Source organism: Anolis carolinensis, chromosome 3 (assembly GCF_035594765.1).
Source record: "Anolis carolinensis isolate JA03-04 chromosome 3, rAnoCar3.1.pri, whole genome shotgun sequence".
NCBI lineage: Eukaryota > Metazoa > Chordata > Lepidosauria > Squamata > Dactyloidae > Anolis > Anolis carolinensis.
In genome coordinates this window covers 77,373,543-77,438,229 of record NC_085843.1, presented here as the reverse complement: position 1 = coordinate 77,438,229, position 64,687 = coordinate 77,373,543, and the positions used below count along the sequence as shown (strand labels likewise).

At 39.4% G+C, this 64,687-nt stretch overlaps 3 protein-coding genes across 6 annotated transcripts; 1 reads left to right on the top strand and 2 right to left on the bottom strand.

Moving 5' to 3' along the window:
• Nucleotides 1-5,401: 5,401 nt before the first annotated feature.
• LOC100567688 (carbonyl reductase [NADPH] 1) lies at nucleotides 5,402-12,748 on the bottom strand. Its single transcript, XM_003229758.4, has 4 exons — nucleotides 12,466-12,748; nucleotides 9,128-9,418; nucleotides 8,036-8,143; nucleotides 5,402-6,382 (listed from the first exon to the last, which is right to left on the bottom strand). The coding sequence occupies exons 2-4, from the start codon at nucleotides 9,411-9,413 to the stop codon at nucleotides 5,946-5,948; spliced, it is 831 nt and encodes a 276-aa protein (XP_003229806.3). The 5' UTR covers nucleotides 9,414-9,418; nucleotides 12,466-12,748; the 3' UTR covers nucleotides 5,402-5,945.
• A 1,417-nt stretch (nucleotides 12,749-14,165) lies between these two features.
• LOC100568150 (carbonyl reductase [NADPH] 1) lies at nucleotides 14,166-21,766 on the bottom strand. 2 transcript variants are annotated; one of them, XM_008123985.3, is made up of 4 exons: nucleotides 21,625-21,766; nucleotides 18,490-18,778; nucleotides 17,842-17,949; nucleotides 14,166-15,278 (listed from the first exon to the last, which is right to left on the bottom strand). In XM_008123985.3, the coding sequence occupies exons 2-4, from the start codon at nucleotides 18,773-18,775 to the stop codon at nucleotides 14,842-14,844; spliced, it is 831 nt and encodes a 276-aa protein (XP_008122192.2). In that variant the 5' UTR covers nucleotides 18,776-18,778; nucleotides 21,625-21,766; the 3' UTR covers nucleotides 14,166-14,841. The 2 variants fall into 2 exon arrangements, with proteins under 2 accessions (XP_008122192.2, XP_003229809.2); XM_003229761.4 differs by having other exon boundaries at nucleotides 21,597-21,703.
• A 69-nt stretch (nucleotides 21,767-21,835) lies between these two features.
• On the top strand, nucleotides 21,836-42,290 carry setd4 (SET domain containing 4). Of its 3 annotated transcripts, none has more exons than XM_062975082.1 (11): nucleotides 21,836-22,122; nucleotides 26,282-26,399; nucleotides 27,304-27,399; nucleotides 27,845-27,882; nucleotides 29,287-29,375; nucleotides 29,854-30,283; nucleotides 31,835-32,009; nucleotides 37,083-37,164; nucleotides 39,325-39,405; nucleotides 39,528-39,651; nucleotides 40,772-42,290. In XM_062975082.1, exons 2-11 carry the CDS (start codon nucleotides 26,327-26,329, stop codon nucleotides 40,904-40,906), a joined length of 1,323 nt encoding a protein of 440 aa, XP_062831152.1. In that variant the 5' UTR covers nucleotides 21,836-22,122; nucleotides 26,282-26,326; the 3' UTR covers nucleotides 40,907-42,290. The 3 variants fall into 3 exon arrangements, with proteins under 3 accessions (XP_062831152.1, XP_008122188.1, XP_003229810.2); XM_008123981.3 differs by having other exon boundaries at nucleotides 21,836-22,166; XM_003229762.4 differs by having other exon boundaries at nucleotides 21,857-21,904.
• The last annotated feature ends 22,397 nt before the right edge of the window (nucleotides 42,291-64,687 follow it).

Below are 64,687 nucleotides of genomic sequence, written 5' to 3'. Positions count from 1 at the left end.
ATGATGAAATTTGCCAGAATGGAAGCAAAAATTAAGTACTCTTTGCCTATCAAGTTTCATAATGTTTGACCCATCCACTGATTTTTGGGGATTTTTGAAGCAACATTTTTTTAAAAAATGCTAGCAGATTGATGTCCATGCCTCTCCCTCCCTCCCTCTTCCGCTCTGATTGGCTGAGAGGCATGCCAACATGGCTTCTCCTCTCAGAGGGGCTACAGCTTCATCCGAAGACATCAGAAACAAACGAAAAAAGGTACTTTTATTATTCAAATTCGTAATATTTGTAAGGGCAGTGAGCAGATGGTTCAATATTAATTCAAAATTGCTTACGAAACGAATTTTTAATGAATTTAACGAAATAACGAAAAATTTGCTCTAGTAACCTAATAACCTCCTCTGAACATATCTTGCCAGGAAGATTCTGTGAAAGTTTTATCTTAAGGTTGTCATAGAGCCATTCCAGACAGACCCTATATCCCAAGATATGATCCCAGGTTTTCTGCTTTAAACTGGATTATATGAGTCCGCACTGCCATATAATATGGGATAAACAGAAAACCTGGGATCAGATCCTGAGATATAGGGCCTGTCTGGAAGGGCTCATAGACTAAATATGTTTTGAAGTTACACAAAAGCAAACAATACGTTTTTTAAAAGATTGGTAACCCCAAACCCAGCTTGGAATGACATGTGTAACAGAAAGCCTTATTTTATTGGGGATTTTTGTCTGTGTTATTTAATGTTGATTCAGTGATAAAGGTGGGCAGGAGTTAGCTACTGCTGATTGGATGTAAGTCACCATGGTAACGTAGCTGCTTCTGTAGAAATGTAACCATTTTGAAGCTAGCACGAAAGGGGTGGAGCTAGCTGGATGAAAAAGGAGGGAATGTTTTAAAAAGAGTTCAGTTATGTTCATGTTTCTAGTGAGGGAAACTAGAGGAAAGACTGGTGTGTGTATGGGGTTCAGTTATTAAAGTTCTCTAGCCGGTGAGCTAGGAAGAAGTCTGAAATTCAGTTAGTAAAGTTCTCTAGCCGGTGAGCTAGGAAGAAGTCTGAAATTCAGTTAGTAAAGTTCTCTAGCCGGTGAGCTAGAAAGAAGATATCTGAAGTCAGTTAGGTTTAGGTTTCCAGTGAGATAGAGCTGAGGAAAAGGAATACTGTTGAGACAAAGTTTCAGTCAAGTGGTTGATGTTAAGGAATGAAAGATATTATCCATATGATGTACAAATGAAACTGAAGAAGTAAACCTTTGCAACAAGTTACACTTTTTGGACTAGAGAAACCATAAATAAATAATTCTTTGTTTTTAATAAAGACAGTGTTCCTGAGTGGTGAATTGCTCTATTTGGAGTCAGCGGAGGATTTGTCTCACATACTTCCCCTCAGTGTCACATCCTCTCATACATGCACATGCACAGACTCAAGTTTTATAGCTGGCAGTGGCTGGGATCCTGAAAGAAGGATTGCCCCCTGTCATAGTGGGATTTGAGAGATCCCATATTGAAAAGGCGTGGCAAAGGTGTGGGATATTAAGAAAAAGATTCCCTTAGCCTAAATGTAAAGGGCTTTGGGCAGGGTGTCCCACATTTAATGGTGGCAGTGGTTGGGATCTTGAAAGAGAGATTTCCCCCTGCCTGTTTGAGAAGCCACTCTTGTGCCTTTTGTGAAGTGAGCCTTGCAACATGTAATCAATTCTTGTTACATTTCTGACAAACTGCAGGAATCAACTTCTTCCTTTAGGTAAAATAAGTGAAAGAAAAACCACAAGCATAATATCATTTGATACAAACAGAATAGATTTTTGAGCTGCCTCATAAAGTAAGGAATGGGAATAAGATAGAAATGTCAAACCTTTCTGATTTATACTATAATTTGCTCAACTTGTTTAAGGAAATGCTTCTTCTGAATCTAAATTTTCAAGATTCATGCTTTTATTCAAAGATCTCATCTACATCTTAGTGAAATAGCTTTATATATGGCTGACATACCTCTTCTGAAACTGAAACTGCTCTCAGACTTCATCCAGTGAAGTGCAGATTATTGTAGACCTGTAGTTAGAAGATTCTGTTCTGTCACGTTTCTTAAAATTATATTTATAATGGAATAATGGCTTCAAGCCAGTTGGCTATTCTTATTAATATGAGTAAATGAAGTGGCCATTAAAGGTTCAGCCATAATGAAAGCATTAGCCGACAATAGTTCAGTCACTAATGAATATTATCCAAGGCTTTCTCACATTTGTACTGGGGAATTGGTGACCTATGCTCAAGCTGAATGACCGGAAATCACTATGATTCTCAAGTATTTTTTAATAAAAAATGTCTATAATTTTTTTCTAAACCATTAAAAATATCAGTATTTTTTAAATATTGGAGAAATGAGTTCCAAAACATTGACTGGAATATTTTGAAAACAATAAGGGATGGGGGTTGAGAAGAACAGTACCTTTAAGACATACTAATTTATTTCAGCATGAGATTTTGTAGATTTCTGCGCATTTATTTATTTATTTACTGGGTTTATATCCCGCCCTTCTCACCCCAGAGAGGGACTCAAATCGGCCTTACAGAAAGGCAGCAATTTGATGCCATGAGCATACAAGCACACAGTAAAAATAAACATATACATTAAAACCAAAAATCAAACAACAATATTAAAAACAATTATTAAAATCACATAATCCAAAATCAAAATCCAAGGCCATTACATTAATTATTCTATATACTCATATTGCACTAACTTGTTAGCCAAAAGCTTGGTCCCATAAACAGGTTTTTACTTTCTTTCTAAAGGTTAGGAGTGAGAGGTTGCTCTGATTTTATTGGGGAGGGAGTTCCATAGCTGGGGGGCCGCAACTGAGAAGGCCCTGTCTCTCCTCCCCACCAACTGTGCCTGCGAAGGAAGGAGGACTGAAAGCAGGGCCTCCCCAGAAGATCATAACCTCTGAGGTGGATCATAGATGGAGATACGTTCGGACAGGTAAGCTGGGCTGGAACCATTTAGGGCTAAAGCCAGCAATTTGAATTGTGCTCGGTAGCAGACTGGCAGCCAGTGGAGCTCACGTAACAAGGGGGTTGTGTGCGCCTTGTACGCCTCAGATGAAGTCATTAATTATAATTACATAGTTGGGGAGGAAGGAATAAGAGCAGAATGGGGCACAGAAAGATGCATATTATATTATTACTATTATTATCTTTATTTCTTCCCCACCTTTTTTTCCATGGGGACTGAAGGCCATTTACAATAACATAATACAACCCAATACATTTAAAAACATGGCAAAATAAAAAAAATATTTGACATTGGACATAAAAACTTCAAAATATTGTGCAAAATGATACAGGTCTGTCAAGCAACTTGTTGCACCCCAAGGCTGCGTGAGCACTCTGAGAAACAGACAGGAAACTAGTATAACACACAAGCGGTTTATTGAAGCATATACATATGCTGTGCGCAGTTAGCGAAATGAGTCAGTAAGAGTAGTAGTCCTTAATATGAAGTCTCTAATAATGCAAAGAGCCTCCGGTGGCTCAGTGTGTTAAAGCGCTGAGCTGCTGAACTTACAGACCAAAAGATCCCAGGTTCAAATCCAGGGAGCAGAGTGAGTGCCCAGCTTCTGCCAACCTAGCAGTTCGAAAACATGCAAATGTGAGTAAATCAATAGGTACCGCTCCAGTGGGAAGGCAACAGCGCTCCATGCAGTCATGCCAGCCACATGACCTTGGAGGTGTCTATGGACAACACCAGCTCTTTGGCTTAGAAATGGAGATGAGTACGAGTCGGACACGACTGCACTTAACGTCAGGGGAAACCTTTACCTAATAATGCAAAACAAAATCAGCAAAGTCCTTATTATAATCCACCAGTGAAACTCGATAGCTTCACTGTAAAGTCAAAGTTAGTCCTTCCAAAAGAGCCAAGAACCAAGCGCTGTAAACAGCAACTAAATCCAACTGGAAAGTCCCGTCATGAACAAGGGAATTGAAGTTAACAAGGCAAAGTCAGTCTCGACTCAGGAGCAAGGCAATCAAGGTATCAAGGCAAGGTCTACTTGTTAATGTGGGATTTGTGTATTGGTAGTGTTTAAATGAAATTTGTGTCTTGTCTGTATTGTATACTGATTGCATCATCCAGAGTGTACTATAGTCTGGAAAGAGTTAATTGCTAAGAAGCTGTAATGACCTTGATGTGTGGCTGGAACTGGAGAGTGTCCAGACACAAGTGTCTATGCATTACTGATTGCATCTGATCTGTTCTGTTCTGTGTTGAGACTGCCTAGAGTGAGAGTCCTGTGTCCATTGTCTGCAAGCCTGTTTGTCTTGATTATTACTGAAGTCAGTAAACCTTTATATATAGTTTTACCAACGTCTCTGATGTCTCTTCGTTCTGCGTTCCACTGATTCCATCCAACTGCTGCTGTGCTGCAAAATACTCTGACACTACTCAGGATTCGCGGCCCAGCACGGCTTGCATGAATCTGGGAACCTGGTGCAGTTTCCAGGCAGGAGACAAGACTCGGAGCTGGATACTGGAACCTCTTCTAAGGAAAGGCAAAGTTGACACTGCTATGAGGAACACAAGGGGAAACACTTTTAAGGAGATTCCAAGTCTGTGAGATTAAGGGAGTGCAGGACCCACAAAACTTCACACTTGAAACAGTCATTATCAAGCCTCAGAGCTAACCTCTTGCTTCTTCGAACCCCCTCCTTCTTGCTCCTATCTCTCGTCAGGAGCGGCCCTAGGTTTTTTCAGGTTGTTAGCCAACCTAGCCCCCCCCCCCAAATTACGCCCCCCCACCCCAAACTTACCAGTGGCGGTGGCAGGCGGCGACTGCAGCGACCATTGGGTCACTTGCCGTGGAACCAGGAAGTAGCTTGTATTTCCGTGAGATCTCGTGAGATTTCCGTGAGATTTCGTGAGATTTCCATGAGATCTCGCAGAATTCTCGCAGAATATCGTGAGAATACAAAATACTTCCTAGTTCCAATGGTTGCCGCCGCTGCCGCCACTTCGGGTGCGCCCAGGAAGGGCTGCGCCCAATGTGGGGGCTTCAGCGGCGTCAATGAAGAACCGGGTATGTCTCTCGTAAAACACTCTCTCCGATTGAAAAATCCATCTTCGTCCAACACAACACCATTTGGTGTAGTCGAGATTGCCAAGACATTGGAATGTTCTCTAATTATCGGATCCTCCTGTGTAATTATATCAGGCAGCTGCAAGGCCAAGGAGCCCCGTTCTGGGCCTGGGTCTGTAGCATAGTCTGTTTCCAAATCCAACTCTTGATGAACTATAGGCCGCGATGGCTGAGCCACAACACAACTGCCTTGTTGGTCTCAAGACTAACAGCCTTAAAAGGGTTATTTCACAAACTGAGAAAAAGTTTACACAGGACACCAGAAAGTATTGACCAGATTTTTATTATTGTTTAAACAAATTGATACGCATGTAAAAAAAGTTGGAAATGGTTGAGGAGGGGTGTATAATGATAAATGTAGATTTATCCATCAGCCCTTATGGTAGATACCTTTATTATTTTTAACATCGTAACTACAGGTACATTACATTTCAAGTTGAATAATGAGAGGCAGTCCCTATAAATTGAGTATAAGCCATGTAGATTCTTTAAATAATTAAATTTCAGAACTTATCATTTAGTAGGGGAGAACTGGAGAGAGAGAGAGAGAGACATAATGAGAAACAACATGACCATTATAACTAGAGATAGTATGCATGAGACAGGTTAACACAACACCTTGTCCTATGCATAAAATAGTGTATAGCAACATGGTGCTTAAAATGGTACTGTATAGATTGCAACTGATTAATCAGCAAACAGTTAAAGCAAAAACTTCAGATCATTAGTTGGACCTTCTATCATTAACAAAGCTGCTCATTCAAATCCACTCTTAGTTTGGCAGATAATCCCAGTTATCTAAAGAGCAAGCTCACCAAGTCTGCACTGTTTTGTCACTGACAAACTGGCCATGAGGCCCATCAGCACCAGGAGGCAAAAGAGCCAAATAAACTGGAGTCTCTGCTCCCTCCTCAGGTGATTTGGTGGCTTGGGGACCTGCCATGTCGGTCCTGACCCATCCAGGACAACAGGCATTCAGCAAGATACCATCGGCTTTCCGTATCTCATTCAGCACCCTTGCTTGAATTCTGGACAAAACCGTTACGCCGATTTTGGACACGCCATAAGCACTATTGGGCCAGCCCTCCTTCTCATATACTCCTTTCTTGGTATCTTCTACAAATTTTTCCATGAGTTTCACTAGTTCTTCTTCAGTGATGGTGTCACTCCGAAATTTCTTTTGCAGGTCTTGGCTACATTTAGAAAGTGATCGAATACTCATAACACTGGAGACGTTCACTACCCTTCCTGTGAAAAACAATAACATCACATTTCATAATTTATGCAGTTCTGCAAAACCTTAGATAAATGCTTAGGTAAATTGCACAATAGGAATAGAAATATTTATACCAATATTTCATTAAAATGCTAACATAGAAAATGAATTGTAGGAAATTTATTATTGATTTATTTACGACATTTATACCCCGCCTTTCTCTGCCTCGAAGGGGACTCAAAGTGGCTTTACAGATAGGCAACTATTCAATGTCATCAAAGAATGTACAATTAAAAAACCTTTTAAAATCGAATTATAAAATACATTAGAACTTTTAAAACATTAAAAACCATACCTTCACTATTAGCCATGCTATCCACAATCGTAATCCGGACTGTTCCAATAGTCATTGCACACAATTCCATATCTATCTATTGCACAAGTTCTCCAAAGACTAGATCACAAAGCCAAATTTTCTCTCTTTTATGGAAGGCCAGGAGGGAGGGGGCTGAATTCCACAGGGGAGGGAATTGGGAAGGGAATTCAACAGCCGAGGGGCCACTACTGAGAAGGCCCTGTCTCTTGTCCCTGCCAGTTGTGCCTGCGAAGGAGGTGGGACTGAGAACAGGGCCTCCCCAGAGGATCTTAAACTCTGAGATGGTTCATAGGGGGAGATCCGTTCAGACAGATAAGCTGGGCCAGAACTCTTTAGGGCTTTATAGGCTAAAACCAGCACTTTGAATTGTGCTCGGTAGCAGACTGGCAGCCAGTGGAGCTGACATAACAGGGGGGTTGTATGCTCCCTGTACACTGCTCCTTTTAGCAATCTGGCTGCTTCCTGTTTTACCATTTGGAGCTTCCAAACAGTCTTCAAAAGCAATCCTACGTAGAGCGTGTTGCAGTAGTCAGTCCCAAATTGTATAATATATAGTTTTAAACTCTTAAGATTTTAAATTCTAAGCTACCGTGATCCCTCCAGAAGGTGGTGCTGCTATAATTTAAACCTTCATGATGTCTGAAACTTGATCAAAGAAGGTACATTTTTCTGTTTGTGCAGAAATGTAGCTAGATGCAGCTCTAGAAATGGAGATACTGTACCTTGGCCATTGTAGAGATACATATATGATAGAAGTTTAATTGAAACAATTAAATATAACATGTGACTATAACATTAATACGGCTCTCAGATTTAAATAAACCCAGGAAATGGCCAAATGTTTCCATATTTGCCATATGGTAAGTTGTTTGTCCCCTGATCACCCTTTTGTACTGATATAAAATACAAGAGCCAATTTCAAAGCAGTATATTTTACAATGGCAGCATATTAGAATTCCATAAAATGCTATGGACAGTTTAATGAATTATCTAGTTATTAAGTTTTACTAACTATTTTGAGCCAGTAACAAATCTATAAAATAACTGCAAATGGGGAATATCTTATTAGGCCTTATGTTGTAGGGTTGCTGTTTTACTCATGAATGAAGCCAGGGGCTGTTTGTGTGCTGTGAAAGGCATCTAGCAGTAATCATTCAAAACTATGCATCACTCTTTCAAGAACTAAGAGTTTCATCCATGGATGGGTCATAGTTATAGAGAATTCAAATTGGGTTCATCTTTTTGAAAAGCCCTGTTTTTTTAATAATGGTGATAATAATAGGGGTAGGAGGAGGAATGCAATACTTACCTTTTGGTTTTATGAGTGGTAATAACTCATTACAAATATTTCTGGTAGCAAAGAAGTTTGTTTTCATGGTCACTTCTGCTTGCTTAGGAAATGGAGTAGTGTCTGCCACTTTTTTCCAGAAAGCAAAAGAAATGAAAACAACAGTATAGGGGTTACTAGAGCAAATTCATATTTCTAGATATACATGTTCTACAAATACATACACTGATGACAATTGGAGTAATCTGCTGTGACTGCAATATTAGGAAATATATCTGTGTCATACCTCAGAGATCAAACATATTTTCCATCCAATTGGCCCTTCCTCCAATCCCGCTACAGAACTTCTCTTTCTTACATTTATCACGTCTCCCAAACTTTACAGAAGCAAAGTTTTGTCTGATTCTCACAAAAAACCCCTGTATTACATTTCTAAAGTCAAAAGAAGTTGCATTGAAGATAGCATACAGCCACGGCAGTTAAAGTGGTCTCAAGCTGCACTAATTCTACAGTGCAGATGCACCCATAGTCTCTGTCATCTAATTCTAGACTCTATTGCCTTTTCTGTGTGGGAAAATTATTGCATGTTGAAATGGCCCTGAACAACTAGAGAGGACACATCTGGTCATGACATATAAAGCCGTATATGATTTAGGTCCAGACTATCTGAAAAATTGTATCTCCCTATGCAAACCTGTCACAACTCTAAGACCTACATAGGTGGTTTTTCTCAGTCTCAGAATCACTTGATGGGGTGATGAGAGGCAGTCTTCTCAGTGGCTACTTCCACTTTCTGGAACTCCCTTTTGTGGGAGGCTAGGTTGGCTACCTCCCTGCTTTTCATTCATTGGCTAGCAAAGATGTTCCCATTTAAGCATGCTTTTGATATGAAAACATTATAGCTTTTTATGGGGTTATTTTATTTCCTAAAATTGTCTATGTTTTTAAACATGTTTTTATACTATTTTATGTGCTTTTAGTTTTTTTAAATATACTATTATGAATATTTCTAATTGTTTTGAAAGACACCTTGGGTCCCACTCTGGAAGAAAGATGGTATACAAATGCAACAAATAATAAAATAAATCTTTTCAGGAGAATTGTTTGCTTTACCTTTGAATGCAATCCCTGCATTGTTAATTAACACATTTAAGCCACCATATTTTTGCTTCAGGAAATCACGGAGGGTTCGAATACTCTGGATATCATTGATATCCAGCTGGTGGAAAAGTGGTTTCAGTCCTTCCTTCTGGAGCTCTGCCACTGCCGTCTTGCCTCGTTCGATGTCCCGGGACGTCAGGTACACATCCCCAGAGAACTGCTTGCACAGAGCCCGCACTATGGCCAGCCCAATACCTTTGTTGGACCCGGTCACCACAGCAACTGCAGTACTGGACATTCTCTCTGCAAAGTAAAAAAAATACAAAATAAAATCATGTAATAAGGCACCTTAGAACAATTCCCTATACACACACATCCTACCCCAGAGAACCAAACATAATTTTGGATATTAAATATATCATATCATATCATTCTGAAGCTTCACAACACATGTTTACATTATTGTGGCTTCAAAAATACTGTTCTTATATATGTAATTCCTAAATGGTAATCATGCCACTTAATTAGATCAATGAATCATTTCATGGGAAAAGAAATTTCAAGATATATCAAGGCTAAAAATTTACAAGATAAAGATCTTGCCCAAGTTCTTATTCTTGTTCCAAACCCTTCCGGTGAATATCCCTATCAATTTGTTGAAGAAATGGGATAACTCTTTCAAAAAATGGGTAGTGGGAGGAAACAAAAACAGAATTGCTAACTTCTTATATTATAGTAAACAAGAATTGGGTGGATGGGGGGCTCCCTCATTGTGAATATACTATGAGGCAAGTCAACTAGCCAGGTTACTAGAATTCGAATTGGAAGGGTCAAAAAAATGGGTGCAAATAGAAAAGGAAGCAAATAATTGGCAAAAGGGAACGTCAATGGGAGAGAGAATAGATAGAAAAGACCTAAAGAACATAAAAGCAGGCCCTTGCTTAACAATGTTGTCAATCTGGAAAAAATGGCAAACTAAATTACAAATAAATAAAATAAATAAAATTGACCCTTTCCCATTAGAAACATTGGAAAATAAGGACAAGACATTTAGGAATATAATTAAGGCACTGAAGGAAAATGGTATTAAAAGGATTGGGGACCTTATGGACCCCAATAGAGAAATATTAAAGTGGGATAAAATAAAAGATAAATGTGGCCAAGGGAACTGGATAGCATGGTTAGGCCTGTCCAGTAAATTCCAGGCCATGAAAAGAAGAGAAGCAGGTGAAACCCCCCTGGATAGAATAATTAGAAAGAAATTAGAAATAGATAAAGGAATGACTGGGCCATGATATGATGAACTAATTACCTTAACTTATAATATGAAAGCAACACTTACAGAGATCTGGAAACAGGAAAAAAACTTTACTGAGAAACTAATCGGGTCTTGGATCGATAATATTCATAAAATTAATCATATAAGGATCAAAGAAACACAAAGGAAAATAATCTCAAAATGGTATAGAACCCCCTCCAATTAGCTCATATAACGGGAAGTACAGTAGAGTCTCACTTATCCAAGCTAAACGGGCCGGCAGAAGCTTGGATAAGCGAATATCTTGGATAATAAGGAGGGATTAAGGAAAAGCCTATTAAACATCAAATTAGGTTATGATTTTACAAATTAAGCACCAAAACATCATGTTATACAACAAATTTGACAGAAAAAGTAATTCAGTATGCAGTAATGTTATGTTGTAATTACTGTATTTACGAATTTAGCACCAAAATATCATGATATATTGAAAACATTGACTACAAAAATGGCTTGGATTATCCAGAGGCTTGGATAAGCGAGGCTTGGATAAGTGAGACTCTACTGTACCTTGAACAAATGTTGGCACAAATGTGGGGGAATAGGCTCATTCTCCCACATGTGGTGGGACTGTAGAAAAATTCAAATCTTTTATAGTAAAATGAGAAAAGAAATGGAAGAAATAATAGGGAAAGAATTAATATGGGACAAAGCCAGATTTATGTCCCTCACAATAAAGGTAAGGGACGATAACAATAATTGGACCGAGATTCTAAAATATATGACAGCCGCAATACAAGCCACAATAGCCCAAGGATGGAGGGATGAGACAAAATGGGATGTAGAAACAGGGTGGTCTTATATATCAGAATATATAATTAATGATTTCATTAATCAAAGGAAAAGAAAATATACAAATAGTCTAAAAGAACCTGACTGGTTCAGGAAATGGTCAGTCCTAATTAACAAAATAGATGGAGACAAAAGATACACCACCTTGAATTAGGCGTTCCACACAGTTAAAATGATACAATGATAATATATTGAATTGCTGTTCCAGGGGGGAGGGGGAACGGGGGAGGGTAGGGGGGTGAGTGTTACATTCCAAAGTTACTTTTAGTATTATGTATATTGAAATAAGACATGCATCGCTAAAATTTTGTTAATTGTTGGAATGTAAAAAAATTTAAAAAAGAAAAAAGAAAAAAAGATATTTAATATCTAAAAACAACAACAAAACACCAATCTGACGGTACAGTATTTTAAACCTGATTTGTGTGCTACGCAAATAAAGTGGTAACCTAAGTGGATATATTGCATACATACAGATATATATTTACATTCTATCTACAGAGTGAAGGAAACTCTTTATTTAGATCAAATGGTTTGCATACAGACTATTTCTTTGGAGTCACTTCAAGTTGTTCGTGATAGCCCTCCCCTCCCATTGCACTTGAACAAGTGGCACTGGCTGTGAAAAACAACAGCAACTTAATGGACATTATTTTATTTACATTAACAGCGAGTTACATGTTTTGTTTGAATAACTAACCTATTATAGAAATTTTATTAAATGTTATTTTGATTTTTTGTAAAGAAAACATTGTGCCAAAATGTCCTGTAAGTTAATTTTCTGTTAAGTTCTGCACTTGGGAGAAAGGATTTTGTGCTTCCTTGAAGTTGTCTTTTGCTATTTCTCCCCATGCCTCTTGAATTTTTATTGCCAATTTTCCAGTTAGAACAGTCTGCCAAACCCTGTTCAACCAGTTTTGGAGAGATAATCCTTCAGTATTTTCCCCAAGATCTTGAGATTTTAGCTCTAGCAGCTCCAGTCTTTGGTGTCTGACATAACTGAATTTAGATGTTTATGTGACAAGTCTGCCTTTCCCCCATCAAAAACCAACAATATTACCAAAGATAATTAGAAAACAATAATTTGTTTTATCATTTGATTTAATTAAGAATATTGTTCCAAAACATCATTATATTTTAGGAAAAGACCCAAATGTGAAAAGAGCAAGTGTCCGATGCCGCCTCTGAACTATTTTCATTGCTAAGTCCTACAGGGTAACAATGATGAAGCATAACTCACCTAGCTTCCTGTAGAACGTTCAAAAGAAGCAAGTAGATTCCACCAAAGAACGAGAGCAGAAATCTTAGGTTGGCTGTTGATTTTATGTGCTCTGCTGCGCTTGCTCTGTGTAGAGCAGAGGTTGAGACCCGCCTTTCCTGGCAACGTTACAGAGCTCCAGGGAGAAAATATTCACTGCAGCCAGAGGGAGAAGCTTAAATAAAGGAGAACAGAGTGGAAGGGAGGGCGAGGGAAGCAGGGGAAGAGTGATTATATAAAGGTCTGGTGCTGCTTGCTTTTCTTTAGAGAGTTAGCTCTGTTCCATGTCTCTTTGAGAAAGAGTGTGAATGTTATCTAAGAAAAATGGGAGGCTAGCACTGCAACCTATCTATTGCACCATTGGCAGCACCAGCCACAGCTTTTCAGGGTGTTCCTTGTTCCCTGATAAAGAAGATTGCAACTGAAGTTCTAAAGTACATTATAGCAGACTGCGTGTTTTTCATTTAAGGCCATGACTTGGAGAAATGGGGAAAAGGCATATTTAAGAACGCAGCCCATTCAGCAATCATTTTACTACTGTAAAGAATTGTATACACAATCTGCTTTGAAGATGATTCAAATGTATCAATTAGTTCCAAATAGGTTGGCTGGAGTAGTTACTGGCAATAGTTGATATGATCCCATTATGGTAATCTTTTTCCATCTACACTGTTTGTTTCCAGGAGACATAATTTTATTATGCAATTGTATATAATGGGACTTGAGAATCCACTGATTTTGAGGTTCATGGGGGGAGGTCTTGTAACCAAAGCTTACCAAGGGCCCACTGTACTTTGCAAGATATAACTCAAATGGCAATTTCTGTACTTTTTTGCCACTCTGTTACTTGAAAACTGATTTGTGTGATATTGTGGTATATATACATAAAAGTCTTGGCTTTGCTTCATTGATTTGCTTTAAACAAAATCATCCACGGAAGTCAACACAATTTTCTAGTTTGGCATTTTTCTTTAAAGCTTGTTTCATGTCTTTGCCTGTAAACACATATAAGCATATTCTGTTAAGTACTTTCTGGACTCTGTGACCAGTTTTCTAGACAAGGAATTACTTTTCAGGAGAACATGGTAGGGAGCCATCCCACTATCTCCGGCAGCCCCACATGGAGGGTGGCAGAGAGAGGGGGAAAAGAAGGAAGTTCAATAAAGCTAATAGTTGGATCCTTTCACAATTTTGTTACATTTTTTGTTACCTAGCAGAGTCAAGCATAATATTTGTATTTAAATAATAGGTTTCAGGTGAGGAGTTAATCTGTCAGTTTTTTTAGTGACTCACTATGACTCAGCATTCTTACGCTCCACTTATGCAATGTTTAATATGTGACATTTTCTTCACACTAAAATTCTCCCACGTTTTCACAGTGCTTTCGGAGTGGCAGTATTTCCCTTTTATGAGAAAAAAGGTTCCAGGTTATTCTTTCAAAAAATAACATGATACTATTAAGTGGCTAATACTCTCACTTTTTGATTTTCAGGTACAAAAGATAGCAATGGTATTCTCAAGAAACCCAAACTATGCAAGTCACAAAAGAAATATTACAATGTTCTGGGTGGCTATTTAGGGAAGCACAAGGTCTGTATTATATAGCTTGCCATTTTATAGCATCTTAATCTTCAAAATGAGACATTATCAGACACAGAAGAATAATCATATGCACAGAAACGTTTTTGGTGAAAGTTTTTAATACTGATCAAAAAGAGTTGTATTCAGAAATATCAGCTCAAATTTCATGTGTACAGATTTTGGGAGACTCTTCCTTCAAGGTGTATCTCTTCTGCCTTAAAAAAAAGCAAATGCAATTTACTACAATGCATAATCCTATTCTTCTTCCCTTGAAAGTGAATTGCTATAAAATGAAATGTGCATCTTCAGAGACTGTGTGCTAACCTTTGCCCCAAAGCAAGCTTGGTTTGATTGGTTAATAATTGTTTTATTTACTGCTTCAAAGGGTGCTGATTTTGCTGTACAACTGCAGTAGCTTAATGCTTGCATTCCAGAAAACAGATGTGTCCAAACATAAATCCTTCTAATGCTTGTTGAAACAGAACGCCTTTACCAGTCAATAGAAAGCAACCACTGAAAAAAAACATGAAAAAGCCATGCAGACACATTGCATATGTCTTCCAGGAGTGAATGATTTTACAAAATCATAGTAATAACAAAGAACCGAGTTAGGTGCCCAAAACTAGGGAAGGGAAAGCATCTTAAAGGCCAGCATTTCTAGCTACATGGAACAAAACATGACAGGACATACAGGCACTTCTGTCTGGATTGCTATTGTTAGATCAAGCCAAATGTTTCCAATCTCCAGTGTGTACCTCCAGAAATGTGAGGGAACAGTTACCATTTCTGTACTGTCTTTTCACTGACATATTGGCCATGAGGGCCATCAGCACCAGGAGGCAAAAGGGCCAAATAAACTGGAGTCTCGGCTCCTTCATCTGGCGATTTGGTGGCTCTGGGACCAGCCATGTCGGTCCTGACCCATCCAGGGCAGCAGGCGTTCAGCAGGATACCATCGCCTTTCCGTGTCTCATTCAGCACCCTTGCTTGAATTCTGGACAAAACTGTCACTCCAGTTTTGGACACACCATAAGCATGATTTGACCAGCCCTCCTTCTCATGCACTCCCTTCTTGGTGTCTTCTACAAACTTTTCCATGAGTTTCACTAGCTCTTCTTCAGTGATGGTGTCACTCCGAAACTTCTTCTGCAGATCTTGGCTGCAGTTGGCCAATGCTGAAGCACCACACATGCTAGACACATTCACCACTCTGGCTGCAGAAAAGGATTGTGGGGCAGAAACAATGTCTAAGTTAAAGTGACTAATTACATTAATTTATAATTTATTTATGGCACTCTTTCTGTCACTTTCGCCCAAGGCAGTTTACATGAAACATAACTGTATTAAAACAAGTTAAAAATATTCTTATACTTCTATAAAATTAACCCAAACAGCTAAAATGATCAATCTGAAATCAATAGCATTTAAAAGTCCTACACATTTTATGTGAAGGCATGCTGGAATAAATTGTTATAAACCAGTAACATCACTACCTCTTTAAACGTTTTAGCCAAGGTGGTGGGTGCACTGGAGGCTGGAGGAAGGGTACAGTGTGGGTGGTACGCTGTCTATGTATGTGTATGTGTATATGTGTATTGTAGGTATATTACAATAAATTATTTAATACATTTTTTAAAAAAAGTTTTAGATATCATCTTATGCAAAGTCAGACTGCAATAAACCCGGGGATTACCTGTATATGAATTATATATTAATTGGTGAAATTTAAAACTCTTATCTGCATTTCGGAATTGCAACAATAGTGATAAAATGTTTTCTATTTTACAGCACTATTCTCATTTAAGAAGTATTTATAATAACAGTCGTACAACTGCGGAACCCATAGCCATAGCCTCACTTATCTGTGCTCAGAGATAATGGTCTCTCTGGGAATTTGCTAAGTCCTCCAAGTGATTCTATGAAATGCTTCCCCTAGAAATTTAGAAAATTCCTAGAGGATACCTCTCTAGAAATATCCCCTCCAAAGCAACTATTGCATGCTACAAAATCAAGTAATTTAATGGTGTTCAGTTGTATCCAAGGTTTCCGTTAATCACAGTCTGGCTAGGAACATATATCCTCAGTGATATGGTGGATTACAGTATTGAAATTATTTCTCTGGGCTAGTCACTACCATGCAAGTGGAGTTTAGTTCATGCACACTCGCCCTCCAGCGAGTATATTCTTTAAGCAACTAATTAACATGCTAACTTGGAAATAATTTCCAAGGATGCTTTAGTTTTATGCTACTTTGGATCCCAAGACTAATGGTTTCTAAATTTCAGGTTTCAGGACATAACTGTCACTAGCACTGCTGCATGACCAATTGTAATGCTTTTTTCTAACCTCAACTGGTTAAGTGTGACTTCCCTGGTGTGAAGTTACACTAATCTAGGGAAGGCAAGCTTTCTAGGCCACGAGTCAGTCAGGGCAGCTGAAATCACCTACCCTGTCTCATGGAAGAGGGATATACACCTGTTCAGGAGTTGTCATCATCGTAAAGTGCTTCCTGTACTACATTTCTTCTATCACTGGGTGGTTGTCACTTTAAGAGCACAACTGAGCATCCCCTTAGGCTGAGAATCTTGGCCTGCCCCATGGCTTCACTACTGAATGACAGAGCTTGAGCAATGTTTAAGCCTCTGAAGTTCTTCATCCTAATTACATCTCTTTGAACCTGACCTTTCCCAAGAAGGGATTTCATTTCCCATTCCGTGTTTTGTAAATCATTACCTAGTAGTCCTATCAAAGAGAAGCTGGACTATTTAGAATATCAAATAATATTCTGTTGCTCTAGATGTCGTGTGCATTTTAGGAGAACAAAGGACAGAATGGTAGCTACCGCAGTCACCCTTTCATTTTCTACCTGCTCTGCATCTGCCCTACATTTTATTAGTGCTACTGGTACTAATTAGCTCTGCCTGGTGTACAATAAACAAGTTCTGGAGCTGAAAGAATCTTATCAAGTCATGGCTCCAACCTTCACTCTGCTTTTATGGACTGTGTTTTGCCGTTCAGAAGATTTCACCTCTCTTTCTATTCCTGTGAAAATTGGATTTTGAAAATTTTGGGTTGTTGTGGAAACAAGGATTGGTGATAAAGCTTCAGTAAAGATGCTTTTTCCCCATGAAACTCTTACAGGGGTAAATTTCCTTTATTTTCCTGTTGTCTCATCCTTGTTGTGACTAGGAGTCAGATGTAACTGTTAGTTTAAAATAGAAGTTGAATAGAACTCAGGGACTGCCTATACCAGTTATGGGCAAACTTCAGCCCTCCAGGTGTTTTGGACTTCAACTCCCAGAATTCTTAACAGCCGGTAGGCTGTTAGGAATTGTGAGAGTTGAAGTCCAAAACACCTGGAGGGCCGAAGTTTGCCCATGCCTGACCTATACTATATTCAGATTTCTGATGCTATGGCTTGCAAGAAAGGGAGGATATGAGTCAAACAAACAAATTACTATTACTATTATTATTATTTATACCCCGCTTTATCTCTCCTGAAGGAGATTCAGCTTGGCTTACTATTAAAAGTATGACCACATAATTTAAAATATGTAAATATGCAAACATTAAAACAGAATTAAACATAACAGTATCAAAATGTACAGCTAAAATCCATTTAAACATATTTGAAGCTAAAAATCATAGCACTCTCAAATAAATAAATGTTATCATTTGCTCTACTAACTATTAGAAATATTTCAATGAAAAGACTTAATTTTGGGCAGCTTTCCAATAGCACAATTTTTCAAGGTCAGCTCACTGTGCTGCACTTACCATTAGGTTTCAGCAGAGGTAACAGCTCTGTGCAAACATCCCTGGTGGCAAAAAAATTTGTTCTCAGAGTGACTTCTGCTTGTGTAGCAAATGGAGTCGTGTCTGCACCTTTTCCCCAGATGGGAGGAAGAAAGCAAGCAAAAGTTGGCAAAGACAATGCACAGGTACTAATACTGGGAAAAAAACTGTCATAGTTTCTTCATTACCTTTATTTTCAGTTGAAGCTAGGGTGTATTTATAGAAAAAGGTGGCATACGAAAAAGACATAAAAGTAAAAATATATCACAAAAATAGAAAATTATCCCTCAAATAATGGACTGGAAAGATGATCCCAGAAAAGATCTAACTAGAAAGTATCTCCTATCAGAGACAAGAACAGAAATGATGTCAAAACATGGCTTCCATTGAGTAGTATTGGGGAATTACTGTAAGACAATGGTTTTCAACCTGTGGGTCCCCAGATGATTTGGCCTTCAACTTCCAGAAATCCTGGGAGTTGTGAGCCAAAACCTGGGGATCCACAGGCTGAGAGCCACTGCTATAAGAGGTAGTAAGAAAGTCTAAAATCCTAAAACTAACAACTCGCATTCACCTGTTACTATCTAACATTAAGATTATAAAAGAAAATGTCTTCAGACAGCATTTTACCTTTGAAGGCAATCCCTGCATTGTTGATTAGCACATTCAGTCCCCCGTATTTCTCCTTCAGGAAGTCACGGAGGGTTCGGATACTTTGGAGATCGGTGATGTTCAGCTGATGGAAGAGCGGCTTCAGTCCCTCTCCCTGCAGCTTTGCCACTGCGGCCTTGCCCCGTCCGATGTCCCGGGACGTCAGGTACACATCCCCAGAGAACTGCTTGCACAGAGCCCGCACTATGGCCAGCCCAATGCCTTTGTTGGATCCGGTCACTACAGCAACTGGAGTACTTGACATTCTCTATAAAATTTAAAATGATATGATAATGTGGTTATAGTGCACATAAAACTCTCACTGATGACTTACATCAGATCAAACATTGTTTCTGCATGTTCTATTGTCTCTATGACAACGCCTAGGAATAAGAAGAAATATTTTTCTAAGAAATGGTTGTATTGTACTTGGTGTAGTGGTGTTGTGGTTTGAGTGTCGGACCAGGACACTGGGAGACCAAGGTGCGAATGCTCACTTGGCCATGGAAACTGCCTGGGTGACCTTAGCCAAGCCACACTCTCTCAGCCTCAGAGGAGAGCAAAGCCAAACCATCTCTGCAATTATTGAATATTTAAAATGCAACCAATTTTCAATATTTTGTGTTTTACTTTTAAATATTATTTACCACAGTCTGTGCAGCCATTTTATCTCTTCTATGTAACATTGTGTGTGTGTGGGGAGGTGATATAGAGTAAAAACAGCAAATAAAGATGGGTGTGTTACAAATGTAGGTGTTGTCTGGAACAGCCTAATTCCATGAAAGAGGAATAAGGACACTGCACAATGAGTATTTTTTTCTGGAATAACTCTCAGTTATTTTTCTGGATTGCAACTGTCTCAAAAACGGTGTTGTGAGGATTAGCTCTAACCCGCATAATGAAAAGAACATACAGTAGAGTCTCACTTATCCAACACTCGCTTATCCAACGTTCTGGATTATCCAACGCATTTTTGAAATCAATGTTTTCAATATATCGTGATATTTTGGTGCTAAATTTGTAAATACAGTAATTACAACATAACATTATTGCATATTGAACTACTTTTTCTGTCAAATTTGTTGTATAACATGATGTTTTGGTGCTTGATTTGTAAAATCATAACCTATTTTGATGTTTAATAGGCTTTTTCTTAATCTCTCCTTATTATCCAACATATTCGCTTATCCAACATTCTGCCGGCCTGTTTATGTTGGATAAGTGAGACTCTACTGTATTGTTCAAATATTCAATGGCAGGCAACCAGAATTATGCCATGATATATAAAACAATGTTACTGTTGTCTAACGCTCAGGCAGTCAAAATATGTTTACAATACACAGCAGCAGGTTAAAAATAACTTTAATTTCCTACTTTATGGAGTCCTAGGATTCACAGTTTGAAGAGGTATAAAATTATCTTTAATCAGGTTCCAAATCTCTCTTGTAGCACTGAATTATAAATACCTCTTCAACTTACAAACCCCATGATATTGCATTGACAGAAATGAACGTGATGATAAGCAGAAGGTGAAATCAGAAATCTCTTTTTAAAAACAATAACACATAAACCTAAAGAGGAGTTAACCGTTACTAATTTGCAAGTAACTGATAAATTTGAAATCTTACTCAAAAGTTCCAGGAAATGCACATGCAATGTGCTTTGCACATTAATAACACTACATTTATTATTATTATTGGGTTCCTGTGAGTTGTCTGGGCTGTATGGCCATGTTCCAGAAGCATTCTCTCCTGATATTTCACCTTCATTTATGGCAGGCACTCTCAAAGGTTATGGGATCTGTTGGAAACTAGGCAAGTGAGGTTTATATATCTGTGGAATAATGTCCAGGGTGGGAGAAAGAACTCTTTGTCTGTTTGAGGCAGGTGTGAATGTTGCAACTGGCAACTTTGATTAGCACTGAATGGCCTTGCAGCTTCAAAGCCTGGTTGCTTCCTGCCTGGGGGAATCCTTTGTTGGGAGGTGTTGGCTGGCCCTGATTGAGTCATGTCCGGAATTCCCCTGTTTTTGGGTGCTGTTCTTTATTTACTGTCCTGATTTTAGAGTTTTTGAATACTAGTAGCCATATTTTGTTCATTTTCATTGCTTCTTCCTTTCTGTTGAAATTGTCCACATGCTTGTGGATTTCAATGGCTTCTCTGTGTAGTCTGACATGGTGGTTGTTAGGGTGATCCAGCATTTCTGTCTTCTCAAATAATATGCTGCGCCCAGGTTGTTTTTATTATCATTATCATTATTATTATTAATTCATATTGTTATTAATAAAAACCACTCCTCTTTGTCTTTTATTTATATACTGGCATCTTCTGAGCTGTATGGCCATGTTCCAGAAGCATTCTCTCCTGATATTTCACCTGTATCTATGGCAGGCATTCTCAAAGGTTATGAGATCTAGGCAAGTGGGGTTTATATATCTGTGCAATGCTCAGGGTGGGATAAAGAACTCTTGTCTGTTTGAGGCAGGTATGAATGTTGCAACTGGCAACTTTGATTAGCACTGAATGACCTTGCAGCTTCAAAGCCTGGTTGCTTCCTGCCTGGGAAAATTCTTTGTTGGGAGGTGTTAACCGGCCCTGATTGTTTCTTCTCTGGAATTCCCTTGTCTTCTGAGTGTTCTTTATTTACTACCCTGATTTTAGAGTTTTTAAATACTGGTTGCCAGATTTTGTTCATTTTCGTTGTTTCCTCCATTCTGTTGAAATTGTCCACATTTAAAACTCTACAATCTGGACAGTAAATAAAGAACAACACCCAGAAGACAGGGGAATTCCAGAGAAGCAACAATCTACCTAACATCTCTCAACAAAGGATTCCCCTAGGCAAGAAGCATGGCCACACAGCCCGGAAAACTCACACCAACCCAATCTAAAATATGCACATACAGAGGGAAGGAGGAATAGCAAACCACAAAGCAATTGCAAAACAACCAGATTAAATGCAAACTGGAAAAGACTAAGTATGCAAACAGATAGCAATGTAATTTACCGTTGTCTAACGATAAATATATATGTATAATTGGAAGAGGGGGAGGAAGAAAATATTATTTTAAATGTCAAGCGACAAACCTCTAATTTTTAAAATGTTGGGACTCACTTCCAAGGCTTTGCAAACAACGCCTCCTCCCAAATGTGACGTCACGGGGGGCGAGGCCACAATGTTTTTCCTCTCTGGGGCCAATGGGAAGCGGGTTTCATTCAAACTTTTCTCCCGCTGCAAAGACCATTGGCTGCGATGTGGAATTCGCCACCCGCCTCTTCCTCTTCCGTGGGATCCGAGAGACGAGCCACGTGAGATTGGGGGGGGGGGGGGGAGGGGGGAGTTTGTAATAGCGTTGAACCTGGAAGAGGAAACAAGGGGGCAGATGGCGAGGAAGGTGGGCAGGGAACGAGCAAGCGCGCATTTAGTGGCCAGGTCAAAACCCTGTTACTCTGGATTATTGCTGATTTTACTCCCTCCATTCTGCAGCGAGCCCGCACTCTTATAGAAGAGTTATTGACTCGGCTCTATACATCTCTCTGGGACGTGGATCTTGGAAAAAGCCTCCGCAGCATTGGTCTCTGTGCCTCTCGGATTGCAGAGGAGTAATTGGAGGTTTGTGGTCCATCAGATCTTGAAAGTTAACAGGATCAGTCCTGGTTAGTACTTGGATGGGTGAGGTTCAAAAATAGCAGATTTTGTGGGCTATCTTTCAGAGGATGGAAATTGCAAACCCATCTCTTGAGTGTACCCCTTGATTAGGGTATATCTACACTTTTGGATTTTACACCACTTTATCTGCCATGGCTCAGTGCTATGGGAGTTGTAGTTCTGCAAGGTCTTGAGCTTACCCTACCAAAGAGTACTGGTGCCTCACCAAACCACAAATCCCAGGATTGCATAGCATTGCACCACGGCAGGTAAAGTGGTGTCAAACTGCATTAATGCTGTAATAACTTTCATTTACCTGCCTCCTCAGGGCTAGAGGTGGGACACAATGCAGTCAAAGCACATCAACATAAAATAAAATACATACAGTGGGTTTCTGTGAGTTTTCCAGGCTGTATGGCTATGTTCCAGAAGTATTCCCTCCTGACGTTTTGCTCACATCAATGGCAGGCATCCTCAGAGGTTGTGAAGTCTTGGAAACTAGGCACGTACGGTTTATATATCCCTGGAAGGTCCAAGGTGGGAAAAAGAAAGAGCTCTTGTCTGTTTGAGTCAAGTTAAAAACCAAGATTTTGTTCATTTTCATGGTTTCCACTTTTCTGTTGAAATTGTCCACATGCTTGTGAATTTCAATGGCTTCTCTGTATAGACTGACGTGGTGGTTAGAGTGGTCCAGCATTTCTGTGTTCTCAGATAAAATGCTGTGTCCAGGTTGGTTCATCAAGTGCTCTGCTATGGCTGACTTCTCTGGTTGAGTTAGTCTGCAGTGCATTTCATGTTCCTTGATTCGTGTTTGGGCACTGCTGTGTTTGGTGGTCCCTACGTAGACTTGTCCATAGCTGCATGATATACAGTAGACTCCTGTAGGGGTGAGAGGATCTTCTTGTCCTTTGCTGAGCACAGCATTTGTTGGATTTTCTTAGTGGTTCTGTAAATAGTTTGTAGGTTGTGTTTCTTCATCAGCTTCCCTATGTGGTCAGTAGTTTCCTTGATGCATGCACTTTTCCTCTGGGTGGATCTTTGTCTTTACTCTCGTGGCTTGTTCTTCGCCTTGCAGCTCTTCTGATGTCTGTGGTGGAGTATCCATTGCCCTGTAGAGCCCAGTTTAGGAGGTTCCATTCACCTTGGAGGAGGTGGGGTTTGCAGATTATTTTTGCACAGCCTGCCAGGACTTCAATTGTGCTTCTTTTTTGAACTGGATGATGGTTGGAGTTTTTATGTAGGTATCTATCCATGTGTGTACGTTTGCTGTAAACTGTGTTACCCAATTGTTGATTTGGTTTACGGATGACTAGGTAAATAGAGAGCAACAGTCAGAAAACAAGGGAATTCCAGACAGGAAATAATCAGGGCCAGCTAACACCTCCTTACAAAGGATTCCCCCAGGTAAGAAGCAGCCAGGTTTTGAATCTGTAAGGACATTAAATGCTAATCAAGGTGATCAATTGCAACATTCACACCTGCCTCAAACAGACAAGAGTTCTTTCTCCCAGCCTGGACTTTCCACAGATATATAAACCTTACTTGCCTGGTTTCCAACAGACTTCACAACCTCTGAGGATGCCTGACATGGATGAGGGCAAATCGTCCGGAGGGAATGCTTCTGGAACATGGACATACAGCCTGGAAAACTCACAGCCACCCAGTGATTCCAGCCACGAAAGCCTTTGACAACACAATAACAACAACTTTTTTTTGTTACACAGTCAAAACACATCAACATAAAATAAAATACATACAAATATGTATATTAAAACACATGGAACAAAGATTAAAATACAATAGTAATAGAATGTAAATTTAAAATTCACGGTTTACAGTGCAGATGCACCTTTGTGCAACCCTATAGAATCTTTGGGGTTGCCACATGTCAACAGGTGGCTTGAAGGCACATATCTACACACCTTACTGAAGGCTTACAGCTTATTGTAAGTCTTCCTTATATAGACCCTTGTCTTCCCCAATCCTGCAGTTATTAACGTGAAAGGAATCCCGATTTAGTGTTTAGTTCAATGTCTTGTTCTCTGATAATCAACTGGGTGAATTCAGGAAGCCCACACCATTTTGAAGGTAACAGACCTGGAAAACAAAATTTTAGCCGGGGGCCAGGCTGTGGCACAGGCTGTTGAGCAGCTGCAATAAATCACTCTGACCATGAGGTCATGAGTTCGAGGCCAGCCCGTGGCAGGTGAGCACCCGTCAATAAAAAAATAGCCCCTGCTCGTTGCTGACCTAGCAACCCGAAAGATAGTTGCATCTATCAAGTAGGAAATGAGGTACCACTTATATAAAAAAGTGGGGAGGCAAGGTTAACTAATTTACGACCTGGAATGAGGAAGTGCCGTCAGAATGGATGATGAAGCAGCTGCTCCCCCCGTGGCCAGAATTGAAAATCCCCCTCAGGAGAAGGTTAACTTGCCTCTGCGTCTGTCTGTCTCGGTCTCTGTTTGATATGTTTATGGGCATTGAATGTTTGCCCTATGTGTGTATAATGTGATCCGCCCTGAGTCCCCTTCGGGGTGAGAAGGGCAGAATATAAATACTGTAAATAAATAAATAAATCTTCCACCAACACAGACATTGATGGCCTGAGAGTATGGGGGCAATTTCTTTGCTGGAGCTCCAATAAGTTATATTACATAAGCTAACTTTCCTAGGTGCTAGAATAACCCGCATTTGTTGTTGCATAGCAGTTAGTATGCATGTGCTGGGGTTTGGCTCCAGGGTCAAAATCTGAATGCTGAAGTCCCATTATATTCAGTAGTGTGGTAATAGCCTAAAAAAAACCTGAGGAACTGAAATGGCAGGAGTCTGCAGCAGGTTATGTTTTTTTGACCCCCCCCCCCATATTTTCAATAATAATCATAATAATCATCATCATAATTATTACTGGGTCTGCTCGCATTATTCACTGATACATCACACAGACCTAGACACTTGGGAAGTGTCTGATGTGTGATCCAATTCAACAGCCAGCAGAGTGTCTGCTGTGGACTCATCTTGTTGTGTTTCAAATAATAATCATAATAATACTAATACTTTATTTGTATTCCTCCCTATCTCCCTGAGGGGATTCAGGGGGGATTCCAGCATACACAAACACAAAGGCAAACATTCAGTGCCTAGAAATAACCATAATACAGATATCTATGGGTGAAGAAAGCCAACATTATGTTGTTGCCTAAGAACATAACCCTATTGGTCTTTCTAAATGGGGAAAAGAAATAGTTGCTGCATAAGCTAGAAAAGAGGTTGTTAATTTACATGACTGTGCTATCTTTTAAAAAAGAAAATTACACATGTGCGAAAAAGACCTTGGAGTCCTCGTGGACAGCAAGTTAAACATGAGCCAACAATGTGATGCAGCAGCTAAAAAAGCCAACGGGATTCTGGCCTGCATCAATAGGGGTATAGCGTCTAGATCCAGGGAAGTCATGCTCCCCCTCTATTCTGCCTTGGTCAGACCACACCTGGAATACTGCGTCCAATTCTGGGCACCACAGTTGAAGGGAGATGTTGACAAGCTGGAAAGCGTCCAGAGGAGGGCGACTAAAATGATTAAGGGTCTGGAGAACAAGCCCTATGAGGAGCGGCTTAAAGAGCTTGGCATGTTTAGCCTGCAGAAGAGAAGGCTGAGAGGAGACATGATAGCCATGTACAAATACGTGAAGGGAAGTCATAGGGAGGAGGGAGCAAGCTTGTTTTCTGCTGCCCTGCAGACTAGGACACGGAACAATGGCTTCAAACTACAGGAAAGGAGATTCCACCTGAACATCAGGAAGAACTTCCTCACTGTGAGGGCTGTTCGACAGTGGAACTCTCTCCCCCGGGCTGTGGTGGAGGCTCCTTCCTTGGAGGCTTTTAAGCAGAGGCTGGATGGCCATCTGTCGGGGGTGCTCTGAATGCGATTTCCTGCTTCTTGGCAGGGGGTTGGACTGGATGGCCCATGAGGTCTCTTCCAACTCTACTATTCTATGATTCTATGATTTATTTTATAAATGGAAATGTTAAGTATTTTCTAAGACATTTAGGAAAGGGGTGCGATTTTGTAGCTATTACAAGAATTGGAAAAAAAATTCTGTAAGCAATGCGCTTGTTTCTCCAGTTTTCCCATACAGTCTGTATATTGAATCTGAATGCTTTGACTGACATGAAGAAAAGCAATGGTCGTACAAGCCGAAAGAGACAAAGAAAGAGATCTAGAATATTTTCATCATGTGGAGGTAATGTCATTTAAAATCAGCAATCAAATTGAGGTCAGGACATCAGCATTTTAATATATACAGTATATGCATGTGTGTATAAAATGAGAAGGGCCCCCTGGTGGCGCAGTGGGGTAAGCCACTGAGCTGTTGAACTTGCTGACTGAAAGGTCAGCGGTTCAAATCCGGGTAGCGGGGTGAGCTCCCACTGTTAGGCCCAGCTTCTGCCAACCTAGCAGTTTGAAAACATGCAAATGTGAGGAAATTAATAGGTACTGCTCTGGCTAGAAGGTAACGGTGCTCCATGCAGTCATGCTGGCCACATGACCTTGGGGGTGTCTATGGACAAATCTGGCTCTTCAGCTTAGAAATGGAGATGAGCCTCACCACCCAGAGTTGGCCACAACTAGACTCAATGTCAGGGGAAAACCTTTACGTTTACTATAAAATGAGAAATACATACACCAATGCCCTTTATTGGGGTGGAAGTGGCTTTCCTCAGACGTTGGACTATTCTTATAACCCTTTATTACTTTTGGCAAGTCAGGCAGGGTTTTCTGGGAGGTGAAGTCCAAAATACCTGGAGAACCAAAGTTCATATCGGGGTAGGAAGGTGGAATTGATTTACAGCATTTTTTTCCTCCTTGGGAGAGCAATGATGATATGAGTGCAGTAATGGAAATGGAAATCCTAGCCTTTTTATCCTGTCAAAATTATTCCAAATATAACACCAGTTTTGCTGCTGATTTTCTAATTTATTTTGCCTAGATTAATTACTTCCATCTGTTTCAGTATATGTGGTTTATGATGTAATATGTACTTGTAGTAATTATGTTGTCATGATATACCTTTCTTTAAATCATACATATATAAAGCTTACCTTGAATGACAGATTTTAATGTTCTTTTTTTTGGTCTTTGTTTAGTAAGTCTTAGTCACAAAGATGAATATATACTACTGAAGAAGTGGTTGAAAGAAAAAGGCTGTAATGTTAATAAATTAAGACCGGCACAGTTTCCAGGTAACTTAAAATATTCTTTTCTGAGATATTGTGTTTGGACTAGCAGAAAAATATCTCCACATAGTCGATATCAGGGCTTCTGAAACTTTTTCCACCCATGACTCCTTTCCATCTGATACATTTTTGACGTGTCTGGCAAATGCACTCCTGTCCCCTCATCCACTGCTGATGTTTAGCCTCTGATAGTCTTTGCCTGGATCCAAATTCCTTATCTCTGCTTCATCTGAAGTCTAATGGACTAAGTGCAAAAGACTTGCATTTTAAAAGGTTAAAATTGTGTAGGGAGTATATGCTTCAGAAAGGTTCTGTGTGACTGCAAGAAGCATTGTATTTTCTTGACTACTTTTATCTTCTTCCTCTGTTCTGTATCTATGAACCAGAGCAGAGATTCTGTAGAATCTTATTGGAGTATATTTCACTGATGTTTTCTTTCTTTCTTTCCTAGAGACGGGAAGAGGCTTGGTGACCACAAAAGGCCTCCAGGTTTGTATTCCTTAGGAAGGACAGGCATCAATCTTCTGGCTTAGACTGAGAATATGAAAAAAATATTTTTTAAAAGAATCTGTGTATTATTTATGCTTTTGCAATGGCTTTAGAGCTACATTTTATATTGGTCTTAGAACTGCGCTTTTATATTTAACTGTATTGGATTCACAACATCAAATTCTGAAATGATGGGTTAACTCTGATAAAATCAGAGTTGGGTATCACCTTTACTGGACCACTAAAATATTATTAAAAATGTGAACTTTCAGATCCTTCAGAGCTCTAGTAGTATGAACATTTTACTGTTCCAATAAATGTATTATTCTGCTCTGATCTTTGATTTTACTCAGGTTACTCATTTTATCCATGTACCTTGACACACACACACACACACACATATATAGAAAAGTCTCACTTTATGTCAGGATTGCATTCATGAACTTGTAAACTGAAACTGATGTACATTTGAAATGGAGGGTGGAAATAAGGAGGCAGTGTTCCAACAGAAATGATGTAACAATGAAGTTAGCATTTACTCAACCAACTATCAAGAGCTTTAAAGCCTATAACATCAGAACTCACCTTTTCCAGGGTGTAGAAATATGCATATTTTATCCAGACTAACCAGAAGAGGTAGTAGAAACTGCTGATCCCAAGGGAGTACATACTATTTTGCTGTGCTTTCTCAATCAGGCTTCCTGATTGGAGAAACTACATCGGGAGAGAGTGTCGTCACATTTCTTGCTGTGTCTTCTGCAGAGGGCTCAACAGGATGATAAGTGGCATAAATCTCATACAATAGTTAGTTTAAAAAGCAAGCGCTCACGGTTTTCCTTTTTCCCTTTCAGTCTTCAGTGATAAGCAGGCTTTAAAATGCTACAAGATTCTTTGTCATTCTTATTGTAGTGACCTTAGAGTTATTCCTTTTGCTCAGGAAGAGGAGTGCTGCAGGAAGGAAAACATTTCACTTAATTATCTAAGTGCCTGGCACTGTATGTTTAATAATCAACATGTTAAAGGATTATAAAGGAGTTCCTTTCACCTATGATATATTATGAGATATTATACAGTGGAAACCAAAATACATTAAATTGAAGAGAACTGTGGAGAATTACATGGCATCTTCACATCCCACAGAGCAACTACAACAACTCTTTTCTAGATAGGCACATAGTTGGTGGTGGGAACACCAGCTTTTGAGCCCTAAAGAGCCTAACATTCTGTAAAGACCACGGTAAAGCAATGAGGGCTAGCAAATCATTCACCCAACTCCTGAAGATAAACATGCTGACATCAAAGGGTGGGACTCACCTGTTCTGGTAAATGGACTTACTAAAGTCTGTGAATAATGTGTTCCAGGCCATATTCACTGACACCATACTTTCTTTTAACATTTCATAGGTAGGAGAGCTGATTATTTCTTTGCCTGAAAAATGTCTACTCACCACCGATACTGTACTTAACAGCTACCTCCGGGAATACATTGTGAAGTAAGTTGATAATGATTTGAAATCTTACATTTTGTCCATTGACATTTCATATCTCTCTTGATTCCATTTAGAACTGTGAAAATAATCTGCTGTTACAATGTGTATGTCTCCTAACCTGAATCATTTTGGTGCTTTCAATACAACCAGCTAGACAAAGAGGTCTGTATTTCCCTTTATATGCCAACAGTTATTGAATGCCATTGAAGACACAAATAAAACAGAAAAAAGCAATGAAATGAAAAGGTCTTCACTGGAAAATCAAACATTTAAACTGCAATCTGAACTATCCTTGGAATTAAGTTCTAGCTAGAGTGAACCCATTGAATGGAAGTTCATAAACAACACTTAGGAAGCTGCAATAATTCAGGGAAAATGCTATACCTTGGATAAATATTTGAGTTCAGCTCCAGATTCTGTGTGGAGGAATTGTATGGAGATATGTTTGTAGTTCTTGTGCTTTCTTTTACCATTTTAACAGGTGGACACCCCCCATTTCTCCATTGATAGCACTGTGCACTTTTTTAATAGCAGAGAAATGGGCCCAAGAAAAGTCACCGTGGAAACCATATCTGGACCTCCTGCCTGAGATATACAGCTGTCCAGTTTGTTTGGAACAAAAAATAGTGAACCTTTTTCCTGAACCCTTGAGAAGGAAGGCCCATGAGCAAAGAAAACTGGTCCAGGAACTGTTTATTTCTTCCCAGCAGTTCTTCTTTTCCTTGCAGCCTTTGTTTCCTAAAGATGTTGCATCTGTTTTTAACTATCAGGCATTCAAATGGGCTTGGTGCACCATTAATACCAGAACAGTATATATGAAGCACTCACAGAGGGACTGTTTTTCTAGAGACACAGATACATATGCCTTAGCCCCATACTTGGATCTACTAAATCATAATCCTACTGTCCAGGTAAGAAAATTGAAGGAGTGTATGGATGTGAAAATTAGATGGATTAAGTGAGAACTATGTGAAGTGCACTTCGTTCTATTTCACCTCCATCATGTTTTTTGCTCCTACCCTGTAACAGCCAGGAACTGTCAGGCTACTGAACCTCTAAAAGTAGCAACAGGGAAAGAGCTACAATCTGGCACCATTTTGTGTCCTCTGATATACTCATTCTTAGGCTTTTTGGTTTATTCTCCCTCCACAGTAGAATTTTCTTTCTGTAAACTTTGTGGTTTACAGCCTAATGTTTCCTCCCTCCTGGGTTGGGATGGTACTGTTTTAGTTATGCGAGGTTTGACTGTCAGGTCTAGAAATCAAATTTCTGGTTTTGGGACTCTTCATGGGCTTGAACAATACTCAAAAAAAGTAAGGCGGGATCAGAGGACCCCAGAAGTTTACCTTTTGTTTTTAAAACGTTTGTGTGTGTGTGTTTTTTTAAAAATGAACCATGCAGGGGTCCCTGGTCTCCTTTTTAAAATGTAAATTACTTCTCCTGGAAACTTCTGGGAGAGGTTCTTCCTCCTCCTTGCTTTTTCCAGAAAATGTCATCTTGGTGGGTTTTTGGAGGCGCAAAAACGGTTTGTGGGTGCTGCAGTTTGGGTAATTAAGGAAGCATTCACAAGTACATTAATTAATGTATTATTTATTTATTTATTTATTTACAACATTTCTATCCCACCTTTCTCACCCAAGGGGACTCAAGGCGGCTTACAAAAGTGGCAAAATTCAATGCTGATAATATAAACCACAGTAATAAAATAAAACATAGACATTTAAACACCTAAATATAATCAAATAAAACAGTATACAAAATTTAAAATATAATATTTCTTAAGTTTATTCGTCCAATAACCTTGTGCGTCATATAGATATAGAAGTTTCCCTAATAAATAAATGTAACCCAGAAGATCAAGGCAGAAAATCCCACAATATCTGCTTTGAACTGGGATATATGGCAGTGTGTACTCAGATTATCTAGTTCAAAGCAGATATTGTGGGAAACTATGTCTGCCCTGTGCTATGTCACAAGAGCTCAGAGTAGCAATGCAAACAGGTTAAAAATAAAAAGGAATGTAAATATTAAAATGTATTAAATATAGGAATAAGGTGAAACAGTAATAAAATATGCAAATCATTTCAAAGTAAATCAGTTTGATCCTAAGGTTTTAAAAACAACTAAGTTTTTACTTGGTTCCTAAATGAAACTAGTGTTGGTGTCATTTAGATGTCTAGGGGGAAGCACTCTATAGCCAAGGTATCATGGCTGAGAGTGCCCCTTTGCATGTCGTCACACTATTATTGACTTCACTGATTAGACACAAACGATTCCTCTCTCCAGCATATTTTTCTTTTGTGGGCACAGGTTATATGCTTTCATTCCATCAGGCAGCAGGAGCATGGAATTTGATTGACACATTGTGCCCTCAGTAATTGAAAGAATAGTAATTCTCAAACAGTTTGTATATTTTAGACATTTCTGCTCATAAACATGTAGTTTTCTCAACTTCCTCCAAGGTGAAAGCTGGCTTTAATGAAAAGACAAAGTGCTATGAAATAACAACAGTTACACAGTGTCACCATTACAATGAAGTTTTTATTTGTTATGGCCCTCATGATAATCAACGTCTGCTTCTGGAATATGGGTTTGTTTCCAGGGATAACCCACACAGCAGTGTTTACGTTGGGACAGGTAAGGCTGTGGTTTGATCCTCACCTTGATGGATGATAAAAAATGATTGGAAGCTTAATATAAAGTAGTTGAAGCTTGCTGGAGCTTTGAATTGCATCAGATTTTAAGCCAGGGGTGGCAATTGTGCAACCTCCCAATATTGGTGGACTGCATCTCTTGTTATTCTTCACCAGACCGACTTGCAGTTTCTCAAGTCGCTCCTGACACGAAAAAACAAACAAACCAACCACTGGCTATACTGACTGTATCTGATAGGAAGCAGAATTAAACATCTGAAGGCCATCCAGTTGCTTGTACTGATCCAATATCTTTGCAGCTTGGTCTGCACTATGCTATAGCTTGATTTCAGTTAAATTTGCATGATGTCTTGGATGGATAATAGTCTTGAGAAGTGAGTTGTGCGATTTACAGTAAAACGAAATGTTGCAAGAGACCATTTGCTTGCTTCTCTTAGTGGTTGCTGCCTTTGTCTTCTTGTTCACCTCCATATTCAGTTTATAATACTGCTGGGGGGACACTATAACCTTTTTTATTCAACCTGAGAAACTCACATAAAGATCCTCTGAACCATAAAAATGCTTTTAGTTGGTTGCTGAAGAAGGGAATATTTGCAAATGAGGAAATGCCTGGAAGGATTCTGAACATGCATTTCCTAATTAAAGTACTTGGCTTCACCATGGTTAAGACCTCATTAGGGCCGTTAGGGCTCAATAATTTTTCTCCCACATGTTTCATGCTGATTTTTCCCCATGTTCCATCTTGGTACTCACCTGGCCTAGATAACTTTGCCAGTGTGAGAAACCTTTTAGTTTCCTCAATAAACATATTGTTTTTATCTTTTCTTTGTGACTTTATTTCTTGATATTCTTTTTGGCCGCCTTGTGTTCATTTCTCCATTTCCTAACACTTCTAATCTTTGCTAGGCACTAGGAGTTTCCCTTTCATTGTCATCATATTTGAGTTTGTTAAAATCAAGCAAATATTTCCAGTACTATACAGATTATGAGCTCATTATGTAAACTCTGTGTAGCATTGTGAAAGGGCTAACCTCAGAAACTTATTTCGGAGCTGCTTTAGCTGTGGGGAACAGAAGGTTTGGTTTTCTTATATTCTTTGGATATAAAGGAGGGGTGTAAATCTGCAGTCACATGTGTTTTGGCATGAATTTACCAAAATGAGATGTAGCAAATGTAGTCAAAGGATATACAACTCCTACACAAATCATAGAATCATAGAGTTGGAAGAGACCTCATGGGCCATCCAGTCTAACCCCTTTCCAAGAAGCAGGAAATCACATTCAAAGCACCCCCAACAAATGGCCATCCAGCCTCTGCTTAAAAGCCTCCAAAGAAGGAGCCTCCACCACAGTCCGAAGGAGAGAGTTCCACTGCCAAAAAGCTCTCACAGTTAGGAAGTTCTTCCTGATGTTAGGGTGGAATCTCCTTTCCTGTAGTTTAAAGCCATTGTTCTGTGTCCTAGTCTCCAGGGCAGCAGCAAACAAGCTTGCTCCCTCCTCCCTATGACTTCCCCTCACATATTTATACACGGCTATCATGTCTCCTCAGCCTTCTCTTCTGCAGGCTAAACATGCCCAGCTCTTTAAGCGGCTCCTCATAGGGCTTGTTCTCCAGACCCTTGATCATTTCAGTTGCCCTCCTCTGGACACATTCCAGCTTGTCAACATCTCCCTTCAATTGTGGTGCCCAGAATTGGGCACAGTATTCCAGGTGTGGTCTGACCAAGGCAGAATAGAGGGGTAGCATGACTTTCCTGGATCTAGATGCTATACTCCTATTGATGCAGGCCAAAATCCCATTGGCTTTTTTAGCTGCCGCATCACATTGTTGGCTCATGTTTAACTTGTTTTCCACGAGGACTCCAAGGTCTTTTTCACATGTACTGCTGTCGAGCCAGGCATCCCCCATTCTGTATCTTTGCATTTCATTTTTTCTGCCTAAGTGAAGTATCTTGCATTTGTCCCTGTTGAACTTCATTTTGTTGTTTCGGCCTATCTCTCTAGTCTGTTAAGATGGTTTTGAATTCTGCTCCTGTCTTCTGGAGTGTTAGCTATCCCTCCCAGTTTGGTGTTGTCTGCAAACTTGATGATCGTGCCTTCTAACACTTCATCTAAGTCATTAATAAAGATGTTGAACAGAACCAGGCCCAGGACGGAACCCTGCAGCACTCCACTTGTCACTTCTTTCCAAGATGAAGACGACGCATTGGTGAGCACCCATTGGGTTCGTTCGCTTAGCCAATTACAGATCCACCTAACCGTAGTTTTGTCTAGCCCACATTTGACTAGTTTGTTTGCCAGAAGGCCGTGGGGGACTTTGTCGAAGGCCTTACTGAAATCCAGGTTTGCTACATTGGCAGCGTTCCCTGTATCGATGCAGCTTGTAACTCTATTGAAAAAAGAGATTAGATTAGTCTGACATGACTTGTTTTTGGTAAATCCGTGTTGATTATTAGTGATGATTGCATTTTTTTCTAAGTGTTTGCAGACCACTTCCTTAATGATCTTTTCCAGTATCTTGCCTGGTATCGACGTGAGGCTGACTGGACGGTAATTGTTTGGGTCGTTCTTTTTTCCCTTCTTGAAGATAGGGACCACATTCGCCCTCCTCCAATCTGCTGGGACTTCTCCCGTTCTCCGAGAGCTCTCAAAGATGATTGCTAGTGGTTTTGAAATAACTTCAGCTAGTTCCTTCAATACTCTTGCATGTAGTTGATCTGGCCCTGGGGACCTGAATTCATTTAGAGTGGCCAGGTGTTCCTGGACAACTTGTTTCCCTTTTTGGCGTTGGATTTCCCCTAATCTTTTGTCCATTCCATGTTGCTGAGGTTGAAAACATCTTTCTTTTTGTGAGAAGACTGAGGCAAAGAAGGCATTAAGTAGTTCTGCCTTTTCCTTGTCCCTTGTCACCGTCACCCCATCTTCTCCTCACAGAGGCCCTATTGCCTCCTTGTTCTTCCTTTTTCTACCGATGTAAGCAAAAAAGCCTTTTTTGTTGTTTTTAATGTCCCTGGCAAGCCTGAGCTTGTTTTGCGCTTTAGCCTTGCGAACCTTTTCCCTACAGGAGTTGGTTATTCATTTGAATTCTTCTTTGGTGATTTCTCCCCTTTTCCACTTCTTGTGCATGTCTCTTTTGAGTCTTAGCCCAGTAAGAAGTTTTTTGGATATCCATTCTGGCTTCTTCGCACTTGTCTTATTTTTTTCTTTGTTGGCACTGTTTGCATTTGCGCCTTGAGTATTTCACTTTTGAAAAACTCCCATGTTAATAAGACCTAAGGGAAAACCATCAATATAACAATAATCCAAGTTCATGCTCCACCTAGTGAAGCAGAAGAAAAAATTGAAAGAGTTTATGCTGGAGTCCAGGGAGAAATTGATCACATACCAAAACAGGATGTGCTGTTAATCATTGGTAATTGGAATGCAGAAATGGGAAACAGCACAATTAAAGATTGTAGAAAAATGTGGGCCAGGATCACAAAATGTAACAGAAGAGCAACTGATTGGATGTTACCTGATGGTTAATATAGAAATCAAATAGACTAAATATTTAGAAGCAGGAGGTGGAGAAGCTCCATTCACTGCATCAACAAGACCAGGAGCCGATTGTGGGACTATGAAGTGCTAATATCAAAAAATAGAGAGTACAACTAAAGAAGAACATTAAGGCTTGATCTACACTGCCATATAATCCATATTATCAAAGCAGATAATCCACATTATCTGTTCTGAACTGGATCATATGAGTCTATACTGCCATATAATCAAGTTCAAAGCAGATAATCTGGATTTTATATAGCAATGGAGAAAGGGTCTAAGACAACCATATGCCAAAATGCAATCTCAAGAACATCCCCATAGAATGCAAAATACGGTCAGCCCTCCACATTTATGGGTTTGACTTTTGTGGATTTGATTATAATGTTTTCTATAGGAATCTCTAGTCATCCAGTGTAACTCTGTGGTCAAATTCTGGTAGAAGCTGACCATGGAGTCATGATGGAGGACTTAGGGAAGTGTGCTCCCTGGTAAAAAACAAAACAAAAACCCAGTTTTTTATTCATGGTTTTTCACTTTTGTTGGGGTCCTGGGCCCATAACCCCAGCAAATGTGGAGGGCTGACAGTACTTTTAAAATAATGTGTAGTGTTAAGGCTAATTGACAGAGCAAAAAAAGCCCTGGACTGAAGCCAGGGAGGAATGTAAAAGGATACTACCTCTGGCTAAAAAGAGAAGCTCGAATGGATGACAGATTACATTGTTTGAGCAATTAAGGACAGATGAGCAAAAGTAGAAAAGTGACAGAAATAAGAGTAAGAATATGTAACTTGAATGTAGGGACAAAGAGAACTACAATACTCATTACAGAGAAATGGAAAACAACAACAAAAAGGCAGAACTGAGAAATCAAAGGAAATTTTTCCTCAGGAGTAGAGATGGTAAAGATAGGTAAAGATATGACCAAATAGAAATTAAAGAACAATGAAAACAATGAACTGCAATGCCAAAGACGTGAAAGGATGATAGGTTCAATCAAGGAAGAATCTGCAATTTTAGAAAGTGAAGTAGAAGCTGCACTCAAGAAATAAATCACTATGAACAGATGGTATACCAATAATTTTTGGTAATGTTGGAAAAGAGAACATTTGCATTACAGATGGATAGACTCTGTCATGGCCTCGAGTCTGAAAGACCTGAGCCAGGCTGTTGCTGATAAGGTGACTTGAAGGTCTCTCATGTATGCAGTCAAAGTTGACTAGAGGGCAGTCAACAACATGAAAGCTCTTTGCTACTCCTCTGAGATAGAAAAGCCAGATATGATGTGGAAACCAGCTTTGCCTGCACTTGCCCAGTGCCTTGAGATACTAGATGCCCTAAAGCTAGCCAGGCTGATCTGTTATGTTAGAATTACACGAATTCCCACCCAGAAGTGAAAATGAATGCTTTCATCTTGTTACATTTTAGGTTCCAAGAGGAAACAGCATACTGAAATAATTAAAATGCCAGACTTTTTTTTACTATACCTATTGAATTTTTTCAATATTTTTCTTTCTTTAGATACCTTGCTCAAAAATGTATTTCCAGAAGACAAACAAAGGCCCAAGAAACTTTCCATCTTACAAGAGCACAAACTTTTGGAGTAAGTTCTGCCTATGTGTAAACAAACAGGTCCAAAGTTTAGGCCTAGAAATTCCTTTCTGGGGTTTTGCCATATAATGTTGGAACATTATATGTGGTAAGAAAAAAGCCCACACAATATCAATTTCATATAATATTTCTAGTTTTTGTAAGGCTCTTGTTACTGGAAGTGAATAATTTATTAATTTCATGTAATACACTTCAGAACCAGGTTCTTTTCGGGAATACAGTATATCCAGGGCTCCCCAATTTACATGATAGGGTGCATATTCTTTTTCATATAATCTTTGTAACCTTGTCAGATGCATCTGATGAATATTTTGTATGTTATATGGATTAGGATAAACATGATCCATTGGCCACTTGCAGCTAAACTACATTCATTTTTGTTTCCCCTCTTACCAAGTAGAATGTATTCTAATGATCACATGATTGGGTTGCTGTGCGTTTTCCGGACTGTATGGCCATGTTCCAGAAGAATTCTCTCCTGATGTTTCGACCACAGGCATTTCTATGGCAGGCATCCTCAGATGTTGTGAGGTAGATGGGAAACTAGGCAAGGGGGGTTTATATATCTGTGGAAGGTCCAGGGTGGGAGAAAGAACTCTTGTTTGTTGGAGGCAAGTGTGAATGTTGCAATTAATCACCTTGATTAGCATTGAAAAACCTTTCAGCTTCATGGCCTGGCTGATTCCTGCCTGGGGGAATCCTTTGTTGGGAGGTGTTAGCTGGCCCTAATTGTTTCATGTCTGGGAGTCCCATGTTTTCAGAGTGTTGGTCTTTATTTACTGCCCTGATTTTTTAATATTGGTAGCCAGATTTTGTTCATTTTCATGGTTTCCTCCTTTCTGTTGAAATTGTCCACATGCTTGTGGATTTCAAAGGCTTCTCTGTGTAGTCTGACATGGTGGTTGTTAGAGTAGTCCAGCATTTCTGTGTCCAGGTTGGTTCATCAAGTGCTCAGCTATGGCTGACTTCTCTGGTTGAATTAGTCTGCAGTGCCTTTCATGTTCCTTAGTTCATGTTTGGGAAATGCTGCGTTTGGTGGTCCCTACGTAGACTTGTCCACAGCTGCATGAAATACGGTAGAATCCTGCAGAGATGAGAGGACCCCTCTTGTCCTTTGCTGAATGTAGCATTTGTTGGATTTTCTTAGTGGGTCTGTAGATAGTTTGTAGGTTGTGTTTCTTCATAAGCTTCCCAATGCGATCAGTGGTTCCCTTGATGTATGGTAAGAGCACTTTTCCTCTGGGTGGATCTTTGTCTTTACTCTCACGGCTTGTTCTTGGGTTTGCAGCTCTTCTGATGTCTGTGGTGTAGTATCCATTGGTCTGTAGAGCCCAGTTTAGGAGGTTCCGTTCCCCTTGGTGGAGGTGGGGTTTTTCAGATTCTTTTTGCACGGCCTGCCAGGGCTTCAGTTGTGCTTTTTTGACTTGGGTGATGGTTGGAGTTTTTATGTAGGTATCTATCCATTTATGTAGGTTCTCTGTATAGGAGAGAATACTTCTGGAACATGGCCATACAGCCCAGAAAACTCACAGCAACCCAGTGATTCCAGCCATGAAAGCCTTCGATCACATGATTTTTTAATGGAAATTGGGGCTTGAAAATTCAGCATCAAACAGCCATATAAAGCTTGTTCCTCTGCATTCTCTCCATCCTCTTACAAACGCCTGAAGCCAGATCTTAGTTTTATTCTTTTTATTCATCATAAGTGGACTTCATGGCTGCAATTCTTGTCTGTCAGGTCCCATCTCTTTTTGCCGTTTGTCCTCCTCTGTTCTTTCACTTGCTACTTCTGTTCATAGTGTTTGGCTGTTACGTCTGTCATCACCAATCAGTCACCTTGGTGTGAAGCATTCTATATTAAGTGGATATGGAAGAAAAATCTTAAACCTTTAAATGTATATAGAAGTGGAGAAATAATGCAATTTATAAAGATGAGAAAAGAAAGAAAAACAACCCCCCCCCCCCTTTCTAGCGGACACTGTTAGACAAAGTCAGGCCTACAAATTAAAGTCTGCAAATCCTGGCTTTAGATGTTTCTATAGAGTATTAGATATATGAACCAAAAGAAGTAGATAGCCAGTATTTTATTTGAGTACCCACTATATATGTGGAATTTATTTTTTTCTAATTTTTTTCTTTTTTCTGTCTCTAGTGATCTCACATTTGGCTGGGATGGTCCTTCTTGGAAGCTTCTTACTGCTCTCAAACTATTAAGTCTTGAAGCAGACCAGTTGTAAGTTACAGATGTTCACTGAAAACGATTACTAATGCAGACGTTTTGAATGTTGTTGAGCTTTGGATATTTGATTTAGAAGCATGATACATAGCTAATGTGTTTTCAAACCTTTTTTGTAGTACTTCCTGGAAGAAAGTGGTCCTTGGTGAGGTAGTATCAGAGGTAAATGAAAAGAAGAGTTTGGATCTTGCAGCAGAAATATGTATGTCTTTGATCAAGGAAACTCAGCATGCCCTTCAGAAGGTAGTTATTTGAATTTTCAGACTGTTGCTATAAATGGTTTTGAGGTTGGATATTTTGAAATCATACAGAAACTCAAAATCTAAACAACTTGCATGTAAGACATTAAGACTGAAAAACTTAACAATCAATCAAACGATTGGAGAATCCGCATATTTGCATTCATCACACCATCTTAACTAGTCCTTAAAAGTAGATTCCAAAAGAAAAAAGCTAGAAAATAAAGTGCTTGTCTTTCATGAGTTTTTAAGACGACAGAGTTCCATAACAGTGGAACAATTACAAATGTTAATTCTGTATTTTTCCTGATTTTAAATATTGGAGGGATATTCAAGAGGCTGTTCTTTATGAGGATCCGTGATGTGAAACTAAATATAGACTCCCAGTGGTGAATTTGTTAGGAGTAGAAAGCAAGTGAGATATCTATATCTATTTCTCTATATATCTCTATCTATCTATCTATCTATCTATCTATCTATCTATCTATCTATCTATCTATATAAAATGTTATAACTAAGATGTCTTATGGTGGTATGAATTGGGTTTGGAAATATTTCTTTTCCTATGACAAACTGATTAAAACAGTAATGGTGGCAGGGTTATAGTTGATGATGGTGAAACAAACTATATGTAAGAAGATTGCCTTTTTATATGTGCATGAAATTAATCAAGGGCCTCATTGTGCTTCACCTCAACTTAGAATTGTTTTTTTAAAGAAATAATTACAGTGACAATGTATATTGAAATCTGAATAGTATTAGTTGAATAAATAGTTTTGATTAGGTATATATACAAAAATTATGGAGTAAAAAAAAAGGTTTTGAGAGAGCGTGAAATGCCCAAAAAACTGTCTCAATTTTTATTGTGAGGCTCTGAGATTGAGCTTACATATATCAGACCTAAACTGTATAGACTCTTATGGATTATAAACTCTTTAAAAGAAACTTAATGGCACACTCACAGTGCTATGTATATCCATTTTAAAGGTTTTGATTTTGATTTTTTAAAAGTATATTTGGTGGATTTAATTTGCCTAAGTGGTCAACAGTATCTACATATCTGGATAACTGCATGTTAATCACCGAGAACGTTATGAATGATCTTTTTGCTTCTTCCTTTTCAGGTTTCTCTCTTAAAACATGATTGTGAATATTTGAGGACTCAGCTAAATTTGGTAGAGGCATTGCGTACAGAAGAGCTAAGTATTTTACAGCGATCATTGGAGATGTTTCAATGCTTACCCACCACAACAGTTTGATCTTCAGTATTCTGAATGAATCTTCAGAAGCCACAGATTTATTTATTATTTCTTTACTATAAAAATATACTTCCTGTCTTTCTTTGCAAAGCAGGCACAGGGAGGATTACTGCAACTTATGCCAGATAGGATTCGCTGTAAAACAGTTTAATATCAAGTATGGGAGCTCTAAGCAAGATAGATAGAGTCCTAAATGTTAACATTAAATGAAAAGTAAGGGGAAAATGATGAATCCAGATGTACAAAGGCCATTCCAGGGTGCAGGTGTCATGAAGTAAATGTCTTTCTTGTCTCGACTCACTTAATATTCAGTTACGATGAGTGTGCAAGAAGGCTCTTTGAAGATCAGCAAAATTCCTTTGGACTTTGGAGAGTCTGAACTTCTGTGTTAGACTCCTGGTCATTTTACCTTGTGATGCTCTGAAGTGCTATGTGAAATTGAAGGGCCAATTTTCTCTTCTGCATTGTCAAAATGTTTCATGCCATATTCAATCACACATGTCCCCTTCTGGTACCGGAGCATAGCATGACTCATTCATTTTACAATGTTTGGCTAATAAGGACTAGAAAGGCCTAAAGCAATGGTTCTCAACCTGTAGGTCCCCCAGGTGTTTTGGTCTACAACTCCTAGAAATCTCAGCCAGTTTACCAGCTGTTAGGATTTCTTGGAGTTAAAGGCCAAAACATCTGGGTACCCATAGATTGAGAACCACTGGCCTAAATGGTTAAATGACTCAGGAAGTAATTCAATTAAACTACAAAAGGTATTTCAAGGTACTTCTTTGCTTCTTTTATGACATCCAGGCTCTGTGTTCTTTTAAGGGCCTACAACAGTTCAGAACCTGAAATCTCAAACACCCGGAGGACCAAAGGTTGAGAGCCACTGCTCTAGAGCAGTGGTTCTCAACCTGTGGATCCCCAGATATTTTGGCCTTCATCTCCCATAAAGCCTAACAGTTGATAAACTGACTGGAATTTCTAGGAGTTGTAGGCCAAAACAACTGGGGACTCAAGTTGAGAACCACTGCTCTAGAGAGACTGAAACTGAATGAGTGTTAATGCTTAACAATTGTCTGAAGCGGTGCAAATGAATTTCCAAAGTATTGCTGCTGGTTCAGAATAAAGACAACAGAGGCAAGATCAAACAGATCACTACAATTGTACTAAGATACTGAGAGTATTACAAAGCATTGCCAAGGACAGGTTCTGACAGTAGTGGTCTCTTGAAACCACACCTAAAAGCATGTGTGCTATTGTAAAGGTCTTGCAGAATACACAGTGTTTCCAGAACAATTAAAAATATGTAAGTCTACCTAATGTTAACTGTATCAAGCTCTAAATAATTATGCTGGAATGAATAAATAATGATTAGTTGTCTAAATAAGACTGTTTGTCCATTCCTGCTCTTTCAGAATGGATGATCCCACCCATGGCAAGTTTTGTATGTAATGTTTGCGGTAAGTGAGGCTCACATCCATTATTTCCACTTAGTATAGCAATGCCTCAATCTCTTTTATTTTTTGAGCTGACTTCAAAATTCATATAAAAAAAACCCAATCCCTTTTCAACTTTCTTCTGTCCATCTGGACCATCTTTGATCTACATTTTGCGCCAAAACTAATAAAAATATACTCCACATGCACTGGAAAATTCAGGAAATAAATAAATGTTTGAAACCATAATCTTTGTCCTGTGCTTCCCTCCAGGAAGTAATTTCTTAGGCAAATCTATCATTGGAATTTCTTGGCAGAATTTGTTCAGAGGGTGCTTGCCTTTGGACCTCCAAAACAATGGGCTGTTTTGGGGGTCCATATCTAACGTAAAAGGCCCAAGATTGTAGAGTGGGCCATGTGTTTGAAATGGATCCACGTCTATCTCCCTTTTGTTCTCCTTCCATCATGGTCTCATAGAATCACAGAACCACAGATTGGAAGAGACCCCAAGGGCCATCCAGTCCAACCCCCTGTCATGCAGGAACACCCAGTCAACCACTCCCAACAAATGGCCATTCAGCCTCTGTTTAAAAAAATATTTATTTATTTACTTCATTTATATAAAAAACCCCAAAGAAGAACACTCCACAGATGGACATCCCACTGTCAAACAGCTCTTACCACCAGGATGTTCTTCCTAATGTTGAGGTGGAATCTTCTTGCAATTTGAATCCACTGTTCCATGCCAGTCTCCTGATCAGCAGAAAACAAGCTTGCCCCCTCCTCAGTGTGACATTCTTTCAAATACTTAAACATAGCTATCATGTCCCCTCTGTTCACTTACATATATGCAATCCATATCCTTTCCTCCCTCGGAAAACAGAGGTGGTAATAATCCTTCCCTTTCTGCAAAGGTTGTAAGCAAATTCTTGGACTTTTAATAGCAGATGACTGATTTTCGATTTAGTTAAATATGATTTATGATGCCAACTTTAGATTTTTATAATAAAAATGAGAAAAGAAGTACATTTCTGAAACTGAAAAGAAAACTATCAAGCAAAATCAGCCTTTGTTGCATCTTGTTGCTAAAAGATTCATGTAAATATCTAAAATAACCACTAGGTGGCATTCAGAACCCTTTTACTGTTACCAAATATTTCACAATTCTAACACTGAGCTAATTCGACTGTATTTGGGGTCACGACCCACAGTTTAAGACGCTTTGTTCTAACTCACCATTTAAACCACTGCACTACGTGGGCTCTTTGCTGACCCCTAGAGGAATTCAGAAGTGAGTTATAAAAGCAGTCCAACCTTCTACCATTTCTTTATGAGTTTCAACAAATAGCTGCCTTCACCTCTGAATGAAACCTAGTTTTAAGGAGGTTTTTTTTTTTAAAGCATTTGCCCATATACATCTGGAAAGAATTATTGGGCAACTTCTAGCATATAACAGGTTTAAGTATTTTATAAGATTTACCTTTTGCTACCAACGTATTTTTAAAAAACAGGTAAGAGGAATGATCTGTTATACCATGTTACTACCATTAGATAATATGCTGAAGCAAAGCATACAGAAGAAACAATTTTGTTAGATGTAATAATACCACAGGAAAGAGAACGGATGCATTCTGCACTGTTCTCCCAATAGATGCCACTGCATTTTTTCTTTCCAGTCAAAAAGGGGAAAAGAGGGAATGTGGTGATCTTACAAGCTCCCTTGATATCATTTTACAGCCATCATTAGACTGGTTTTTAGTTTCCCAGCTTCAGCTATAAAATGTAGGAATCATTTATCATGGGTTAGTGCTTTTAGACCTGTCTATTCAGGAAAAGATAAGATAGTATCAACTTTCAAACTCTGTTAATTAAAGCTTTTAAGTATATTATGAATGAAATGTCAAGAGATGACACTCACTGGGGGGAAAGATCTTTAAGTGATGTCTTCAAGGATTCACTGTTCTTAGAAGTGAACTAGTCCTTAGAAATATGAAGCCCTGTACACGAAAGGGACTTTTTAACAGCACGAATTATATAAAGTAATTTCCAGCATGCCAAGCACAGATACAGATGATAACAAAGGGAAATGGAAGAAAATGTTAGCATTCTGGCAAAGTAAAACATGCCAAGCTTGTTTAATTGTAAATGCAGGCTGGACTTGTAATGAGGATGGTAAACATTGGCTCTGTTTTATATCTACCTGGGGCCATTTTTGCTTTTCTGTTAACAGCACACAGAGATGCCTAACATTTTATAGTTGAAATGTGCAGCCAACAGAATCTTTAGATAGTTTGATAAACATAAAAGCAAGTAGAATGTGGGCTGAATTTTATTGTCACATACTGAATGAAATCTGGATTAGCGGTTTAAAGTACAAGTCAACACATAATTCTCAAGGCAGTGTGTATAGAACAGTGGTGGGGAAATACGGTTGCCCTTAACAATTGAATTCTGCAGTGTGATGTCTGAAGGCTGTCATCAAGGTCACACTGGATGTGTGAAGAACAAGATTTGAGCAAAAAGATTCCAGTGAAAAGTCTATCTTAGTGGTACTCTATCATCCAAATGGTTGATGCAATGAATTGTATAAATCTGTTTGATCAAAATGAAGAATCACTGTTCTCTTGCAGCATGGTCGTGAATCCATGTCTCTGCAGAATCTGTGGCCATCAACTTCTATCAATCCTTACCAGCATAGAAAATGATTAGGAATGATGGAAGTTGTAGTTCATGGCAACTAGAGGGCGAGAGCTTCTTCACCCCTTTGACAGGGAACAGAAACTTAATAGTACCCATGTGTCTAGGTCTGTGGCCTTATATTTATACTTGTGTTGAGCAATGTGATAGATCCCCGTGCCAGGTTGACCCCACAATTCCAAACCCTTGGGGTCCTAATCACTCACCTTGCCCCTCTTTCCCTCAAGATCTCTCCCTGATTGGACATTTGGCCTTAAGGTGAAAAATAGCTACCAGAATTGATAGATGGGATTCAAGCTAGCTTTCTATGATGATCCGAATGGAGTTGGGTCCTTCTGAAATAATTAGAAAAGACCAATATTATATAAAAGCTGCAACTACGAGGCAAGTTGACCTTCACTTTTCTCAATTTGTGAGCAAGACGAAGTGCTTAATTCAATAGAATTCTGTAGAAGCAATTAATTACGGTATTTGGCCTTTAATATCTAGAAACCACTGTTGCTTTTATAATAGTACACTAGAGGGTGTATGTGTACTGTAGAGGAAGTTTTCTTAACAAAAGTACTGCTCGAAAACAATTTTCTACCAAAAGAGCTGTGTGGAGTTCTTTAATGGTTTCTATAGTTCCAGAAACAAAATAGAAAATGAAGTTAAGACATACATTCTAAATTTTAGGAAACATGTTCTTTAATGCATTATTGTTGAAGGCTTTCATGGCCGGAATCACTGGGTTGCTGTGATGCTTTTGGGCTGTATGGCCATGTTCCAGCAGCATTTTCTCCTATGTTCCACCTGCATCTGTGCCTGGCACTTGGCAGTGAGGCAAGTGGAGTGTATATATACCTGTGGAATGTCCAGGGTGGGAGAAAAAACCCTTTTCTGTTTAAAGCAAGTGTGAATGTTGCAGTTAGCAAGTTTGAATTAGCATTTGAGTAGCTATGAAGTTTGCAGAGTCAATCAGTAAGGGTATCTGCATAGAGGTAGCCTGGCTTTTGCTGCCTGGAGGCATCCCCTCTTTGGGAGGTGTTAACTGGCCCATGATTGCTTGTTGTCTGTAGTGGTCCAGAATTTATGTGTTCTCAAATAATATTCTGTGTCCAGGTTGGTTATCATGTGCTTTGCTATAGATGACTTCTCTGGTTGAATTAGTCAGCAGTACCTTTTGTGTTCTTTGATTTGTGTCTGGGTGCTGTGTGTAACTGAACGAAAAGATTGGATTTAGGCCAGTGTCTTAAATATATAAAGTCCCAAGTGAATATCTGGATAGAATATCAACTCTAGGAGCTACAAAGGGACAGGGTTATTGTTTCCCCCACTTGTCCTACTGTGGACTTCCAACAGACACCTGGTTGCCCATTGTGGCAACCAAGATGCTGGGCAGAATCATTTGGTCCAAACAAGTGGGGCTGCTGTTATGTTCTGAAGCTGCATACTTCTTTTGATTCTCTCCAGATATGATTTAATAACTATGATTTCTTGAATTTATCTCTGTGGTACATAACCCCTGTTGCAGAATCTTCAACCATGTCAGAAACCTGGTTGAAGGTTTCTGACATGGACCCAGAGCTGAGCACCGCCTCCAGAGCTGAAAATGAAAGAAGCCTTTGCCGTTGTGTGTATGTGTTATTGTATTGTAACAAGGCATTGAATGTTTGGTTATACTGTGATCCACTCAGAGTCCCCTTTGCTTTCTTGAGCATAGACTGCTACTTTTAGATCTGACTCCCTTTCCACTTGCTCATTTTCTTTTCTATGTTTATCTTATTCATGCAGTTGTACCTGCCCTTCTGCATTTATCAAATAGTATCTTCATACTTTAAGCCAAATTCTCCAAAAACAAAAAACCCTGAACAATGAGTAGTGTGCCATTTTTCAAAAAGCAAAGACTAATGTGTTAAAGGATTATTTTTCAAAAATAAAGAACCAGCATGCTATGACCTGACCTTCCTACAAAAATGTTTTCAAAAGGCAGAGTATGTTTTGTACTGGGTATCCAGTACAATACGTACTCCCGCCTTCTGAAAACATTTCTGTAGGATACCTTGTTCTTCACTGCTCCTTTCCCCACAGACATTTTAATGGCCAAATGAAGTCTAATGTGTGTGTGTGGATACTGTCTCATAGCAGTGAGCCTAAGTTCATAATGGGAAAATTGACCATATTTCCTTCCTTGAAACTTGCATTTCCTGGAGTATATTCTAGGCTTTCTATTAGGCACCACAGGAAACATCAATGAGTTTTCTGCACTGTTTATTATCTTAAATGCTTCTAGTCTTGTCTGAAGATGCATAATGAAACAATCTTATAAAAGTTAGGCAGGTCTAGTCAATGCTTGGATAGAAGACTGCCTGGAGATCTTGATTTTGAATTCCACAATGAAAGAAATCTGGGAAATAAATGTAAATAATCCCAGGCTAATGTACCTCTCTTTTCAAAAGTTGCATTAGTTTTACCCCTTTGTCCTTTGACATAGTTTTCATAGGTATCAATTCGTTAGATTAGACCAGTGTTTCTCAAACTGTGCTCTTCTAGGTGTTTTGGACTTCAGCTCCTAGAAATCCCAGCCAGTTTGCCAACTGTTAGGAATTATCGGAGCTGAAACCCAAAACATCTGGAGGAGCACAGTTTGAGAAACCCTGGATTAGGCAAAGGGAGTACACTGTTTGCAGACTACACATCTCTCTCCCCCCCCCCCCCCCCCCAGGGTTCTGGCTATTTTTACACCATTATATGGCTCTCTTTTGCCAATATTTCACCAAAATATTGCTGACAATACTCAACTCTCAGAATTTCAGAGAAACATAGCCCACAAAGAGCATTAAGGGTAAGAATGGGAGGTCAATTTATTGGCAGTACCAGGAGAATGCAGCTCCTGCTGGTTTACGGTTTTGGGGCAACACATCTGGATCCCTCTTTCTAGATTCGAAATTCATGGTCAATCTAAGATAAGTTGTTGTCTCCTATTCCATTTCAAGAAGTCAGTGGCTGAGTTTTATTTTCCTACTGAGAATGTCCCAGTATCATTCATCAGAGTTGAAGACTAGTTAAGAAAATACTGTGTTAGCCACAAGGTCCACAAAGCTCTGGCCCCAGCACTTTGCTACCACTCGGTATCTTTTTGCTGCTTAAGGTAGCTGTTGTCTTACTGTAGCTATCTGAAGAAGAAATTTGGGGGAAAATATATCCTGTTATATATTTAGCTATATACAATTGAGTAATTTAGTTAAGGTTCATAAGCACAAGGGGCCCTGATGGCACAGTGGGTTAAACAGCTGCGCTGCTGAACTTGCTGAAGGAAAGGTTGGTGGTTCGAATCCAGGGAGCGGGGTAAGCTCCCGCTGTTAGCCCCAGCTTCTGTCAACCTAGCAGTTTGAAAACATGAAAATGTGAGTAGATGAATAGGTGCAGGAAGGTAACAGTGCGCCATGCAGTCATGCTGACCACATGACCTTGGAGGTGTCTACGAACAATGCCAGCTCTTTGGCTTAGAAATGGAGATGAGCACCAACCCCCAGAGTCGGACACAACTAGATTTAATGTCAGGGGAAAACCTTACCTTACCTTACTTCATAAGCACAATCCATTATAAGTTTGGTAATTAAACCCTGTTTTGATTATTGTAATTTATTAATTTTAATCATTGTAATTGAAGTGCTCAAAATCTCATTTGCAGTGATAAAGACCTTTGTGGAACTTGGAGCATCTCTCTCACAAATGTTCTCCCCATGAATTCAAACATTTCTCATGAAAATGAAATCTCTTAAAATGCAATGATGCCTAAACATTTTTGAATGATAAATGTTGCATTTTGGGGCAAAATAGAAAAAGTCTACATTGAAAAAATTTTGTATGCATCCTGCACATGCAGAATGGGTAAGAAATCATTTTTCTCCATTAGAGCAATGATCTTGTGAAGACTGATGTTGAACAGAGGTACTGTATTTACTTCTCATCTTTTGTTTAAAATTAAAAGAATATATGTTTCAGAAGTCATGCAAATGAGTTTTGCCTTCCTTTCCTCTTACTGTCAAATGAAGTTTGCTTCAGCTCTCAACTTCACAAAGAATTTGTCATGGACAGGAAGCATATACCTTACCTTGTGAATATGTAACTTGTAGTCGCCCCTTAGGAAGGAAAAAAAGGAAAAAAGAAAGCAAAGAAAATGAGCCCTTTCATCATGCTCAGTTTTCCTCACTGCTTTATTTCACTTAAAACATCACTCAGGACCAAGTGGTATTTGTCAGTAGTAATTGGCAAAGGCTGCAGGCAGTTTTCAAGGCTGTCTGGGTTGAAAATCTCAAAGCAGTTGTCTGTGTTGAAAGAAAATATTACATTTGATCTTTCCCCCCTACCCTCCCTCAATCGCACAGACATGATGTATGTCTGCATTCCAGAGGTTGAAGAGTCCTTGTTTTTAAATGTTAGGAAATAGCTTTTCTTTAGCAATGTACAGTATTGTCTGGGAAGTAACCACAATGTACATACTGTTATTTTCTGATCCCCTTCACAAAAGGTTCACTTTTTAAAAGGCAGCCTCTGATTGTGGTTTTTCCAAGTTGGCCAGGTATACTAATTTGCACAATGACTGCATCTACTGCATTTTTTCCTTTAAAAAAATGAAGCATAGATTTCTTCCGGGGTGTTTCCTTTTGTGAGTAATGACTCTCACACCGAGACCTCTGAGCAATTAATCACCTTTCCTTTAATTCAGTCTTACACATTGAATACAACTTCATCACCTCTGTCGGTGTGGTTGTCCACAGTAATGACAAAAGATGGATGATCAAATATTACAGTTTTAACAGATCAAGCTTAAGGTAGCTGGTTTCTTTCCTCCTTTATGTTCTGACCAGGTTTTCTTGAATCTGACGTAGATTTTTGCAGTCTTTCATTGAATCCTGCAGGAAGCATTGTCTTGCCCCAATTTGACCCTGCTAATGTCACACTCACCTGTTTAAATCCAAACTCAAACTAGCTTTGAAAGCTACACATTTCCCACTTCCTAACACTTTGGTACAAATAAGCATTTTAGGCATGTCTGCTTACATGTTCACTGTATAAGATTATGACAGGTCACACAATTGGAGTAGCTGTAGATTTTTTTTCTTTCCAGCATGTATGCTCCTACCAATAGCCTTTCTTGTTTTCCTGTCAATCTTAGTATGTACCTACATTTGCATTGGATGGATCCTGTGTCCAATCACCATTCACTCCCACTAGGGTGTGTGTATGAGCCTAAACTGAATGAGGAGGCTTTAATTCTCCAGGCATCACCATCACCATCATCACAATACATTTTATTTATTACCCACCTCTCCTAATAGCTTGAGTAAGGGTACAAATTCTATGCATTTTTAAATCCAGTAGAATAAATGTGGGAGGAGGGCAAACATGCAGGCATGGCAGAGAACATTAGTTTAGGAACCTTCTTCTTGGACTCTAGTTATCAATATGGATATTATTTTAAAAAAGAAGAGCATAACTTAAGATGCTACCTGTAGTTTAAAACAATTGTATTATTTCAGTGATAACTAGATAAAAAAACCAAATAAATTTGCAGTAAACAATCTAAGTAATAGCTGCCTCCTCCTCCTCCTGTTCTAACAACAACAACAACAACACACCAGACATCACAGCTGTGGAAAAGAAAAAGGTTTGGATCATTGATGTTGCCATCCCAGGTGACAGTTGCATTGACGATAAACAACAGGAAAAACTCAGCCGCTATCAGGACCTCAAGATTGAACTTCAAAAACTGGCAGAAACCAGTGCAGGTGGTCCCGGTGGTGATCGGCATATTGGGTGCCGTGCCAAAAGATCTCAGCCAGCATTTAGAAATAATAGACATTGACAAATTTATGATCTGCCAACTGCAAAAGGCCACCCTACTGGGATCTGCACACATCATCCGAAAATACATCACACAGTCCTAGACATTTGGGAAGTGTTCGACTTGTGATTTTGTGAAATGAAATCCAGCATATCTATCTTGTTTGCTGTGCCATACAGTAATGATGATGATGATAATAATAATAATAATAATAATAATAATAATTTGTTCTCCTTTTCCTCTGTCTAGCTGTGTGTGTTTTAGCAGCATCAGCTCAAACTGGAAGAAAATAGATTTTATTTGAGAAAAAACAGTACAAATTATAACTAATCTGAATATAGATTTTATTGTTTCCCCTCTGAGGATTACTTAAAGTTTCTTAAGAGAGGAAAGAATGAATGCAAAAGGAGGAAAGAGAGAGAAAGCGGAGGAAACAGGCTCATGTAATAAACTTTTTGTAGAATATTTAAAGAGAGGACAAATGATTGTTCTTACAAAAACATTGTACTTTGATTCGACAATAAAGTAATGAGAGAGAAGATAGAAGACAGGTGTTAGTGACATAAATCAGCCACATGCAAGAAATCATTTTCCTGCAAGGTAGGCTTCCTTTTGTAAGTGTCCCCTGTCCCCCACCCATACCATTACTCTCAGGGTAATGGTACACCCTACAAATTAATATTTCTTGTAATCCAAATCCTTCTCAAGAGTTATCAGTTATAGACTTGTCATACTTTGCATTCTCTTGTAACAGAAATAAGTCTCAATCAATTTTCCAATAAGTGGCTTTAGAAAGGGGACTTATGTTAGAAATTGTGGGGATATTTGTGTAAGAATAATAAAAGCAAATGTCAGGAAAACTGGAGATGGAACAAGGCTGTTACAGACAAAGAGACATGGAACTGGACTAGCTACTTTGCAATTGTACATCAGCATCCTTTAGTGCTTCCCTCATCTCCCACGTGTCTTATCAAAGCCTCAGGGGATTGCTAGAAGTGTTTAGGTTTCAGATGGCAATGCATCAGAGAGAACCTCTCACACCCATGTTATCATTTCTACTTGTAGTATTAAGCCTGAAGACATGAGCATTCTTCACACACTTAAAAGGATAACCTTATGCCCACCTACCTTGTTCTCTGCTGATGCCTCCAGCAGCCATGTCTCTCTTCCCTGGTTTCTCCTATAACAGATATATTAGATCTGGATTTCTTTCATCATGACTGATGGGATAAAAGACTTCTGTTTCTTTATGAAATCGTATGGAAGAGTTTCATGCACACATATAGTGTCATGATGATGTCTCCAAGCTCAGAGGATCAACAGCTTTTCAAGGTATTCAGAGTGTGAAGAAACACTAGGCTTCACTTCAAGGAGATATCTCTGCAAACCCTTTCCCCATTTAACAATCAGAATCTTCCTATTAATTTTGGCATCTGATAATACTTCCCTCACGGCCTCTCCTGTTTATAAGACAAACACTGACCCCACAATCTATCTTTGTGTGTGTGTGTGTGTGTAAGATATGAGAAACATCTCAGTTGGCTGGAGACTTTTTCCTAGGGATATCAACTCTCCTAATGAGTGAACCCACTTGTCAGTGTCATTTTCCTGAATGCTGTCCAGGGTTCTGACAACTCTTGAACATTTTTTTATTGCACTTGCATTCACTTTAGTGCTCTTTGAGACTAAGCCATCTGTGACCCCTTCTACAATATGCTGCATTTTATTGGGAATTTAGCTTAAGCAGGAACACAGATCCTTCCTTGTGTGTGCTAAATATGCCTATGGGATTGTGTGGCATGAGGGGATGCATTGAGTGGGCTTAGCATAGGTCCTGTAGGTTTTTTCTTAAGGTGAATTTGTTTGTAAGTTGGAACGGGTACGTTTTAAAGTGTAACTCCATCCAAAAAAAAAAATGCTTTGGATAACATAGGGAAAAGTTAACACCCCTGTGGGTTTGTTTTGTTGTCTATGCCCTTATTCAAAAGATTTCACCTCACTTTCTGCCCCTGTAATAATTAGATTTTGAAAAAAAAATGGCTTCTTGTGAAAACAGAGATTAGTGATAAAGCTTCAGTGGAGACACCTTTTCCTCATGATTACTCTTTCAGGAGTGAATTTCCTTCCTGAGGGGCAGATTTCTGTCACTTCCTGTTGTCTCACCCTGCTCTTAACTGTGATTCATTTGTAAGTTGGATGTTGTTGTAACTGTCTGTATTTGTACTACTTATCCTAGAATCCTACAGGTAGCATTATTACTGACCATGATAGCTAAGAGATGATGGGAACTGTGGCCTGAAAATAGCTTTCCCAAACTTTAATCTAATCAGAAAAGACAACATAGTATTGTGGTTTAAGTGCTGAACTACAACTTTGAAAACCAGGGCTTGACTTCTCATTCGGCCATCAAAACCCACATGATGGCCTTGTGCAAATCACACTTTTCAGTCTCAGAGACAGGCAATGGCCAACATCCTCTGAATAAACTTTGCCAAGAAAATGTTCTGATGGGTTTGCCTTAGGGTTGTCATAAGTCAGCAACAACTATGATGTGCATAACAACAAATGCCATTAAATGAGCCCCAAACACAAAAAATAATATCATAACACTTTTCTTGCTTATTTGTGAGCAAAATAAAATGGTTTATAACATAATCCAGCACTACCAAAAACAAAAAAACCTCCCATATGTTTGTAAATGACGACACCTTCAAGTCACACTCTTTCAATCTCAGAGGAAGGCAATGGCAAGCTCTCGCTGAAGAAATCTTGCCTAGAAAACCCCACTGATAGGTTTATCTTAGGGTAAGGTAAAGGTTTTCCCATGACATTAAGTCTAGTTGTGTCCGATTCTGGGGGTTGGTGCTCATCTTCATTTTAAGCTGAAGAGCCGGCGTTGTCCGTAGACACCTCCAAGGTCATGTGGCTGGCATGACTGCATGAAGTGCTGTTAGCTTCCCACCAGAACGGTACCTATCGATCTACTCACATTTGCATGTTTTGAACTGCTAGGTTGCCAGAAGCTGGGGCTAACAGCAGGAGCTCACCCCACTCCGCAGATTCGAACTGCTGACATTTTGGTAAGCAAATTCAGCAGCTCAGCAGTTTAATGCGCTGCACCATCAGGGGCTTTTATGGTGACCATCTTATGGTCACCATAAGACATGACTTGAGGACATATAACAACAGCAACTGTGTGTGTGTGTGTGTGTGTGTGTGTGTGTGTGTGTGTGTGACCATTCTTGTCTTTTTTGTTGCTTCAGGTTCCAGAAGCATAGATCTAGGTGACATGGCAAACCCTGAACTTTGTGGATTGGCATTTTTTAAAAAGCTATTATATTTGCTATTATGTATTCACTAACAGTATATTTCAAACCTAGCAAGTTTATGAAGAGATGCTGGAAATGATTCTCTTCTTTAATAATTGTTACTATGTTTTAATAGCTAGGCATACTGTTGTTAGCACTACAGTTTACAGTGTAAGGGTTGTTTGAAGTCTGTTTCTATTATTAATCATTCTAACACAAGTCAGACAAATATCTACAAAATCCAGCTTCAGTATGCAAAACAGACCAAAATAAAAACAAAAACAGAGGGAAAGAGAAACATTTACTAGAAATTGTAGCTCAACTGGTTTTTAAAATGATGCTGAACCATACATTATTGTAGATTGTCAAGAATGTTATCTAAGGGAGCAGAATTATTTAAACAGGTGGGCAAAGTGCAGCTCTGAAGCCATGTGTAGCCTTCTCCCTGAGGCTGTACCCTCAGTACCTTCTTTTTTCTGATAACATTGATTTTCTTGGATATTTTTAGGAGTGCAGATTTTCTTTTTAAATTGATTGTAAATGCTCAGCACATAATGTTTAACATTCAAAGATATCTCTTTTTTCAAATCCAAATAGGAGTTGTTGGCCCTTTTAACATATCTTTGTCATGGTTTTTTGATAGTTTGCATAGCCATGTGATTGTCCCACAGCCTTTCTTCATTTGTTCACCCTGATCTAAATGTTCTTCAAACCAAAAATCAGTTCCTTTATATAACGATATATAATGCAACATAGACTGGGAAAGGTCTATTAGAAGTATGGAAATCAAGCCGCCTGCAAGGTGTTGCTGGATGGCAACTTCCAGCTTTCTGCACCATTGGCTGTGCTGGTGAAGGTTGCTGGGATTTGTGGTCCAACAGAACATGATTCCAACCTCTAGTCTATAAGAGGTTAGTGTCTGTCATATGAAATTCTAAAGGAAAAACCAATATCAACTATTCCAGAGAATACAGATTTAATTATGTCCTACTGATGTAAAAAAGCTCCACTTAAGCTACTACAATTCTACAGTGTGAGTACAGCCTGCACTGATAGGAAACAATTTAAAAGTATGCTACATTTCCTTTCAAAATATGTGAAAATTAAATAATTTTTCAATAAAGGAAGGTTAAAATATGAATGCATAATTGATTCTGAGGCTCAGTAAGAGCAGTAGCTCCTGCAGATGGGATTGGTAAAGGATGTTCCTGACTTTCTTTCTGCAGTCTAACACAGTAAATAGTATCCAAATGTTGAATGATGTTCTTGGTATTGTTGATGGTGGAAATAAAACCAGAGAGTTGATTTTAGACAGAAACAACCTATCTGTATAAGTATGTATAAGCTTCGACATTCAGCATCATGACTATTCAAAGGTCTTTAAAAAAAAACAACTGGCTCTGGCACAATTTCTCTGTGGCAGGAAGGAGGAGAAAAAGAAATCTGAGCCGGCTCCAAACATGGAAATGCTTAATTGTAGCTCTATTAATCAGTACCCCCAAAATTATAGGAATTCATGTTTGAAATGGTTGTTGGCTTTTATCCTGTCCAATTCATTATGCAACGGGAGGGGGTCATATGCGATATGATGGTGTTTGCTTATCTCTGAGATTGTTTGAAGACCAAACCACAGCCATGCTGGATAACACAAGTGTGGTCAGATAGTGTAACTCTAGGAACACTTCTCATGGCTTACCACAAAAACCTCAGTGGTGATATGCTGGAAAGTGGACTGAAACTGTTTTCTTATGTGCCTTTGAGGGCTGAAGCCACAGTCAACACTGGTGACCTATTAATGTATTTATAAGTTTGTTTTTTTCATTTAGACAGCTGTGGATCCTGTTTCTTTTTCCTTTTTTTTTTTGTTCTCCTCCAGCAAGGAAAGAAGACACAGAATGATACCTATGTCCCAATAAAACTCCTGTAGTCATTTGTTCATTGACTTAAAAAACTGTAAGGGACATGTGCAAACCTGTTTTGTTAGAACAGATTTCCCTAATGCGGTGGTTCTCAACCTATGGGTCTCCAGGTGTTTTGACCTACAACTCCCAGAAATCCCAGCCAGTTGACCAGCTGTTAGGATTTCTGGGAGTTGAAGGCCAAAACATCTGGGGACCCACAAGTTGAGAAGCACTGCCCTAATGCTTTAGGAGAAAGACAAAGCTAGGGCACAACAAATTGCTACTTTTTGCTGGCCATGGAGCTCCTTGGAAGTGACTAGCCATTGTAGTTTTGTCTGTGGATATCAGAACAGGATGCCCATGCACAGGCCCGTAGCCAGGATTTTGTTTCGGGAGGGGCTGGGATTTTGGTTTGGGGGGGGGGGGGGCTGAGTCTGAGCGTGAGAGGATCTGCCCTAGCAAACCTTTTGTATCGTTATCCCAATACCCCCATGCATATGGGATATATTGAGCATGGTGATCAGATCATGATATGAATAAACATAACAGTTTAAATAATAAATGTAAGGCCTTCTCGCAGACCACCCTGAGAATTTCGGGGGGGGGGCTGAAGCCCCTCGAGTCCCCCCCCCCAGCTACATGCCTGCCCATGCAATGAGGAAGAGGAACAGGTATCAATCACCTCCTTCTTCCTGGTTGCAAAGATGCCCCGTTGTGACATCAGCAGACATGACTGCAACAACCAGCTCTGTGACTGGCGGGAAGTAGCAGTGGGACATGGAGGACAAGGTGATGTCCCAGTAGGTCCCAGCCTGTCTGGACACTGGTCCCAGATTCAACATGTACATGCTAGATCTGGGCCAGATTTACATCTGAATAAGCTGCCTGACCAAGACATGGCCTAAATTAGTTCCCCATTTTGTATTTTATGTGATGCTTATTGTTCACAGAAAAGGAAAAAATAATTATCTTCTCCAAAGTTACTTTGCCTGGAAGAAGACTTTTGTGCATTGTTAGGCTATCTATGAGTCTAATATATGAATGCAGTGAAACCTTCACATTGTGAGCCCAAGACCTACATGGTTCATGTCTGAAATTTGTATTGTAAATCCTTCCTCCTGTGTAACACATAGCTGCATCTAGATCAATGTGCAGATGTGTGTTTGGATGTATACTCATGCACACATAATCACATAATCTTTTGATCTGGATCTTCTAACCTTGTAAAATAAGTGTTCAGCGAACCACAAAAGCTAATTTTGCACAGCTTTAACAAAAGGTTGACAAGTGCATTTCAAAATAATGAAAGATTTCTCCCCATATTTTGGTCCACATATTTTGCCTTTTCTTTAGTTTGTGAAAAGGGGCAGTAAGATGACCCTTGTGGATATAAAATAAGATGCTTGTGTACGGGCTTGTTTATGTGCTTAGATACATTTAGCAAATACAATTTCAGAGCAAGGATGTAGTTCATTTGCATGAAACCCCTGGCAACTGTTCCACTGCTGATATTCCCCACCTTTTCCCTAGAACTTTCTGACTGTTATTTTGAGCTTCCTCTAAGTCACAGAGCGTCTTCCAAAGCAAACAGAACCTGCCCTATTGTGCTATGAGAATTAACTAATATTTCTTGCACTATTAGCTGTGAGCGACAGGTGAAATGGAATTCCGTGAATTTTACCTTCTTTATGTTTTAAGAAACATATATTTAGAGCGGGATGATGGTTAGCTATAGGAAGTATTTTAGCCCATTAAAAACAACAATCTGAAATATTGATCTGCTTTTTTGCCCAAAGTGCGGGAGAGATATCAATGTTCCATATTTTTCTTCCCAGAAGTGAAAATTCTGAAAAAGAACGGGAGACTTATACAGCCTCCCCACTCCCCAGATGTGACTGTGTCAGGCTTCTTTGGGTTTTAGAAATAAACATGGATGAAAGAATGTGCTATGAGGAGTGGGCACATAACATCCAAGGATACAGGCAGGTTGTATGCAAGAGCCAGGAGTTTTCTGTTCAGTTTCCAGTTTCATCCTGACTGAAGTTTTGTTTGAACTGGCCATGCAATTCTGAATCTCACTCAAGGAAAGCTCAGTGAATTTATTCTGTGTGGCAAGAGATTCAGGATTTTTGAGACTGCAAGCCTTGCAATTACTCTTCCGCACAGACATGAAGAACTCTCCAGTCAGGCCATGGTCTGCAGGCGCATGATGCAGAGCCAGCTCACTGAAGATATGCAGGTCTGGCTCTGCACAGAGCCTAGGAGCTGTCTACAGATTGACTTGAGTTTCATAGAGGAAAAGTGGGACATGAAGGAAATAAATAACAAAACATATGTCTATAGAGGTTCCGGTATGAACATTTTTAATGCATTATGCAGACTGTGGATCTCTTTTCCGAAGGAGGATAGACTGTCCCACCTCCCTGTTGTCCTTCCACGTGCAAGCAAAAACTGTGTAATTCAGATGGTCTTTTGGCAGCTGAGGGGTTGCTGAGGAAAGGGCTTTTAATGGGTGGATGCTGTGCTTTCCTTTTCAAGGTACTTTCAATTTGTTTTAAATTCAATAATCTCTTAATATTTCAATTCATTTAATTGCAATGTCTTTTGTTATGTAAATTGTCTTGAGTTTGAGTTTTGGGTGAAAATCAGGATATAACCTGAGGAAACAATTAGCTTATTTTAAAGCACAACAGAAATAGCAGAAGGTATCCGGATATTTTATTTGTTGCAGTTGAGCATATCCAAATTGTTTGGTTGTAGGTAGGAAAAATGTACTTTTTTGCTTTGCTGGAGTGTAGATTTTGGAATAGTTTTGCTGTGGCATATCATTTGTAGTCAGTGTCACTCTTTAATATGAAAACAATAGAAAAAAGGATATGTAACTGAAGATTTTCAATTTTTTAAAGTATATACAGTAGATTGATTGACTTTTGTGGAATGGCATATGCCAATGCATAGATTATTTGTCAGCCTTTTTATGTGCTTCTTTCTCACTCACATATGTATGCATAATTGGGAAAATTACTTTTTGAGACTACAACTCCAGGCAGTCATGATGACTGGGGATGTCTAGGACTTGTGGTCCCACTAAGCTCTCTGTGTGCACACGCATATACTTCTTATTGCAAGAGAGTTCTTCTGTCAGATGACTTATTCCCAATAATTTTTGTAGTTTTGCTTGCAGAGTCAAATGCTGTGGACTACATATCTGTCTGAAGGGCTGATGTGTTAAGATGACACACTAAATGACACACTGAGTTAGATAGATTATTTGCAGCTTTTAAATGCTTGCTTTCTCACTCTGGTAGAGATTCCCCCCTCACACATCTTGCCATAAGGAGAATGTTGGGGGAGTGTGATGCATGATGTTTGTCAAGTTGGTAGCTGAGGCATTTCAGATTTAGTCCACGTTGAAAGAATGCACTAATTTTCATCAAGATGTAACACCCTTTTGTGACTAGGTATTGTTTATTGTTGTTATGTGCATTCAAGTCACTTTTGATTTATGACAACCCTAAATTAAACCTATTGTTCCTGGCAATATTCAGAAGAGGTTTGCCATTGTTTTCCTCTGAGGCTTACAGAGTGTGCCTTGCCCAAGGTCACCAAATGGGTTTCCCTGACCAAGTGAGGGTCTGAACCCTGATCCCCAGAGTTCAGTGCTCAAACTATTATATCAAGGTGGTTCTAGAAGTGTTGCATTGTTTTAATGAATAATTAAAAATAATGAGAAAGATGAAATGAGAAGGATTGCTTGCCAATAGTGCTTTGTGATAGGATTCAACTTGTCCACATCATAGGTGATAATTTGTGGCCAAATATGATTATCTTCCAAAGTTAGAGTCTTGGCGCTGGGTCCATAAGTGACTGTGATGACCTATTCTGGATCCATATGGTCTTTCACAATGAGTACAAAAAATTCCAGATGGAAGATGGTCACACCAAAGGATTGCTTAACGCTTTCCTTTCTCTTGGCACATTTCTCCCTTTTGCCCTGTGTTCATGCCTCTTCAAAGTCCATAGCACCATTGGAAACAGCTGACCTCCATTTACAACCCTTGAGTGCCAGGGCTTTCCAACTCTCAGTGTTTATACCACATTTCAAAGTTTAGCTTTAAGGTCATTGTTGTGCCCCATGAACGCCATCACTGTAGTTAAGCCCTTTTTAGTTAGAGGGATTAATATTTTATGTAAGTTTTTTGGGGGTCAGTCTAGATAGCCTCTTTGCATTTGAAGCCTCCATCGCCCTGCTCTTTACGAATTCCCTCAGGGGTGGAGCCTCAGGCAAGGCACTTCTAGTTCTTGGAAGAATCAGCCTTTTTTCATGACTGGAAGGTGAATAGAGAGGAAGGCTGTAAGGACTACAAAATACTACGCCCAGTTGGAGCTGTATTTACATCCACTCAGAGCTGTATTCAAGTCCAATCAGTTAAATATTCAGACTATCTTAGAGACAGATTAACACTATACAAGAAAGAGACAATAAAAAGAAATAAAAATTCAAGAGCCTCAGTTTGGCCAGAACTGTGTCTATTTCTCAAAGACTTTACTTCTCCTCATAAAGACTTTGTAGTGAGATTCAGGAGGAAAGTCTAAAATTCTTGTCAGTTAATACATTCTTAATTGATTTAACTACTGTATATAGTCTCCAATCTATTCCTTGCACAGCCAGTTCACCTTCCAAGTTGTTAAGATAGCATGGGGGCAGAACAGTGCTATTTTGATATTACTGGCTTTCAGGGAGGGCAGCATTTTTGTTTAATCTGCCCTCAGAGATAGAAGTGTTATTTTTATTTATCTACACTTTATTTATCATTTATTTACATTCATTTTTAGATCTCTTTTGTTATCCACCAACACTCTATTTGCCACTCTGAGGCTGGGAATAAAGTAACTGCTTTGGGAGATGATGATCTGACATTTGGACAATGTGGCCAGCCCAGCAAAGTTGATGGCAGAGAATCATCACTTCAACAAAGTCAATGCTGATGGAATCTTTCCAGAAGTCTAGAGTGATGTTTGTAGATGGTCCATATTTTCCAGGTGTATTCAACTTGTAAATCATGTGGTCCTGTGGTCCTCCCGATGTTCTTGGACAACCATCAACTAACCTGTATAACCAATGAAGAAGGATGGAGAATGCATCTAGAGAATATCTGGAGAGCCACACGTTGCTCGTCCCTGTTGCAGATTAATCTGACTTTCCAAAATTGAGTCTATATTAATGGAGGAGGGAAACTGACAGGTAGAAAGCCTGGCCAGACACTTGAATAACATGGGCACTCCAACAAGATGTGGGTAACAGATAGCGGATATTATAAGCAATGAACGTGAGGGACATGCCCCCTCAGTCAATATTGATAGGCAGGGATTCATTTTCTTCAGAGTTTGGAGAAACTACCACATTTCACCGTTTGTAAAGTGCACTTTTTCTCATTTTATGGACATCAAAAACAGTGTACGCCCTACAATGAATGGTGCCTTACATTTGTGTTTTTTTTAATTGGCTTGAGTCAGATGGCTGTTTATCTATCTGGCTGAGCTGAGCGCCACTTTCTGCTTTCTCAGTGTCCCAATGGGCAATAGAGCTATTTTTCAAAAGTGAAATACTCAAGGCGCAAATGCAAACAGTGCCAACAAAGAAGAAAAATAAGACAAGTGCAAAGAAGCCAGAATGGATGTCCAAAGCTCAAAAGTGACATGCACAAGAAGTGGAAAAGGGGAGAAATCACCAAAGAAGAATTCAAACGTATAGCCAACACCTGTAGGGAAAAGGTTCGCAAGGCTAAAGCGCAAAATGAGCTCAGGCTTGCCAGGGACATAAAAAACAACAAAAAAGGCTTTTTTGCTTATGTTGGTAGAAAAAGGAAGAAAAGGGAGGCGATAGGGCCATTGCAAGGAGAAGATGGGGTGATGGCGACAGGGGACAGGGAAAAGGCAGAACTACTTAATGCCTTCTTTGCCTCGGTCTTCTCAGAAAAAGAAAGCCATCTTCAACCTCAGCAACACGGAATGGACGAAGGATTGGGGGAAATCCAACCCCAAATAGGGAAACAAGTTGTCCAGGAACACTTGGCCTCTCTAAACGAATTCAAGTCCCCAGGGCCAGATCAGCTACACCCAAGAGTACTGAAGGAACTAGCGGAAGTTATTTCAGAACCACTGGCAATTATTTTCGAGAGTTCTTGGAGAACGGGAGAAGTCCCAGCAGATTGGAGGAGGGCGAATGTGGTCCCTATCTTCAAGAAGGGAAAAAAGAACGACCCAAACAATTACCGTCCGGTCAGCCTCACATCAATACCAGGTAAAATTCTGGAAAAGATCATTAAGGAAGTGGTCTGCGAACACTTAGAAACAAATGCGGTCATTGATAACAGTCAACACGGATTTACCAAAAACAAGTCATGCCAGACTAATCTGATCTCTTTTTTCGATAGAGTTACGAGTTGGGTAGATACAGGGAATGCTGTGGATGTAGCGTACCTGGATTTCAGTAAGGCCTTCGACAAAGTCCCCCACGACCTTCTGGCAAACAAACTAGTAAAATGTGGGCTAGACAAAACTACGGTTAGGTGGATCTGTAATTGGCTAAGCAAACGAACCCAAAGGGTGCTCACCAATGCGTCGTCTTCATCATGGAAAGAAGTGACAAGTGGAGTGCCGCAGGGCTCCGTCCTGGGCCCGGTTCTGTTCAACATCTTTATTAACGACTTAGACGAAGGGTTAGAAGGCACAATCATCAAGTTTGCAGACGACACAAAACTGGGAGGGATAGCTAACACTCCAGAAGACAGGAGCAGAATTCAAAACGATCTTGACAGACTAGAGAGATGGGCCAAAACTAACAAAATGAAGTTCAACAGGGACAAATGCAAGATACTTCACTTCGGCAGAAAAAATGGAAATCAAAGATACAGAATGGGGGACGCCTGGCTTGACAGCAGTGTGTGCGAAAAAGACCTTGGAGTCCTCGTGGACAACAAGTTAAACATGAGCCTACAATGTGATGCGGCAGCTAAAAAAGCCAATGGGATTTTGGCCTGCATCAATAGAGGAATAGCGTCTAGATCCAGGGAAGTCATGCTCCACCTCTATTCTGCCTTGGTCAGACCACACCTGGAATACTGTGTCCAATTTTGGGCACCGCAGATGAAGGGAGATGTTGACAAGCTGGAAAGCGTCCAGAGGAGGGCGACTAAAATGATTAAGGGTCTGGAGAACAAGCCCTATGAGGAGCGGCTTAAAGAGCTGGGCATGTTTAGCCTGCAGAAGAGAAGGCTGAGAGGAGACATGATAGCCATGTACAAATATGTGAAGGGAAGTCATAGGGAAGAGGGAGCAAGCTTGTTTTCTGCTGCCCTGCAGACTAGGACACGGAACAATGGCTTCAAACTACAGGAAAGGAGATTCCACCTGAACATCAGGAAGAACTTCCTCACTGTGAGGGCTGTTCGACAGTGGAACTCTCTCCCCCGGGCTGTGGTGGAGGCTCCTTCCTTGGAGGCTTTTAAGCAGAGGCTGGATGGCCATCTGTCGGGGGTGCTTTGAATGCGATTTCCTGCTTCTTAGCAGGGGGTTGGACTAGATGGCCCATGTGGTCTCTCCCAACTCTACTATTCTATGATTCTATGATTCTATGATTCTATTAAAAAGCTGTATGCAGACAAGATGATTACCAGGTTGAAACAAAAACAAGGTATTATGCATGCAGAGGAATTAAAAATATTCATTTTTTTTTTTCAAAAATTGAAGCTTCAAAAAGAGAGGGGATGTAAGGTGCCTTACATTCGATGGCACCTTAGATTCAGTGAAATATGGTATTTGTCTACAACACCAAAAACTGAGCAAGTCATTTGTTGATGCACAAACATGATATGATACTGCTACGAAATGTAATATCAGAACTCACCACAAACTTATTTGTTTGAATTGCAGCATCAAATATTTGTTTAAGTCTTTTAAAAAAACCCTTCCAGACCACACTACAGCACTCTGGATTTCCAAAAGGACCCTATAACAAGCCACATAAAAGAACTCCAACGGACAAAGTTCATTAGCCTTGCTCATATGTATGATCTGATTGATAATGCCTGTGCTCCAAATAAAAGAGAAAACAATTAGGTTTGTTTTCACTGCTGGGCCTTGAGATCTCATATCTCAGCAACGTGAACTGGAAATACAAAAGATAGGAAAGCCACACACCCCTTTTGTAAACTGAGCACAGGTGGCTTGAAAGAATACCTAAGCAAACACCAACAGTTGCTTATGAAACTTTCATTGTATCCAAGTTTGCTGTAGGTGGTTCCTGTTGAGTCAGATTCAAGGGGAAAGTACTTCCTTGCAAGAATATTTGTAGACCTTTCAATACCTAAAAATATTTATTTTTTAAATTCTGTATTGGAGGTACTGAAGCCTGAACCTCAGGTTATGTTTCTAATTGGATGTGCAGTAAAATGAGATCCACTGTGGTACAGTGGTTTCGTTTTGGATTAGGACTCTGGAAGATTAAACCATGGAAACCTACTGGTTGGTTTTGGGCAAGTTACATTGTCTCATCCTGAGGAAGGCCATGGCAAACCTGCTTTGAGCAAACTTGCCCAGAATACCCAGTG

Bases quoted from the DNA above. Each gene is read 5' to 3' on its own strand.
- LOC100567688 (XM_003229758.4), bottom strand. From the start codon at position 9,413: ATGTCCAGTACTGCAGTTGCTGTGGTGACCGGGTCCAACAAAGGTATT. The intron at 8,144-9,127 runs GTAAAGCAAACA...TCTGGAAAAAAG, and splicing joins TGCAGGGATTGCATTCAAAG to TGGCAGACACTACTCCATTT. The intron at 6,383-8,035 runs GTAAGTATTGCA...TGTTTTTCACAG, and splicing joins ACCACTCATAAAACCAAAAG to GAAGGGTAGTGAACGTCTCC.
- LOC100568150 (XM_008123985.3), bottom strand. From the start codon at position 18,775: ATGTCAAGTACTCCAGTTGCTGTAGTGACCGGATCCAACAAAGGCATT. The intron at 17,950-18,489 runs GTAAAATGCTGT...TCTGGGGAAAAG, and splicing joins TGCAGGGATTGCCTTCAAAG to GTGCAGACACGACTCCATTT. The intron at 15,279-17,841 runs GTAAGTGCAGCA...CCTTTTCTGCAG, and splicing joins ACCTCTGCTGAAACCTAATG to CCAGAGTGGTGAATGTGTCT.
- setd4 (XM_003229762.4), top strand. The intron at 27,400-27,844 runs GTAACTTAAAAT...TTTCTTTCCTAG, and splicing joins AAGACCGGCACAGTTTCCAG to AGACGGGAAGAGGCTTGGTG. The intron at 27,883-29,286 runs GTTTGTATTCCT...AACATTTCATAG, and splicing joins TGACCACAAAAGGCCTCCAG to GTAGGAGAGCTGATTATTTC.